At 32.4% G+C, this 72089-nt stretch overlaps 4 protein-coding genes across 7 annotated transcripts in view; 2 read left to right on the plus strand and 2 right to left on the minus strand.

Moving 5' to 3' along the window:
• The first annotated feature begins 3492 nt into the window (after positions 1 to 3492).
• LOC114416754 (protein TSS-like) lies at positions 3493 to 22064 on the plus strand. Its single transcript, XM_028381742.1, has 23 exons — positions 3493 to 4141; positions 4494 to 4555; positions 5963 to 6055; positions 7809 to 7881; positions 7967 to 8281; positions 9138 to 9202; positions 9503 to 9634; positions 9815 to 9856; positions 9939 to 10463; positions 10546 to 10703; positions 11001 to 11517; positions 11699 to 11761; positions 11846 to 11947; positions 12897 to 13217; positions 13296 to 13388; positions 13480 to 13581; positions 13669 to 13773; positions 14606 to 14739; positions 15445 to 15628; positions 18116 to 18247; positions 18332 to 18444; positions 19208 to 19286; positions 19419 to 22064. The coding sequence occupies exons 1-23, from the start codon at positions 4072 to 4074 to the stop codon at positions 21516 to 21518; spliced, it is 5580 nt and encodes a 1859-aa protein (XP_028237543.1). The 5' UTR covers positions 3493 to 4071; the 3' UTR covers positions 21519 to 22064.
• A 151-nt stretch (positions 22065 to 22215) lies between these two features.
• Positions 22216 to 25669, minus strand: LOC114416755 (heptahelical transmembrane protein 2-like). The gene is made up of 3 exons (XM_028381743.1): positions 25310 to 25669; positions 24781 to 24922; positions 22216 to 23061 (listed from the first exon to the last, which is right to left on the minus strand). Exons 1-3 carry the CDS (start codon positions 25492 to 25494, stop codon positions 22384 to 22386), a joined length of 1005 nt encoding a protein of 334 aa, XP_028237544.1. The 5' UTR covers positions 25495 to 25669; the 3' UTR covers positions 22216 to 22383.
• A 32955-nt stretch (positions 25670 to 58624) lies between these two features.
• Positions 58625 to 62850, plus strand: LOC114416756 (preprotein translocase subunit SECY, chloroplastic). 2 transcript variants are annotated; one of them, XM_028381744.1, is made up of 8 exons: positions 58625 to 58863; positions 59638 to 59795; positions 59902 to 60287; positions 60481 to 60780; positions 60859 to 60948; positions 61098 to 61221; positions 61445 to 61608; positions 62297 to 62850. In XM_028381744.1, exons 1-8 carry the CDS (start codon positions 58688 to 58690, stop codon positions 62519 to 62521), a joined length of 1623 nt encoding a protein of 540 aa, XP_028237545.1. In that variant the 5' UTR covers positions 58625 to 58687; the 3' UTR covers positions 62522 to 62850. The 2 variants fall into 2 exon arrangements, with proteins under 2 accessions (XP_028237545.1, XP_028237546.1); XM_028381745.1 differs by having other exon boundaries at positions 59641 to 59795.
• A 1389-nt stretch (positions 62851 to 64239) lies between these two features.
• LOC114416757 (cyclic nucleotide-gated ion channel 17-like) overlaps positions 64240 to 72089 on the minus strand; it is an 8505-nt gene continuing 655 nt past the window's right edge. Inside the window, exons 2-8 of one of the 3 annotated variants that reach the window (XM_028381747.1) lie at positions 71950 to 72089; positions 71725 to 71862; positions 70850 to 71062; positions 70374 to 70675; positions 66223 to 66334; positions 65673 to 65909; positions 64240 to 65210 (exon numbers count right to left, since the gene is read on the minus strand). The exon at positions 71950 to 72089 is cut by the window's right edge and continues 167 nt beyond it. In XM_028381747.1, coding sequence (XP_028237548.1) covers positions 64494 to 65210; positions 65673 to 65909; positions 66223 to 66334; positions 70374 to 70675; positions 70850 to 71062; positions 71725 to 71862; positions 71950 to 72089 — 1859 coding nt within the window. In that variant the 3' untranslated portion in view covers positions 64240 to 64493. Of the gene's footprint in view, positions 65211 to 65672; positions 65910 to 66222; positions 66335 to 70373; positions 70676 to 70849; positions 71063 to 71190; positions 71386 to 71724 lie in introns of all 3 variants that reach the window. The other 2 variants (XM_028381748.1, XM_028381746.1) reach the window with 2 other exon arrangements.

Here is a 72089-nt window from a genome sequence, read left to right on the forward strand (position 1 = left end):
CAGCTTTTAGTTATTTGTTTTTATTTCTTATTTCATACTTGCATATTATTCTGATATTATATGTTATTCTTACTCCTTTCTGTTTGTTTATTCGATGTTTCCGCTAAGCTTTAGTATATATTATATATAATAACTTTGACATATTTTTGTGATAGTTAATTAGTTAACTTTAATTAATCAATCATATCATATGATTTTATTTAATTGATTTTTTATTTATAATTATTTATAAAAATTATGAACAAATTAATTTTCTTCAACAAAGTAATATGATATTTTAAATAATTAAAATATTTGATCTTAATTTATGTATATGTATAATTAAGTTATTAAAAATTATACGATAACATTTTTTTAAAAAAATAATGTCCTATACAGAATGAACAAAATCTGTCTTTACATCATGTACTAAGAAAAATAGAAAATAGAAATTTACCATAAAAAATAGAGAAAAGAAATTTGAGATGGAATCTCTTCCATTAGGTAAGTTTAAAAAAATGCTAAAAGTCATATTGGCTAGCCTACCAGCGACAAATATATAGTTTGAGAATGAATAAACGTATGTTAATATATTTTTTATTTTAATATTTAAATTTAAAGTTATGTTTAATTATATAAATTATTAAATTATATACAATAACATAAATTTTAAAATATTTTAATTATTTAAATTTAAATTAACAAATTTCTTTGTAATAATTTATATAATAGTAATATAATTAAAATATAAAAAGACATTTATATACAAGATTCAAGAATATAAAATCTGATATAATATATATTGTTTGAATAATAAAAGACATTTGAATAATTTAAATATTTTAAATTTAATATTATTACTACTATTTATTACGTACTAAAAAATACAAAATATTAAAAATTAATTTGTTAGTAATTTTTGTAAATAATTAAAGAAAAAAGTTAAATTAATCAAATAATAAATTAAATGAAATCAGAGTGTAACTTTATAGAGTTACATAATTTAATTTTATTTCTTACTCTATGTGTATATAATATATTACATGAGAATGATTATCTTATTTGAGAACGAGAATAATTAATCTTAATTGTTTAATTAAAATATTTTAAATTTAAATTTAAAATTTATTTAATAATAAAATCTTTAAAAGATTTACCTGAAAATTAAATATCTTAAAGATTTAATTTATGAAATATTAATATATTTAAAACTTATCATTACTATCATTACCGTTTTCACGACAACTATCATGGCCACCATAACAATCACCACCATGATTATCAACCGGTACCACTACCATGACAGCAGTTGTCATTGTTATTGTCAGTTTGTCACTATCACCGTTAACATGAACGACAACTATCATGGCCACCACAACAATCACCACCATGATTGTCAACCGGTACCACTATCATGACTGCAGTTGTCATCGTTATTGTCACTATCACCGCTAACATGATTTAATGCCACTATCACTATCGTGGTTGTTATCATAACCATTGTTATCGTCATCAACATGATTGTCTGTCGCCACCACCACTGTCGACAGTGATGACATGGACGACAACGATGATTATGTTGGTGACAACAATAATAGTCATGATAGCGATTATGGTGGTAGTAGGTATGGTTGTGGTGACAATCTTAACATAAATTAAATCTTTAAATCTTTTTTATTTTCATTTTTTAATTATATCTAACAACTAAAATATTATTCGTTAAGTAATTGACTAAAATGAAAAGTAAAATATTATTGAAAGGTTATTTTTTATATATTTCAATCATATTAAATAAATAAAAATTTAATTTCTCCAAAGTTAAAATAAATAAGAATGATGTATCTTGAAAATGTAATAAAGTTAAACAAGATTTTAATAATTTATTAACTTTAAAGTATGTTGAAAATGTTGAACTTTTAATTTTTATACTTTTCAATTAACGATTATATTCTTTATTTATAATTTTTAATTAACAATTACAATGAAAATATAATATTGGAAAAAATTGAAGTATTAATGTATTATACTTATAATTTGTATTAATAAAATAAAATAAAAATGTATGATAATGGAGTATCTCTCTCTATAGGTATCGTATATAGGTATCATATTATTATGTTTCACAATATATTTTAGTTAGTTTTTAGTTTTTTTATTAATTGAAAAGTTCATTTGATTGTTTAGTAAATAAATTTTGTAGTAGTTTCTGAGTAATTTCTAATATTTTTTGAAACGTTACTGGAAATATTATTATTTCAAATACTAGTTTTAAACCTTTTATGTTTTCTCCCACTTATATCATTGATATATATTTATTCATTTTTCTTTGTTATATTTTTTAAATAAATCATAATTTTATTATTTTTCTATCATTTTACACTTTTCAACTATTTCAACGATTAATTTTATCGAATACTTCTAATTTAATAAATTAATTTCTCAGCCTTTAACTATCATCTAATTTTTTAGCTTTCATTTAGTTTTTTCCAAACATAACTTTATCATTTAAAGTAGATTTGATCTTTACACATAAATAACATGAGAGAAAAAATATAATGCATCAAATATGATAATAATTATATATAAATAACCCCATTTTAGTTTCATGACTCATTTATCTTTGAAAAAAAAAGCTCGACACCTCAATGCTAATTAACATTTAGATAAAAAAATAGAAATAAGAATATAAATATGATATGACAAGGAAAAAGTGAAATAAAATCTGTCAGATAAGGGTTTGTAATATAAAAGTATGATTTAAATATTTTTTTGTCCTTATAAAATATTTTTTTATTTTAATTCTTTAAAGATTTTATTTAAACCTAAAAATATAAAAAAAATGTCTAGCTCTTAACTAGCTAGATAAAACATCTAATTAACTTTTATATCACTTGATAGCGCAGCACTCTAAACTAAAGTTCCATTTTCCATGTATGTATACTTTGCAACCACAAAGACATGAGTAGTAATGACAATCTAGTTTGTGCAGAGAATTCTATTGAAAATCACTATTGAGAAACTATCAAAACGCACAAAATGAAGACTTTTTTCCCACAGGATTTGTCAGGGTCTCACGGGTTGCCACTCAACGGTGGTAGCCCAATCCAAAGAGTCAAAGACGACAAGAAGCCTCTAATAAGCCTCTTATGCGTGTCAATAATAATAATAATAAAGTTGGTTGGTTCATTGATAGAGGCATGAAGAACAGAAACTATAGCTAGGGTGAAATATCAATAACAATTTATATGAACTATTTCTTAATCAATCATTAACTTTTTTAAATATGAAATAAATTATGTTAAGAGAAAAATATTTATTTAATTTACGCTCAAGATTTGACCAAGTTTGTAAGACAAAGAGAGACCAAGACGATGAGGTGTCAAAGAACAAAAATGTGAGGCCCGAAAAAATCGCTAGCCTTACATTCTCTTACGTGCGTGTGTACAATACGAGGCCAGCCCAGGGCTTGGCTTACCTTATCCTATCCTAATTCCTAACACTCTTTTTGGTTTTTCTATCTCTCGCAAATCGCAATCTCTATTCTTCTCTCCCCCCTCTTACCTTTTCTCTTTGTGTTCCCCACGCTATACTCTCCCTCACTTGCTTCTTAATTCCTCAAGCCTCTCTCTCTCTCTCTCTCTCTTCTATTTGATTCCCTTCCTTTTTACCCTCCAAAAAAGCTCTTAGCTTCTTCAATTCATCCACTTCAATTCCTCACTATCCTATCTTTCTATTATTTATTTTCCACAAAAACTCTCCAAAAAAAATTCTTATATATGCTTCTGTCTTATAGTTTAATTTTCTTTTTAAGGCTCAAACTCCTTTTGTTATTAGATAATATATAGATATATATATATATATATATATATATATATATAAATTATTCCTCTCCTTTTGCCTGCTGAAATGGTCGCTGCTGCTATTTTCTTTGTTTAAAAATAAAGAAAATTCCAGAGTGTTCCCCAGTTCAGATTTTGTTTATTATTTAATTCCGATGAATTCAACTATTGTCTCTTAGTAATTTCCGTCCAAACGAACTTATAAATTTCGGGAACATTGCCAATTCAACTGATATTTCGTTGGAGTGCAACAATGGCTCCCAAAACTGGGAAAACCAAACCGCACAAGGCCAAGGGAGAGAAGAAGAAAAAAGAAGAGAAAGGTTAAATTCATAATCTAGCTTCTTATCCATTATAATTAATTGTTTGTTACTTTAAAATACACAACTAGCTAACTATAAATATTCCTTTTTCCATCGTTTGAATTGAAAACGGAAACAAAAATGAGTTTCGTGCTTTGCTCAGTAGTTCTAGCAAGGGGCACGTGATATTTTGTTGTTGATGGTTGCATTACCATTTACGTGTTTAGAAAATTCAAATTCAAACTCTAGCGATATCTTTGTGGTATCCAAAAATGCATTGCTTATCTTTAATCTCATTGGTTCTGGAAATTCTCCACCTTATCCTTTGGAAATTACTCCTAATAATATAAATTACATTACGTATCCTTTGCAGTTTTGCCAATCGTGATCGAAATTACAGTAGAAACACCAGACGAATCACAAGTTACGCTCAAGGTATGGGATACGGAGTGGTAATTCCAATTTTTTTTTTCTCGTTTTGCTCAGATAGTAATTGTTCCATTTTTTTGGTGGATGGTAATTATTCCTTTTAATACTACCGTTTAAACTTCATACTCTCTTCATCATTAATTACAATACCCTTTCTTCAGAAATTTATTTTTTAAAATTTTTATAAGACTCTTTTTTAATTTTAGATGTATTAATTATTTTTTTCTATATTCTTTTATTTAATTATTATTTTTAAAATATTTATGAAAAACAATTAAATGAATATATAAATAAAAAAGAGTAGTTTTGGATTGATAGTATAAATAATAGATAAATTTAATGTGATTAATTAGGTTAATTATTTGCACTATCATCTTAAAATTACTTTTTTTTATTTCTCTATTCACTTAAATTTTTCTCATTAATATTCAGAAAAAAAATAATTAAATAAAAGTATATAAAAAATAATAATTAATATATCTAAAAATTAGAAAAAAAATCTTATAATAAAAAACAACAAATTTTTTGGAAAGGGAATTAATATATTTGATGAATAAAATGTCAAAACTAATATGTTTGAGTAATACGTCTTGCCTACATTATTTTAGTAACTTCGTTGTTTAGTTATTTGCCGAGATGTATTTGTAATTTGATTTCATAAATAATGCTTTATAAATACTAATTTTTGACATTGACACATTTACAATGTCATCACTTAGCTAGGCTTTAGTGTTAGCAGATTTTATTTTAAAACTTTGCAAAAGTTTTCGGAAGTTCTAATTTTAACCGTATCCTGCCGTTCACTCTTGTATAATAATTTTTTTTTATTATCAAATCAAGCTCTTGTTGTATTTGTTTTTCTAATATGACGTCATGCTTAAAAAACACCTTTTTGTGTTTTTTTTAAATACAAAATTAATCACATTTATTTTGTTATTAATTTTCTCTTCAAAATATTAACTGCTTATATTTTCAAATTAATTAGTTTATATTTACATGTCATTTTTATTTTAAATTTAAATTGTTTAAATTAAGTATGTATATATATTTCTTATTTTTTTAATAGAAATTTTACATAAACTAAAAAAATATTCATATAATTAGACAGTTTATTTAAAATTATTTGTCGAAATGAAAATTTATTTTAATAAAATAAGTAATTTTTTAATGTGTTTATCTAAATTATTTTTATTTATTTTAAAAAAGTATTTTTTTTACCTATTTTAAGTAGTAAATCTTATCTATTTTCTTAAAAAATATTTATATATAAAACACTTATTTTATTGTTTTTAAGTTTAAACAAACATAATATAATTATTAAGTTATTTTAAAACTGTATTAAAATTAAGTTATTTTTTAAAATTTAAACAAACTATGATATACTTATTAAGTTATTTTAAACTCTATATGCAGGGCATCTCCACGGACAAGATCCTAGACGTGAGAAAGCTTTTAGCGGTACACATTGAGACTTGTTACTTGACCAACTTTTCCTTATCCCACGAGGTACGCTTCTCCTCATTTTCTTATAATTATGTTCTTAAATTAATTTTTGGAATTGTAAATATCACTTATTTTAATTCCTGTCTTTTTAAACTTTTATTTAGCAAAAAATTATCCACTTTAATGAATGATGTTCAGGGTTAAAATGAATGATTTTCTAATAAAAAAAAAACTGAATGAGAATATATAAAAAATGAATGATTATATAACTATGTTTGCTTTTTAGGCCTGAGTGTTCATCCCTTCCGGTAAATCTTGTCGTGACTTGCAAGAAAATATAAATGGTGTGTGCATAAAAGAATAACTGCTCTCATGCTATTGAAAAGAATCCATGTTTTTGTTATTTCGGTTGTGTTTTAAAATTTCTATTATGCAAGTATTAATTAAAATGTACTGCAAGATTTTTACACTAAATTGATATGTGTGGACAGATTTTTTTAATTTTATAATCTAAATGATCTATTTTTTCTAAAGAAACATTATTTCTAATTTATATAATATTAAAATTAAATTCATTTAATTCTACCAAAGCAAATTTAGGTATTTTAGTTAAATTTTTTCTTGAAGTAAGGTAAGATATTGAATGGGCGACGACGACGTGCAGTTGCATTAATTGATGTCTTGCCATACATACTTCATTGGCCATTGCCATTGGCACAGTTTTGTTCATGGTTTGCATACATTCCTCGTGCTCCTGCTTTCAGCATGTCTCATAAATCATAATGACGATTTTTACTTTTTTTGTTTTGTTTTTTGATAAGCAGCGACGACGATTTTTTTTATAAACTTAAAAAAAATCATTTGTATCACGACTTTGAATATAGAACAATATCTTTAAAAGGTAGTGTTATTAAGAAAATATTTTATCTAACAAGGTGTTAAGATATCTTTAAAAAGGTATTGATAAACAATTGGAATGAGTTTTATCGTGCTATTTTTTTACAAAAGAAATTACTAGATCAATGAAACAATCATGCTAATAAATAATTATTATATAATATTTTTCCAACAAAATAAAACATAACCGTTATTTTGGCATACCTTCTAAAAAAAATAGTTATTTGGTATACAGTACATTATGTACCTACATCATTTGGAGTCTTGGACGACGCGCGAATAGCTAGTACCCGATATAGCTAAACGAATTAACGACCTATAATTAAAAACGAAAAAGAAAATGCGATGTAATTACTGAAAAAATTGTAAATGAATCATTTAACGTTAATTAACTTTTATACTAATACTGATATTTTGTTTGAAGCCACTAATATTTAATTGATAATACATAAATTTTTTTATTTTTTGAAAACTGAACAATATCTCAATAATTTACAAAGCTATACAGAAAATTCTAAAAACAGGATTGTGTTGAGCATAAGTTATTTGTGGTAGAGAAAAAAAACACAAATAATTAACTTTATCTTTAAAAGTAATACAGTGACAATTTAATCATTCAAAGAATAATATTTTAAATATGTAAAAAATACATTAATTACGTTCTACCATCTAACTTTTAATATCAAATCAATCTTTAAATATTATAAATTAATGAAAAAATAATTTATAAATATTTAACTATAGTTATCACATTTTTAATTATACATCTTGGATTAAGAATGTTCATTCTTGATGAATTAAAATATCACCAAGAAAATTTAACTAGTTGGATTAAGAATGTCACCCATTATACTTGGATGGACGAAAGTGACCATTTAAAACGATAACGAAAAAGCGGTTAACAGAATTAGTTGAACAGGTGCGAGGCGCGAGGCTGAAAGACACGGTGGAAATCGTGTCCTTGAAACCTTGCCATCTGACCATCGTCCAAGGTAACGAACACCATGAACTAAACCTGAGCCCGCTGTACACGATCACCGCCCACTCACTCAGTTTTGTTTCTCTTTCTTTTATCAGAGGACTACACGGAAGAGCTCGCCGTCGCACACATTCGGCGACTCCTCGACATCGTGGCCTGCACCACCTCCTTCGCCTCCGCCTCCGCCGCCGCAGCAGCAAAACCCCCCGCCGGAAAGTCCAAAGACCCCAACGAACCCGGTTCAGAAAATGGACCCGAAACAAACCCGAAACCCAAACCCGTGGATCCGAATTCGGACCTGGTCAATGCCAAAAGCGACAAAGCTGACGCTGACATCTCTATGTGTCCACCTCCCAGGCTTGGACAGTTCTACGATTTCTTTTCCTTTTGGCATCTTACACCGCCGTTTCAATGTGAGTTATTTATCTATTTATTTTTTGCTTAATGTTAGTGTTTGTATTTCTTAGTCTCTAAAATTTAAAACTGTTTTTTTTTTCCTTTGACAAATTGCTTCTTTTATCTCTTGCATAATAAATTAACACTTTGTTGGCTGTTATAAGCTGTCATAAATTAATTTTTTTTTATAGTTGAATTGATATTTTAAAACCGCTACAAAATGCTAAAATAACCACCACAAAATATTAAAGTTGTCATAATTCATAAAGTGTCAATTTATTATTATGACTAGAAAACCAATTTGTCACGGTAAAAAAATATTTTTAAATTTTAGGGATTAAAAAAAATAGGGTCCCTAAATCCAGGGACTAAACAGTAGTTAAGCCTTTATTTTTGGTTTAATTTTGATGCATTGTTAGTGTAATTTTTTTTTCTTTTCTCTGTCAAAATGACTTTTGAACTAGTTGTTTTGAATGCTAGTGTAAATTATATGTGCATTCGAAACAAATCCATTTATGTTTTTGGTTATTTTCCGTTGCTTTGGTGAAATCATCAACTTGTGTGAAAAAAACAATTGGGTAAAATTCCTACTTCTAACTCTAAGCATGCCGTTAGATTTTTTTTTTCTTTTTATTTTGTTTTAGTGATGAATGATCATTTGTTCAACATGGTGTTGTGCCAAGCTGCAAGCTTCAACCACTTTACTAAAGCTTAAATTTTGTGTTTAATTGTGCTTCCTCTTTCATGAATAATGGGTTGTGCTTGTGGATTTTACTTAGGTTGGATATTATTCAAATTACTTAGGCATTATGAATATGCTTGATAGTAACCGGAAACCTTGTTTCCATTAACGTTCTTTTGGTTTTGATGTAGACATACGGAGATCGAATCGTCCTTTCCTTGAGGATAAAACAGAAGATGATTTCTTTCAAATTGATGTGAGATTTATTGTTTTACTGATTTATGTCTCCTGTATTCTAATTTTTTGAACCCTAAAAGAATTTCCACACCCAATGGTAGTGAATGGTGATATACCTTGGCAGAATGGGAGGGGAGAGAGATAAATTATTAGATGTGCTAGTGTGTCCTTTTAAAAAAAATAGATGTGCTAGTGTAAAAATTGAGGTGTGAGAAAACAAGGTTGATGCCACATATTGTTTTTGCTCCTTTCTCATGAATGAGCTTTGGCAGAATAATCTATCTTTGATGTTGGATTGTTGTGCATTTGTCATATGCAGGTTAGGGTTTGTAGTGGAAAACCTACTACAATTGTTGCTTCTAGAATAGGATTCTATCCTGCTGGAAAACGTCCACTTGTGAGCCATACTTTGGTGGGTCTCCTTCAGCAGATAAGCAGGGTGTTTGATGCAGTAAGTTTAAACTCATTGATGTTTGTTTACCATTGCTTCTGTAAATAATTTCAGCAAATATATTATGTTGAATATAATTACCATTACTTAATAACATCAAGTTGATATTGCATTGTAGAATTGGGCCAAATAAGAATCTTTTCTTTTATCGAAAATAGTAAATAATAATCCTTCTTGCAGGCCTACAAGGCACTAATGAAGGCGTTCACAGAACACAATAAAGTAAGTACTTCTCATTATAACTTTTCACATTACTTTGCTAATTGTACTGGATGTTTTTACCATTACAGTGGTGTCATTTCAGTTTGGCAATCTTCCTTACGGTTTTCGTGCAAACACATGGGTTGTCCCTCCAGTTGTTTCTGACAATCCATCAGTCTTTCTGCCACTTCCCATGGAAGATGAAACATGGGGAGGAAATGGGGGCGGACAAGGTAGAGATGGTAAGCATGAAAATAGACAGTGGGCCAGAGATTTTGCAATTCTAGCTGCAATGCCTTGTCAAACAGCAGAGGAGAGACAAATTCGAGATAGGAAAGCTTTTCTACTTCATAGTTTATTTGTCGATGTATCAGTCTTCAAAGCAGTTTCTGCAATAAAGCATTTAGTAGATATTAAGCAAAACTCTTTCAGTAATTCAGCTTTGCCAACTTCATATGAAGAAAGAATTGGAGATTTAACTATTAAAGTGACGAGAGATGTATCTGACGCAAGTTTGAAGTTGGACTGCAAAAATGATGGAAATCGAGTTCTTGGATTGTCTGATGACGAACTAGCTCAGAGAAACTTGCTGAAAGGCATAACTGCTGACGAGAGTGCAACTGTTCATGTGAGTTACATAAGTGTCATGAACCTATTTTAGCACTGAGTGGTTTTTGTTTTTGATGAATTGTGCTTGCCTTTTGTTGTAGGATACTCCTACTTTAGGTGCAGTACTTATAAGCCATTGTGGCTACACAGCTGTGGTAAAGGTCTCAGGTGAGAGAGATATGGAGGGGAGTCATAATTCCTTGGAAATTGATATTGAGGAGCAGCCTGAAGGAGGTGCAAACGCATTGAATGTTAACAGGTCATTTATTGAACTAGCTTAACCTATTTTAGTAACTGAGGATCATCATGAATAGTTACTTCAAACTTAATTCTTGCATTATTTTCTAATAAACTTTTGCACCATAAAAGTTATAAAATTCATACACCATAGGGGGGAAAACTTGCCTTTGCAACTTAGAATGCAGTAGTGCTAATATGTTTTCGTAATTGTTTGGGCTAATTAGCTTTAGCTTGAAGGTGCTTTTACTTTTTTGTCTTTTGAGGTAAATTTGGTTTTATAAGATCCTGATACAATTTTCTTTTCAAATTATCTCAGCTTAAGGATGCTATTGCATAGGTCATCTACACCTCAATCATCTAATGCAATTCAACGAATCCAAAGCTCAGATATTGAATATTCACATTTTACTCGGTCATTGGTAAGGAAAGTCCTAGAGGAAAGTCTACTGAAATTGAAGGAAGAAACCACTAGACACAGTAAGTCTATCAGATGGGAGCTTGGGGCATGTTGGGTACAACATTTACAAAATCAAGCTACTGGGAAAACTGAGCCAAAAAAGGAAGAAGAGGCTAAAGTTGAACCAGCTGTTAAAGGCCTTGGGAAGCAAGGTGGATTACTAAAGGAATTAAAGAAAAAGATTGATATCAGAAACTCGAAAGTTGAAGTAGGAAAAGATATTTCGCCATGTAATGGCAATGACATAAACAAGCCAGAAGCCACAAAACAGGAATTAGAGAGACAAGATGAAGAAAAGGAAACTATATGGAAAAAACTGCTATCTGATGCTGCATATACACGCCTTAAGGAATCTAAAACTGATCTTCATCTGAAGGTTCATCACTTCTAGTCTTCTTTTTGACAAAAATGATGCTTCATTTTTCTGATGTCTGTAATTGTAATGTGGTTCTCAATAAGAATATATCAATTTATAATTTCTACTTAGCCATGTGCTCATTAATCTGTACTTAATCTTATCATTATACTTTGATTCAATACCTTCTCCATCTTTGCAGTCACCTGATGAATTGATGGAAATGGCACATAAATATTATGTTGATACTGCACTTCCCAAGCTGGTTAGTTTCTTAATGTTGAATTTGTTTATATTTAAACCAAGTTATTTTGTAATGTGTTTAGTTATTGTTACTTCAAATTCATAGGTGGCAGATTTTGGGTCCCTTGAACTCTCACCTGTTGATGGAAGGACGTTGACTGATTTCATGCATACTAGGGGCTTGCAAATGTCTTCCTTAGGACGAGTGGTAAGATTTTTAGGAGAATGCTAACAGTGCCCTTATGGCAATGGTCAAGGAATCAAAAGTGGGAAGTTTCTATAGGAAAGTGTAATGTTTAAAGCTACAAATGCACCACCACCTTGATTTCCAATAGAAAACCTATTTATTTATTTATTACTTAACTAGTTCCCTTAGGATACTGGTAAATAATACTTTTATTTTAAAGGCTTAAATTTGTTTTAGGTCCCTGATAAATTAGTAAATTTTGTTTTAGGTCCCTAATAATTTCTTTTTGCATTGAGTCACTAATAAAACAAATTTTGTTTTTGGTCCTTGTTATTTTGTTTTAGTCCTAATATATCTATTTTTTCATTTTAGTCCTTATAATGTTTTTTTCATTTTGTATTAGTCCCTTTGAAAAATATTTGATAAGGACTAATAACAAATGATCTACATATTTTTAGGGACAAAGATTAAAAAAAACCCGATATATTAGTAGAAGTACTAAAACAAAATAGCAAGGACTAAAAAACATGTTTTGTTAAGGAGTCAACAATTTTTTTATTAGGAACCCAAAACAAAATGTGCTAATTTATGAGGGAACAAAGACATATTTAAGCCTATTTTTAATTATTTATCTTTTTCTGCACCCTTAGGTTCATAATATAACAAACACAATATGTACTCTCTCACATATGCAATGTGTTTTGAAGTCTAGGTTGAATGTTTTTAGAAGTACATAAGTCTAATAATAGTGTTTAATTTTCTCTAAAGAAGAACACACATAGCTGTATTTATATTTACCATATGTTGATACAAAAAAAATCAATTGTAAATGCTAGTACAATCAAATCCCTAACTATTAGCAACTCATCAACATGTGCTATTCTAATATTAACATAAACATGTACCTTTTAATAGTAGGCAACTTCACTAATAGTCCAATACTATTTTTCATTCAAATTCTGTCTGCCAGGTTGAGCTTGCAGATAAACTTCCCCATGTGCAATCTCTATGTATACATGAGATGGTTGTTCGAGCCTACAAGCATATCTTGCAAGCAGTTGTTGCAGCAGTTGATAATGTTTCTGAGTTGGCTTCATCTATAGCATCATGCTTAAATATATTATTGGGAACACCATCACCTGAAACTAATGATGAAGATATTACTAGTTGCGAAGAACTGAAATGGAGATGGGTAGAAAACTTCCTTCTAAAGAGGTTTGGGTGGCAGTGGAAGGATGAAAATGGTAAAGATTTGAGAAAGTTTGCCATTCTTCGTGGACTCTGTCATAAGGTAAAATGAAAGGCCCACTCTGTAATACATTGATTGATCACTTTATGCCACTGTTGTTTCAATTAAGAGATTTAACAGGTGGGGCTTGAGCTGGTTCCTAGGGACTATGATATGGATACAGCAACTCCTTTTAAAAAGACAGATATTGTAAGCATGGTCCCCATATATAAGGTGAAATACATAACTTGACTTTTATGCTGGAAATTTGTACTATTTTTCTCAAGCCCAAATGACTAAATTACAATTTCAATTATTTTCACAGCATGTAGCTTGTTCATCTGCTGATGGCCGCACACTTTTGGAATCATCTAAGACTTCCTTGGATAAAGGTAAATTGGAGGATGCTGTCAACTATGGCACAAAGGTATGAATAATTTCTTCCATCTTAGAGTATGGTTTGTTCCTGAAGCCAACAACCAAATGTACCAACATTTTGCGTTCATTCTTGAAGGCACTCTCAAAATTAGTGTCCGTATGTGGGCCTTACCATAGAATGACAGCAGGAGCATATAGTCTCTTGGCTGTAGTGTTGTACCATACTGGAGATTTCAACCAGGTGTGTCTTTTTAATATATCTTTTAGTGCTCTCTGTTAATTCATCTATACTAGTGACATATGCTGTGAAAATTATAAGCGCTTTGTTTGCATTATATTAGACTAAATGTGTTTTGTGTACTTGTGTAACAAAACTAAAACTTCATTAAAGGAGTTATTAGTTCTGACTTACCAAACCTACTTGATAAATCAGTAAATTTTTTTAAGATATAACATTTTTCCATTTAACTTATTTATTTTGAGTTGAAGGATAATTTTTCCCTCATAAATATTTTGCCTTCTCCGTGTTATTAAAAAATATACCATTATATCTAAAATATAACTTTGTACGTTGTTATTAAAATAATTGAAACAACTTGAACTAAATTTTGGTATATTATCTTACGCTTCCTAGATGACACAAGATCACTGAATCGTGTGTAAGTTCACAGTATCATGTAACGGAATCATATTTAAATTTATCCATATTCCAAACCCTTGAATTGAAAAATCTTCTTGGCTTTAGTTTAGACTATAGTTATTGTTTTCCTTCTCTGAATCATAATAAAAAAACTTGTAAAATATATATTTCATTGCCAGCTGTATCCTGATTTTTTCTCTTTCTATTTATTTTACTTAGTTTTGAAAACAAAACAAAATCAATATCCTGTAAGAGTGGAGAATCCATCGGGAACGGCATCAATTATCTAATGTACATTTTCACTAATTGCAAACACTTTCAATCAATAATAGAGACTTGATTGACACCTAATATTTAAGGAATTTTTTTTAATAAGGGGCCAAGTTAATTCCATTGAGTATCATTATAATAAATTTAGCTGTGGTTTTGCTAGGCAACTATCTATCAGCAAAAGGCACTAGATATTAATGAAAGAGAGCTTGGACTGGACCATCCTGATACGATGAAAAGTTATGGAGATCTTGCTGTTTTCTATTATCGACTCCAACATACAGAGTTGGCTTTAAAGTATGCTTCCATATCTTAATATAAATTGGTTGACTGTTATACCTCGGCAGTGGCTTTAAAGTATGCTTCCATATATCATATTCCTTAGATAAATTGTTTGATTGTTATAATGGCAACGGGTTTCATTGTTCTTCATGTGAGAATCCAGTGTCACAGTGGACCCTTTCTATCTCTGTTAATAGAAGTTGTTACAATTAATAGGAAGATGTAGCTATGATGTTATGGATTATTTTAGTGGTTTTACGGAGATCATAATTCAATGAAGAATTCTATGTATTTCATCAATGCCTGAAAGCTTTACCATGAAAATGCTTTCTTCAAAATTACAGCACAAATGCAAATTAATATTAGTAAAAAGCATCAAAACTTCATCATTGGAAAAAATTGAGCATCTAGGCAAACATTCTTGAATAGTGGAGTCATCAGAACTGGACCAATCCCATATGTTTTATTGTCTAATGAAATAATATTAAGAAAATGCCAAGTGTAACTGGCAATTTCTAATGGTGTTCATCTTAGATCATTACAGGGATGTATTAAGGTAAAGGCACATGTATTTGGGTGTCATCCATTATGAATTTGTTGGATAACACTTACTGTACTGTTGGGGTTTAGTAATATTTTTCATTTTTCTAGCTATATCATAAGACATAAGAAAACTCCTTTGAATAATTACATTAATTTTTTTATCTTATTTGTATCTAGGTATGTTAATCGTGCTTTGTATCTTCTGCACTTAACCTGTGGACCATCACATCCAAACACGGCTGCCACCTACATTAATGTTGCAATGATGGAAGAAGGATTGGGGAATGTCCATGTTGCTCTCAGATACCTTCATGAGGCTTTAAAATGTAACAAAAGATTACTTGGAGCTGATCATATACAGGTTCCCTCTCATACCTGGCATGAACCTTACATGTTATTATTACATGAGACTTCATGTTCTTAAGCTGGTCTGGTTCAATGCTATGTACTTCAAATTTGAGACTTCTGAAACTGAGCAGCATTCTCAGTTATATACAACTATTTTTTTGACCTGCTATGTTAAATATAACTGTTGACTAAATCATGAAGGAAAAAAGAAAATCTAAAATCATTTGGTGACTGAATTGGGATTCTAAGCTAATAACTTACCTATCCATTTCTTGTCATGAATCGTGACAGTTTAAATTTATATTTTACTTAATTATTAATTATTGGGAACAAATCACTGTTTTAACATTCCACTTGACCTGAACTCTTGGGCTGGTTGAACAACACCTGGCTTGAATATCAAGGTTTAAACCTCTTGGGACCAGTATGAACTTGTCAAAAGTCAAAAGTCAAAACTATAAGACCCAAAAAACCTAGTGGCGGTGGTGGTTTTAGAAAACCAACCAGGATTCTGATATTTTGTCATTCTTTGTGGGGCCTTTATAGGCTAAATCAATTAGTAGTTGCACTAATAGTAGCAGTAGCAATCTAGCAATACAGCCACCACCACCACAACAACAACAATGATGATGTTGATGATGATGATGATGATGATTAGATTGACTAAAGGATGGAGCCACCTAACATGTCTATTACATGCCACCCTTCTCTACTTCAATGAGCTTATATAATATATTTTGTATCTTTTAAACCAGTAATTTGTATGGTTGGACTTGGACGATAGAAACATATGCTTAGGTGATTCTTGAAGAATTCAAAATTTTAGTTTCAAATTGCTGTCATTAGTTGAACCAATTAACATACAGAAACAATTTCTCAACATTTCGGTTGTTGTCCTGACCTGATCATATAAGTTAAATTACTATGTAGGTCTACATTTTGGTTGTTGTCCCTACAGTTTGAATTTGTAATTCAGGCCCCTTAGTGTAAAAATACTTCTATTAGTGACCCTATATCCAAAATACCATCATAACATTATAGCGACCTATGAAGCATAGACACTTCTCTTGTTCAAATCGCGTCCAAGGTTATCAAACTCGAGAGTCTATGTTGACTTGCGGGAGCTCCATAAACTTGACTCGTAGACTCGTAAGAGTCTATTTTATATACAAAAATGATAAAATACTTATAAATAATCATACAAATTAATCATTTCAACACCATAATAAAGCAAAATATTAAACCATAAATTCCACAATACTAAAATAACTAAGCCTAGTAGTAGATCACTACTAGATATATTCAAACTACACCAAATGCAACATAAATAATAAGTCCACACAATAACAAAATATAACTTCTTAAAATGATAACACTTAAATAACTTTAAAAGGACAAATGTCACTTAAATAATCCATAAAATAACTTAAATAACTAAAATGCAGTATATTACATGAACATTTTGGGTTAAATTTTTTAATCCAGCAAATTGAGACTTAAACTCGCGAGTTTGCCAAGTCTACCAAAAAGAGAGTTTGTTAACAAGTTAACTCAGAACTTGCCTGTGAACCCGTAAACTCTTTGAGTTTGATTACGATGGTCGCGTCAGACACGTTTCTGACAATGACACTTGATCAACACATGTCTAACACTTCTAATTAGGTATCCAATTAAAAAAAAAATTGTTGGCTTAGACAGTTAAGCTGACACCATTGCACATCTCAGACACTTGAACTGAGACCTCCTTATGGATGGACACACATTAATATTGTTAAAAAATATTCATTTTTAACTTTTAGAAAAGTTAACTTAAAATATTAACAAAAATAATGTCTCTCGCCTTTTCTGAGGTTTGTTATCACATCACAGAAAAAGCATAGAAGGTTGGTTTAAAAAGGTGAATAAACCATCAATTTAGATATTTTATTGTGTGTGTATGTGATGTTCCTGTGTCCTATATTTTAGACAATAGCCATGTCGAAGTGTCTATGTCCATGTCATGTGGTGTGTGTTTTGGAGTCCATGCTTCATAGATAGTGACCTAATAAGAACATTTTAAACTATGGGGACCCAATTACATATTTCAAACAATAGGGACCTACTTGAAAATTTTCAAAGAAGTATTCAGACCTATACACTTTTAACATATTTATTTTCCAATGGTAAAGTAATATGGTGCTTGTAAGCAATGAATGACTGTATGGAAGTCTTTAAAGCTGGGTAGTATTGGAAATTACAAAAGAAGTTAGGATCAATGGTTGTATGAAATTTGTGAAACATTTGCATAGCGAAGAGCCTCTGGGCGCAATGGGGTACGAAGTTTTTTATAGTTGTTTCCATTCTATGAAATGCACTTTCATTCAGTGCTAGTAATGTAAGTTTGCAAGCTAAATATTAAGCTCACTAAAAGCACTTCCTCATGTTCAGTTTCTTCACAAATATGCATCAGAGAGGGTAGTTGGCATTTTTAACTTGTTTTACTATTTTTTTGTTTATTCAGACGGCTGCAAGCTATCATGCAATAGCTATTGCTCTTTCTTTGATGGAAGCATACTCTCTAAGTGTTCAGCATGAACAGACCACCCTCCAGATCCTGCAGGCTAAACTTGGTTCTGATGATCTAAGGACACAGGTAGTACCTTTGCTTTTTTATGATAGATTAAAATATACAAATAGTAATGCTTGTTCCTTAGGCACATATATGAATTTATTACAGGATGCTGCTGCATGGCTAGAATACTTTGAGTCAAAGGCTCTGGAGCAACAGGAGGCTGCACGGAATGGTACACCTAAACCAGATGCCTCAATCTCCAGCAAAGGTCATTTAAGGTAGTTATTACAATTAGAACCAGTTCCACTTATGTCAGTCTATCTGGTTCAATTGATGGCTTTTCAGCTCATTTGAATACAATCATGTGCTCTATACATTATGATTGAATTGTCTGTACATCAGTGCTGATCTGTGTTTGTTGTCCTCCACTATTTTTTTAAAAATCACCAATTGGAATGTATTTAGACTTCCTGTTTAGTATAACAGGCCAAAGCCAAAGGTTAATAAGTTGGCTGAACAATATGCAAACATGTTTTTTTATAATTTTAAAAAACAATAGAAAGTGGAAAAAAGAGATGGGGAGTACTTTAGAATTTAAATGACTAAAGATTGGGCTATGCCTAAAATGAGTGTGTCACTTTCGAATCCTGAGTTTCTAATCTAGAAAATCAAGTAATAGACTAAAGTAAATTTGGACAAAACAGTTGAATCACAGTTCCTCCTGTGTTTTCATTTCTTACAACAAAATTTTTATTTTAAAATTGAATTAATGGATTATATTACATTGGGAATATATATGCTTTTTATTGCTTTAACATTGTTGTTTCTTCATATTATTTATGTTTATTCTTTAGGCTGAAAATATGTTATTATTACATGAAAAATGTCAAGGATCAAGTTTCCTAAAGCTTACTGTACCGACTGAGGAATGCTTCATATGCTTAATATAGTCCTGAAAGACTTTTGATTTTTATGAAATCTGTTTATTTTTTCCTCCAAGTTCCTTTTAAATTTTATGACGATAAAAATGCCATCTATCAGTGTGTCAGACCTCTTGGATTACATAACTCCAGATGCTGATCAGAAAGCACGGGAAGCACAGAAAAAGGCCCGTGCCAAGGTAATAATACATAGTTTCTTCTTACCCAGGATATACCTGTGAATACACTCACATTTTTTTATTTCTTAAATACTTGTAACATTATTTTCCTATCTCTTATTGAAGGAAACTAAATTATCATTTATTTTACAGTTAAAGGGAAAACCAGGCCAAAACTGGGAAACAGCTTCAGATGAAAATCAGAAGGATGAAGACATGTCTCGTGGTTATTCAATTACAGAGATTACTAACGATAAAGAAAATAAATCTGAAGCTCAAATTAAAGATCACGGGATTGATAAAGTTGAGTCCGCTCACTTAGACCAAACAATGCTCAATGAAAGTGATAATCTGGCACAGGATGACAGCTCAGATGAAGGATGGCAGGAGGCTGTTCCCAAAGGTCGTTCACTCACTGGGCGCAAGTCATCTTCATCAAGGAGGCCCACCCTAGCAAAACTGAATACTAACTTCATGAATGTTTCCCAATCAGCAAGATATCGAGGCAAGCCTACTAATTTTTCCTCTCCAAGAACAAATTTAAATGAGACTATTGCTGGGCCATCCCCATCTGTTGCAAAAAAGTTTATTAAGAGTGCAAGCTTCAGTCCAAAGCTGAATAGCAGTAATGCCCCAGATGCTGGAGCAGAGAAGTTAGCGGACTCAAAGTCAGCTCCAGCCAGCCCAGCTCCAAGTGATCAAATTGCTAAACCAGCTCCTTCTAACAGTGGCATCAGTGTTCAGTCAGCAGGTAAACTTTATTCCTACAAAGAAGTAGCCTTAGCCCCACCTGGGACAATTGTGAAGGTAGTGGCTGAACAGTCGCCGAAAGGAAATCCTATTCAACTAAATTCTGAGGTGAGTGCCATGATAGTTGCAACAAAGGAGACTCAAAATATCATGGCAACAACAAATGATGTGGAAGATTATTTTCAGAAATCAATTGATGTGAAACAGCAAAGCCCTGTCCATCAAGAACAAGAAGAAAAGGAAACCACTGTGGTGAAAGATAATACAGAAACAGTAAATAGTAAGGCCAAAGATGAGGTTTTTGAAGTTAAACTCCAGGAAGCTAACAATGTTGCCATACTAGAGAAGATAACTGAAGTTGCAAACATCACAGTCGTGGAGGTTGAGGATTCTGGTTGCTTAGACAATAGAAACAACAGTGCCTCTAAAGGTGCCTCAGAGATACAAGTGCAAGAAAGTTGTCAAGCAACTTCCCACGATTTGAATCCCCTAACCATTTTAGTTGAAGGCAAAAAACAGTTGTTAATTGACAATGATGTCTCTGTGTCGAAAGATATGGTTACGGAGGGAGATGAGAAACATGAATCATCCAGTGACAATGCAGTAAGTAATCCTCTACCATCAGAAGGAGAAAAGCAAGAAACAGAAACAGGAAAGGAACCAACCAAGAGACTTTCTGCAGCTGCACCACCGTTTAATCCATCCACAATTCCAGTTTTTGGCTCTGTTCCTGTTCCAGGTTTCAAAGATCATGGTGGTATTTTGCCCCCACCACTAAATATTTCTCCTTTGCTTCCTGTCAGTCCCCCCCGAAGATCTCCACATCAGTCAGCTACTGCCAGGGTTCCATATGGTCCACGAATATCTGGTGGCTATAACAGATATGGGAACCGTGTTCCACGGAATAAAACTGTATTTCTCTCTGGTGAACCTTCCCCTGATGGTAACCCCAACAGCCCTCCTAGAATAATGAACCCACATGCCACAGAGTTTGTACCTGGCCAACATTGGGTACCTAATGGCTATGTTGTGCCTCCTAACGGATATATGGCTTCTCCGAATGGAATTCCAGCCTCACCTAATAGTTTTCCCCCAGTGTCTTACAGTGTTATGCCTGTGTCACCCAGTGGATATCCTGCTTCACTAAATGGTGTCCAAGTGAATCAAAATGGGTTAGCAACATCTCCAACCAGTTCAACTGATTCGGCACAAGTTGTATATGTTGAAACTGACCTTGAAACCAAAAGTAAAACTCTTGATGAGGAAAATAAAGATTCATTTTCAACAGATGTAAGTTCTGAAAAGAAGCATGTTGTGCAAAATGCTAATGAATTATCTGCCAGCAGTGAAAATCCGGAAGTAGAAGAAAAGCAGGAAGATCTCAGCCCCCCATCTGGTTGTAGTAAAGAGGATAAAGTAACCAACAAGGATGCAGTAGATGAGAAAAAGCCAAGCAAGTGTTGGGGAGATTACAGTGACAATGAAGCTGAAGTCACAAGTTAAGGAATGATAAACTTTTCTTAGTAAAATGATTAAAAAAAAAAAGAAACATAGCGAACTGTTTCCTTGCAAGATGCCTACCGAGATACCTAAAAGTGATGCCAAGGATTGACTGGACTGAGGAGGTCTTTGAGGCAGAACTGATTACATATGAGGATTTCTGAAAAGTTTCACCCAACTTGGTACATATGGGGGTTCAAATTTATAGCGTTTCGTGAAGGAGGTCACCGTGGCCATAGAAGGGGAAGGCTTTGTTGCATAGCTAATTGGCAATGTCTTAAATTGTTTTACTTTTTTTCTGCTACTTTTCTTTTGCTTATTCAAAATGGAATTCTAGCTTTGAGGTCAAAATACTCTTGCTCTTACGGCTGATAACTAGGTTGCAGTTGCCCGACAATAAGGCCTCATTTGTCAGGCCAGTGTTTGTTTTTTCAAGTTGTAGAAGCAGCTCTTACATCTTACAATTTTGTTCATATTTTGATTTTCTTATGGTAACAGTGTTTGGCAGTAAAAGAAGTTTTAGATGGAGGGATGATTTACTTCAAATCACGTCTTGGTGATTCCTCAAATTTCCAATTTCCTTTTTTCCTCTTGGAAGAATTTTATTTAGTTATCGAAAAGGAAGTTAAGAGATGCTGGTTTTCATTTTCTTTTTCCCGGTAGAGTCAAGCGTGCAAATATAGCTATGTACTAGTATTAATTAAACTTGTCTGCTTCTAGTATAATAAAATTATTAATAATTAATATATACATGTATTGGTGGCTGCTCACAATTAGCTAGCCATTTTCTTCCAAGAATGATAATCCAATAGGAAACAACCAACAAGAATGCAATGATAACAACTACCGACTATGTTTTGAGTATTGGCTAAAAGGTGCATGTGGGTGATCCCCGTCGAAATTCCATTACAAGTAGTGTTGCTAGAGTGTGTGCAAGCGCCCCAAGAACAACAAAAACATGAAAAATCTGATGACTGTGGCCTGCAATATCGAATGCCCCGGGCTTCCATCGCTCAGGTATTCTAGTAACATAGAACACAGCTCCGGTGGCATATAGAATGGCCATTAGAAGCTCATACCCGAGTGCAACGACAACATGTGAGTGGTGCCAATGGGTTGCAAGAGCATGAACAGCAGGAATGACACCTGAAAATCCCATGCAGAGAAATAAAGATGCTCTGAAGGGTCGCAAGTGAGGGGAAGAGAGTGAAGGGGCAAGAAGGGTGATGATAGCTAGGACTCCAAACACAGATATTGAGGTCAAATAGAAAGTCCTTATGTAAGGATTGCAGTAAAAGACATAGTAAATTGGAGCATAGAAGGAGCAGACTATCATAAGAGAAATTCCTGCGTAATCTAGACGCCAGAAAAACAGGTTGAAGGGTTTTGAGTGGCAGGCCAGAAGATGGGAAAGAGTACTGAAAGCCAAGCAGCCCATTCCTCCAGCTAAGAAAACGAACCATGGCCATATAGGAATTGTTTCTGCACCATCATCTCTCAGCTCATGAATGATGGACGGTACCAAAATGTGTCTCAAATGCAAATCCTGAAATAAATATATAAATAAATCAACATGGAATGGATTACTAGTAAGTCTGTTTCATGTTTAGAGCTCCCATAGCAATAACAAGAGAAAAGAGCGGAGTCTAAAAAGAGTAATTCTCTTAGAGTTACTTTTTCAATCTATCATTCATTTCTTTGAGATCTAAGAGATCTAAGGATTGTAATAAGTAATTAATGTGACTGAGAGATCCACTTATATAGAAATAATAGTGAGTGATATTAATTGCTTGAAAAGCAATAGAATATTGTTAGAATTATAAAAATCATAGCATGTTCAGTTTTTATGTTATATTATAAAACTATCCATAAGTTAATTTATTGAATGGAAAATATTTAATAAAATTAATTATTGAAATAGTTGATAAATATAGAAAAATATAAAAAAGATATATTTATGTAACTTTTATTTAAAAAACATTTTTTCATAATCATAATTTTAGAATTTTTATTAATTTTTAAAAATCAAATCAAATACTTTTTTAAAAATTAAAACAGTAACGAATTGTATTAAAAAAGTTGGAGAATATAATGTAAAAACAATTAAGGAAAGAATAGTGCTGTAAAAAAATTTCTAAAACGTTGTACAGATAATGTAAACATGTTTGTTATTGATTAAAATTTAATTGAAAAGAATCAAATTATGTGTAAGAGTTTGTTTAATAGCATATCCAACGTTGGTTGCTTAACCATTTGTTTAGTTTTAGACACGATTGCTTACTTATTTTATTATTGGAGATGATTTATGTGCAATATTAAATTAAGTCTTGTTTGCTTATATAATTGTTTATGAGAAAAAAATATTTCATTGTCATTTAAAGATCATTTAAAGGGATAATTTAATAATTGTTTAAAACTATATAAATGATATAAAATATATGAGTAGCTTAACTATGATATAATATTGTAAAGACCAATTAACATAAGTTAAAAAATTCAAAATGAATTGTTTAAGTTTCAATCATTGGAGATGTTCTAATAAATATTGAGACTTATAATTTTATAATTTTTAATAAATGTCAATAAATAATAAAAGGTGCATTTAAAAGACTATGTTAGAAAATATATTATTAGCATTTCTTTTAATATTAACGAAAAAATTAATTAAAAAGTTATAAACATATAAGGTATAAAGTAATTTATAGCTTATATAGTATAAGTAAAATAAATTCTTTTAGCGAACCTTTTGATCAAACAAATTTTCTGAAAAATAGAAGTGAAAGGGACTTCGTTTTCTTTGACATGACAAACGCGTTCTCTTACAAAAATGGGAGTTAAATTATTTTTTTTCCATTAATTTATTTTTTAGATTCAATTAATTTTAGGTTTAATTTATTCTCTAATCTTTTAAATCAATTTAATTTGATATTACTATCTAAATTAAGTCAACATGTTAAGAAATTATACCTTATAATGATTTCAAATTATCATTAAATATTAAATGATTTTAAACCATCATAAAATACATATTTTAAATTAAATTTAGAAAATAAATTAGAAAAAAAAATAATTTAACCAAAAATGTGAGGCTTTCGTTTCATCCCCAAAATCTCTAGCTCGCTTAAAGGGAGGCGTGGAGAACGTGAATCACTGGCTCTGGCGCCTTATTTTATATTTTAAACCTCATGTCACTGTCCCAATTCTAGTTTTCAGAATCAGAGAATAATAAATAAATAAATAAATAAAAACGAAAAAACAAACAAACCAGGAATCCCGTGATGGCAGGGCGAGAGCCGTTGATTTCCTTCCCCATTGTGAGCAACTCCATTGCCGGTTCCCTGAACATATTCGAGAGACAACCTCCGAGCACCGTCATCGCCGCAAAAACTAAGAACCCAACCAAATGCCTGCACCCCCCCCCCCCCAAAAAAAAAAAACACACGCATAAGAAAGCGAATGAACAAAGAACATATAAAAAAATGAACAAGAGCATAGCATAAATATATTTTATTTTCTACAATTTGTGTTTTTTTTTTTCCATTTTCATTTCAGTAATTTTTTTTTTCATTTTAGTGTTTGTGTTTGTTTCGATTTCTATTTCTAAAATACTTAATAATACCTTGAATAATAAAATAAAAGTATTTTGAAGCTAAAAAATATTATTTAAAATACTATATAGATAAAAAAAAATAAAACAAATATATTTTTTAAACAATAAAAGAAAAAAGAATTACATGAAAAATACTAAAATTATAGAAAAGAAAATGTATTTAAGCCTAAATTAAATATCTCACGTCCAAATGTTTAATGTTTCGTTGTGCCACATGAAGACGCTGCACAATGCCTCCTTCACCGACCATTCCGATCGGTAATGGTCTAAGATGAATTCGTTGTCTTTCAGGAACGCCGGCAACTCCTCGAACTTCACCAATCGCCGACGCATTCTCTTGGTGTTCCCTCTGAGCCAATGACCGTTCATCCGATTACGCTCGCCGGAAAATCCCCTCCGTTTCGTTTTCCGGCGAGAGAGTCGCACGGTCTTTTGTTTTTCTCTCTCACCCCTCACGCCTTAATCCCTTTCTTGGTCCTTCTATATATACGCAACGGATAAATGATAGTAAGCCATCTGAAGTGTGAACCATTTTTATTTTTTTGTTTACTTAAAAAAAATGATTGGCAGGGATTGATTGGGGTTAAGTTGAGAAGTCGAAACTAAGATTGAAGGTAAATTTAATTGTAAATGTGTCTTTTGTTGTTGGGGCTTTAAGTCAAATATAGTGATTCGATATGATTTTAGATTAAGGAAAAGGGGAATCACGTTTTGTGAGAAGGTGGAGAAACGAGGTTTTTGTGAACGAAGGAAATGAGACGAAGCAAATTTAAATTAAATAGTTGATTCCAAAAGCATGAATACATATATATATATATATATATATATATATATATATATATATATATATATATATAGTCATGACTCAAAAGTGACCCGGCCCCAAGAAATCGAAAAAGTTATTAAAAGGGAATAATTTTTTTAATTTATCAAATAAAAATAAATTTTAAATTTATACCCAAATAATAATAAGTTTTGGATCAAACATATGAGAACTAAGTCATACAAAATTGCATAACTTTGATTTTTTTTTAATTGAAGTCATAAAAAAGTAAATGACTTTCTTTTTCATTTTAATGTTAAGTTTTAGATCAGTTTAGTATTTCTAGTCTTTTAATTTTTTTAAATATTCATTTGAAGTCATAAACCAATTTACGACTTCAAAATCATTATAATTCTTTAAAATTTATTATCATCCACTTTAAATTAGTTTTTTTTAATTGAAGTCATAAAAAAGTAAATGACTTTCTTTTTCATTTTAATGTGAAGTTTTAAATTGGTTTAGTATTTCTAGTCTTTTAATTTTTTTAAATATTCATTTGAAGTCATAAACCAATTTACATTCAATGTTTCTAATATTTTTATCACTAATATTAACAAATATAACTTGAAATTTATCAAATAGTTTTTAATTATTTTTAGCTAATTTTTATTGTTTTCATTAATTAAATTAACAATTTTGTATAGTATTATTAATTAATTTTATTTGATAAGATTATTTTAATATTAACAACTAGAAAATAATTTGGTAATACAAGTAATTGTTAAAGTAAAAACAACATAATATATTAATATAAAATGAACAATACAAATTAAACACAAACATAAAATTGAAAAGTAAAAAAATATTAACTGTTGACTTGCTTGTATGAATAATTATTATGCTTTTGTCCTTCCCTTCACTTCTATTTAATGAACATTTGTTAGGCTTATTTGGAATTGATTCATCCATCTCATTATGTATACGACTAGTGGACTGACATTCACGTTGTGTCTCATCACTTCAAAGGATTAAGCATAAAATATGGACCCAAATATTGAGGTAATTTATTTTTGCTTCCAAGGGAATCAAACTGATGCCAATAAACTTTGTAAATGTTTTTCAACTTGTATTCTAAATTACAAGCACATGTTGCAATTGCATTCGAGCAAGGAATTCAAAGTTTTGAAAATTCCTACTATCAAACCACCATTCGTTCAGTTTGACAGTGCTTGTCATTTCTCGTCACCCAAGTCGAGTATTTGCAATCTCTTGAACCTCAAACTCTCTTGCCTCTTAAACGTACAGTCGAATGTAATGTGAGGTAGCAATGCATTGATTTTCTTGCATCATGACATATACCTCTTTAGAGTACCTATCTCCAGTCTTTATCATATTCATGATTTTCATCCCATTAGTAACAAATGAGTCATTTATTTTATTAAATGTTTCCTTGACTAAGGCAGTATTAGGCAACGCTCGAGCTCCCTCTTTTTGCAAGGACTTGAGAACTGTAGATCTTCTGAAAGTTGGTTTTTAATAGTTTCAAAATATGAAGATGACCCACATTGACTTTGATTGTTTGGTTCTCCACTTTCGTGAACATCGTGCTCTAGATCCTCGTCACTGAAGTCACTAACATTATCCCTTATTATGGTTCTTCACCAGACATCTCTGAACAAATAAAATAGGTAATTTAGCAGTAAAAATATGAATAATTTATGGACATATAATGTTAAATAAAAACATAAGACGAAGATCGTAAAAATATGTAAAATGACTTGTAAGGAAATTGTGCTTGGAGAGAAGATGGAGAAGATTACGAGTGAGCTTGAGTGCTAGGCATCATGTTTTATAATGGAGATAAAAATTGTAGGGTTAGCATGACTTCAAAGTAATTAAAGCCCTCCATGACTTTGAATTGATTTATAATAATAATAATAATTATTATAACTAATAACATTTTTAGATAAGTAATAATAATAAATAAAATCCTAAAGTATTTTTGTTATGAATAATCATAACTTATAACATTCTTAAATAAAATTGTGTAATAATTAATACCAAATTTGAGCCCTAACTCACAACTTTAAAGTCATGCCCTAACCCACGACTTCAACTAATAGTCAACCTCACAACTTTAAAGTCATGCCAATAAATAATAATATAACCTAACCCTAAAGTTGTGGCTACACTTATGACTTTAAAGTCGTCCCTTATGTGTTATGACTTCAAAGTCGTGTGAAACATGCAAAAGCTTGTGAATAATGCAGATGAACTTGTGAATAACAAATGCATGAATAATGCAAAACATGAATAATGAAGGCTGATGCGTGAATATTACAAGCTCACGTGTGAAGAATATTAACTTGCATGATATAAAGTATGGAAATAACTATACATATCAAATTTCAGTATGTTGTGTAGCATCCTAAGATTTTAATATAACAATTGTTGTTACTTTCAATTTAAAAATTATTAGTATAAGAATTTGTTTCAATTAAAATGATTATGATAACATATATATATATATATATATATATATATATATATATATATGCTTGGAGGGTGAGAAACAAGGAATCTTCCAACAAAAGATATGGGAGGGTTGGTGTGGACAATCACAAGGAAGTGCAAATGATATGTGGAACAAGATGTCCCAAGAGATTATTAAAGTGGCTAAAGAGACGTTGGGTGAATCTAGAGGTTTTGGACCTAGGGGTAAAGAATCGTGGTGGTGGAATGAAAATGTTCAGAGCAAAGTTAGAGTAAAAAAGGAGTGTTTCAAGGAGTGGTCTAGGTGTAGAAATTCTGAAACTTGGGATAAGTATAAGATAGCTAGAAATGAAACCAAAAAGGCGGTGAGTGAGGCAAGAGCCCAAGCTTTTGACGGACTATACCAAGCTCTAGGAACCAGGGACGGAGAAAGATCTATATATAGGCTTGCTAAGGGTAGAGAGAGGAAGACTAGAGATTTGGATCAAGTAAAGTGTGTTAAGGATGAAGAAGACAAAGTCTTAGTGCATGAAAAAGATATCAAGGAAAGGTGGAAGGCGTATTTCCACAACTTATTTAATGATGGATATGGATATGACTCTAGCAGTCTAGACACAAGAGAAGAGGACCGGAACTATAAGTACTATCGTCGGATTTAGAAACAGGAAGTAAAGGAAGCGTTGAAAAGAATGAGTAATGGTAAGGCGGTGGGGCCAGACAACATACCTATTGAAGTGTGGAAAACTCTTGGAGATAGAGGTCTTGAGTGGCTCACCGAACTCTTTAACGAAATTATGAGGTCAAAACGCATGCCGGAGGAATGGAGGAGAAGCACGTTAGTGCCAATCTATAAGAACAAGGGGGATATACAAAATTGTGCAAATTATAGGGGAATCAAGCTCATGAGTCATACCATGAAATTATGGGAAAGAGTGATCGAACGGAGATTAAGAAAGGAGACTCAAGTTACTGAGAATCAATTTGGTTTCATGCCGGGAAGGTCGACCATGGAAGCGATTTATTTATTACGGCGGGTGATGGAGCAATATCGCATGGCCCAACAAGACTTGCACTTGATTTTTATTGACTTGGAGAAAGCGTATGATAGAGTGCCTAGAGAGATTTTGTGGAAAGCTCTAGAGAAGAAAGGGGTTAGGGTTGCATATATTCGAGCTATCCAAGATATGTATGATAGGGTATCGACTAGTGTTAGGACACAAGGTGGAGAGTCAGACGATTTTCCCATCACAATTGGTTTACATCAAGGGTCAACCCTTAGCCCCTACCTTTTTACCTTAATTATGGATGTCCTCACGGAACAAATCCAAGAGATAGCGCCGAGATGCATGCTTTTTGCAGATGACATAGTCCTCCTTGGAGAGTCGAGGGAGGAGTTGAATGAGAGGTTGGAAACTTGGAGACGAGCTCTAGAAACACATGGCTTTCGCCTAAGCAGAAGCAAATCGGAGTATATGGAATGTAAGTTCAACAAAAGAATGAGGGTTTCTAACTCAGAGGTGAAAATAGGAGACCATATTATCCCTCAAGTCACACAGTTTAAATATCTCGGGTCTGTAATACAGGATGATGGGGAAATTGAAGGGGATGTGAATCATCGCATTCAAGCAGGATGGATGAAATGGAGAAAAGCATCGGGGGTGTTATGTGATGCAAAGGTACCGATCAAGCTAAAGGGAAAGTTTTATCGGACTGCGGTAAGACCGGCGATTTTGTACGGAACAGAATGTTGGGCGGTCAAGAGCCAACATGAGAATAAAGTAGGTGTAGCGGAGATGAGAATGTTGCGGTGGATGTGTGGTAAGACTCGATAGGATAAAATTAGAAACGAAGCTATTAGAGAGAGGGTTGGAGTAGCGCCTATTGTAGAGAAGATGGTGGAAAATAGACTTAGGTGGTTTGGGCATGTAGAGAGAAGACCGGTAGACTCTGTAGTGAGGAGAGTAGACCAGATGGAGAGAAGACAAACAATTCGAGGCAGAGGAAGACCCAAAAAGACTATAAGAGAGGTTATAAAAAAGGATCTCGAAATTAATGGTTTGGATAGAAGTATGGTACTTGATAGAACATTATGGCGGAAGTTGATCCATGTAGCCGACCCCACCTAGTGGGATAAGGCGTTGTTGTTGTTGTTGTATATATATATGCTTGGAATGCTTGTATCATGATATATTAAATATTGTTGAAATAATTGAACAAAAAAATTATGTTTGTTTTAATTACTTTATTTAAAATTGATCGAGTTAAATAATTATTTTATCAATAAAAAAATTAGATGGTTAATGTAAGATTATTGAGATTATTTTATAATTATAAAAGGAAGTGTTAACTTATTGGTAAGTGTACCAATTTTATCATAAGTAGTAAAGATGAAAATGAAAATTCAAGTGTCAAATCCACAGGAACTTTGGTTATACTTTAGTGATGTAAGCCCAATTATTAAGCAATGAAAAGAAGTAGATGAAGTAGAAGAAGAAAGAGATAAACAATTGTAAGTGTGAAAATTAGAGGTAAAAGAAAAGAAGAAAGATAACAAGGAAAATAAACAATAGTTTAAATGCGAAAAGATGAAGTCAGAATGCAATAATGTTGGGGGCCTAGTATGCCAAAACTACTTATAATATAATGTAAAAGATTTTCTCTATTTAATGAAATGAAATCCCTGTTTCCACCTGCATCTACTGAATTATCCTATCTTTGGTTTCCCGCACGAAGGGCCTAGTTTATTTACCCTTTTCCCCCAAATTTCTTTGCAGAGATAAAAATAACAAACCACATTAAGATAAGAGATACAAAAATTCTTTAGGGCAAAATAAATGTCAATCTATTTCTAGCAATGAATTTATTCAGATATCTTTCCCCATTTCTTTAGAAAATAACCATTTTTCAATGCATTACCCTCTAAATACTATATGGGTGATCAGACCATAATAACAAAAGCACAAAGAAGAATAATAGGAACAAAATTGCATTAAATAGATAATAGGGAAAGAATTACATTACAAGAGTTTGACCTCCAAGCTTCCAACAAAAAGGGTTTAGCCTCTCATAGTCATGAGAGGCTTTACACTTCAGAGGCTAATAAAAGAAGGGGTTGGATGACTAATATAAAAAAGAAAGGAACGACTAAAGAAAGGTGGTTTCCCATATTAGGGGTGCTCATGCTTTGGAGAGCTCTAAGACTTGGTGTGTTTTTTTTCCTTTTGCTTCCTACTCCTTTTATAGGTCTGAGATAACTTACTTTTCACGCTGACTTCACGTTAAGCACGCATCTGCGCGCTAAGCGTGCCTTGGGCTTTCCTCGTGGGCCTTCTCGTGCTAAGCCCGGCTTGCGCACTGAGCGAGACTAGGTGCTAAGCCCGAGTTGCATGCTGAGCGAGAGTGCACGCTGACCGAGAGTGCACGTTGAGCCTGGATTGCGTGCTGGGCGAGCTGTCCAATTCTTCCAACTCTTCTTCAATGCTTTTTCTTCCATATTTTTTTTTATCAATTTTCCTCTAAAGCGCTTCAAATCTTCTTCCTTTGACTTCTGCTAATAAAAAAATGTACAGATGTTAATTTCTTCATTATTTCATTAAAAACAATAATAAATTGAAGAAATTATTATCATTATTAGCCAAAAATGACTATCAAATTAGCTCAAATTTTACGGTTATCAGAAAGCATAGCAACTCCATATCCTAATTAAAAGGATTAAAAAATTATTACTATTGTAAAGATAATTATTATATTAATAACACAGAATTGTATATTTAATTTGGATAAGATGTTTGTTATATTTGAATTTGTGATAATTTAGAACCCTTTAAATCTTATCATGTTTTATCTTGATATATATCTTGAAGGAAAATAAAATATTATGTGAGGTTAATAATTAGATAAATCTAGACAATAGAGTAGAAAAAGATAAATAAAATTTGATTAGACAAATCTATTGAGAATATATCTCATGTGGTCCAATCTTGAATCATGTACTCTTGTATTATATAAGGATAGACTATTCTCTTATCCTAAAACTTTATAGATGGTCTCTCTCAAAAATAGAAAATCAGTATTATATAAGTTTGAGAAGAAAGGAGAATCAAAGAGAATTTTGTTGACTAATAAATGTCATATTTCAGTTATTTCTAGGATTAAAATGCACTTATCTTTCGATCGTAATAGTTTTCTTATAAACATCCCTTAAATCTAGTTGTTTTATATATATTGTACATTCACTAATGTTTTTGGTTAAATATGGAAAATTCATCCATAATTCTGCAGGTTTTGATGGTTGTTTGTTGGATTCAGAAACCAAAGGGTAAAATGGTCATTTTCTTCAAGAATTTAGGCATCCATTCGCCCAGGTTAGTAGCTCGCATGGGCTAATCAAGTTTCTTTAGGCATAAGTAATCAACTCACTTAGGCGAGCTACAACTCGCCTGGGTGAATTTGTCTGCATCTCTTGACTTTTTCTATAAATAGCCATGCAAATGAAGCAGAAAAAGAGACCAAAAAGCAAAAAAACGTGAGAAACGCTAGAAGGAATAAGGAAGCACAAAGTGGAGACTGGGCGCTGCAAAGTTGTGACCATGGATTGCATCCTTCGTCATTTTCCTTGTAGTCTTGTGCTCTACGTAATGATCGTTTAGTTTCTCCAAAGGATTGAATGTAATCTTTGCACCCTTATGTATCTCTTTTGATATTACTTATATGTATGAATCTTTTCTACTCATTATTGGTGATTTCATTCTGTTTGTAATGCTTGATTCTATTTGATCACTAGTTTCATGAAATTGGATTTTAAGTTTTACTGGGAAGTATTCTTAGAATTTGAACTGAATGAAGTTACTCTTTACTTTACGTTGCTAGGAATAGAGCATAACATTTTGATTGCAAATAGCACGAGATTGATATTTTGATTGAATTTGTACATAACTATTAAACTGATAACCTTTATCCAAAGGAATTGAGTAAATCAAGTCCCTTTGGAGATGGTCTCCTTTTATAAATATGTAACCTGCGACAACATTGGTACACTTGCCAATAGTCTAACATTGACCCACTAAATGGAGAAGATGAATAATAAGCAAAGAGTGCGTAAATTACTATGTGCTTCAAGAGGTGAGTAAAACAACCTTCTTCTTCTAAACTTCCATGGTATAGATTTTTAGGAACACATCTTTCTGAGTTTATCGATCATAAATCGATAAATTGATACATATTCCTTGCATGAATTAATCCTTGTGATGATTGCAAAATTTAGGTTCCATAATATTCTTGCATGAAGTTATTTAAGTGCCTGATATAATCATAGATGAGGTTTGATTTAATTTTACAAAAAGGAGTATTGCAAAGTACAAATCTTCACTGGTTGCATATTAAATCTTGGAATTTATTTGAAAATTCATGAATTAGCTTGATTGAGTTTTGTGTTTAGTTATCATATATTTTGATTCATGTGTGTGTTCTAGTTCATAGTTAATTATTAATTGACTTATAAGATGTTGTAATTTAGGGTATGACTCTGTGAATTATTTGTGTGAATGGAACTAGAGTATTAATTTGGTAGTTATCTGGAATGATGCTTTGTAATTATGTATGAATTGGTCATCATCTTATGGGAAGTGGTGGCAATGTATATTTTATTTTGAGAATTAAATATATATGAGATACCTCCACTTGGGATGGAGAAGAAATATGAGATATCTCCATGTAGGATGGGGATGAGATAATAAATACCTCCATCTGGGATGGGAAAGAGATTTTGGATACTTCAATCTAGGAAGGGGAAGGTAGTGAGACGTAATTGCATGGATATGAGCATATAAAACTTTTAAAGAATCTAAAATCCACACCGGTTATGGGAACCAAAGAGTTGAGTCTAGTGATTTTGGGAATCACTAAGTTATGTTTGTGACAATTGTTTGTTCAAGAATTGAATGTAGTGAAGTGTTAATGTTTATTTACTGGAATGTTCTTTTGTTGTGTGAATAAGTTTGTGGTTGTTTTATAAGTATGTGTATGTGTGTATGTGTCTGTGAGTGTGTGTATTTAATTTAATTTTGCATATATCATGGTTGGATTTCTCGGTTACTATGCCAACTGAGAACAACACTATTTGTGAACTCTTTTAAAACCTGTTTTATTCACTATGCTTATTATCTCATTAAAAATGTTGTTTCCACCCTCAAACTTGTTTTATTCACTATGCTTACTATCTCATTAAAACTTGTTTTCACTATGCTCATTTCAGTGTTTTATTCACCATTTGAAATTTCTAAATTCTTATTTTATGGATGTTTTAAAGTATTTTTTTTTTATCATGGGTTGTTACTGTAATGAAGGGCGCTACATGCTGCACCTTGAAGAATCTTCCCTCCTTCAATGATGAAGCTCATGAAAACCATGTTGAAGAACCCCAAAGGCCACACATTTAAGAAAGAGCAAACCTACCTGTTCAACTTACCATTACCATGTGCCACAAGATTATTTATGTGAAGTCCAATCAAGTACATTGCAAAAGACATGAGATTCTTTCTCACGTGAACTCGAAGGCATGAGATTCCCTCTCACTAATGACAAATGCATGACACTAAAGGCTACTTCACGTAAATGAAATCACTACCAAAGGCTACTTCATTCTTCTTTTGGAGCTTGTTTCTCTTTCTCACATTCCACCTTTTTCATCCTTCTTGCAATCTCTTGTTTTTTTTGTGAAGCAATGACACATGCACTACCTAGACTTATTGATGGCTCATTGTTGCGTTTACAACATAATAAATTTCCAATCAAACGTGGGAAGGCGAAGAGTGAATGATTCATCCAATGTGTAATTCTGTCTAGGGTTTTATGCATTTGGATCATATAGATAATCACGTGCAAAACTTAATAAATGAAGTTGGTTTTGGTCGTGCTATAACTATTGGGTAGATTGATACTAACTAGCATTTGGTCACTGCATTGATTGAAAGTTAGAGGCCTGAAACACACATTTCATTTTTCACATGGGAGACAACCATAACTTTAGAAGATGTGGCCTTGCAGCTAGGCCTCAAGATTGACGAATTGCCTATAATTGGTGCCAATATTGGTGATGTACGTGTTGCTTGTGAAGTCTTATTAGGGGACATTCCACCTAATAAGTATATCAAGGGAAAAACGATTTATTTAACCTGGATTCTAAAAAAATTTTCAAGAACTTCTTTTTGATGCTATGATGCTCATAGGCGGATGTTTGATGCCAAATGTATCAGGGGAAAGATTTCATTTTATGTATCTCCTTTTGTTATCAAATTTTATAGAGACAAGTCCTTATAGTTGGGGTGCAATAGTACTGGCTTCTATTTTTCGAGCTCTAGGTCGGGCTGTAAAGTCCTTATAAACTGATATCGGAGGATGTTTGTTGCTACTACAACCATGGGTGTGAGACCGCATAAAATGCATTGCCCCACTCATTGATGACCTATCTGATGAAGAACTGCAACAAGGACTTGGATTTCCTCTTGCGTGAAGGTGGTCTCAACCGATGAGTCAAACAAACATTCTCGCCCATGTAGTCAGACTTAACATCATTTTTTTTGGAGGATGTTTGTTGTTGATACAATCATGGGCATGGGACAACATTAAATGCATTGGCCCACTCATAGATGACTTATTTGACGAAGAAGTACTACAAGGACTTGGATTTCCTCTTGCACGAAGGTGATCTCGACCGATGAGCCAAACAAACATTCCTACCCATGCAACCAGACTTATACACATCATTTTTTATTATTTATATTAAGTATTTCTTTGTGTTTCCTATTCATTAATAAATATGTGACAATAATAATATATGTCTTCCAATTCTTGTGGACACCTTATGAGACACCTCAGATAAGATGATTAATTAATAATGTTGAGGTATCTATGATTGTTCATGTAAAAGACCTCTCATATATTTTGCAATTGTGGAATGACATGCAATAGATAGGATCATGAGACAATTTGAACTGCAACAAAATATTCCAGATAATCCACAAAACCTAGATGAACTCCACGAGATAGATATTAGAGGGAGAATAAATATTTTTTGGCCTTACCATCGTCGTGACTAGATTAATGAATGAAATCATTGGAATGATTATATTGTTCAAGGTGAAGTTCACCATGGTATTTCACATGAAAATTCAGAATACATGCAATGGTATATACATTGAACTAGACGATATATATCTCGTGAGGGGACACCATTTATTGAGGTTATAAGTTTACTTAAGAATTTTTATAAATTATTTTTATCATTATTCATTATTATTTGTAACTCCTAATTTTCAATATTATCCTATCCATCACCACCATCAATCACATGTTGAACCCAGCGTACCTCCAGTGCACGTTTATGAATATATGTCCCAACATCATCAATCACATGCACAATCAATTTATCAATCAGCGAGCTTCTCTGGATATATGCCTCAAGGATGTGAACAAAGTTTTCAAACATTGAGAGTCTCATCATATATGCCTCAATACTCATTTCAAGTTCCTTCTACCTTAAATATTTTTGAAGGACACTCACAAAGGATTGCTACCACTTTCAACACTCCACCATCCGCATACAACCCACAACCATCGAGCTCTTGTTATCGTCCATCATTACCTTTTCAAATGCATGGCATGGATCATGAGGATGAGGAGGAAGATGATAATAACAATAATAATGATGATGGTTGATGCATTTCAAGACATGAATGCTTGGTTTGGAATGTTCTAGATGCAAATTCAAGATCACCATCAATGACCTTATAAGAACACAAGAACAAAAAAAAAAAACAAAAAAGATGGAGAAGATGAATAGAATGACTCCATGATTCGCGGAGAATCGATAAGCCAAAGAAGTATTCTCCATAAAGGAATATCTTCCTTGATAAGAATTAATTTGGTTTTCAGTCAAAAACCAAAGAAGAGGTTAAAGCTCTCTCTAAGCATAAGCTTAATTTCAATTACACAAAGTTGTTACAAATGAGGAGCTCTTGAGTATTTATAGAACCAAAACATGAAGGTAATTAGGCCAACTCATAGCCACCTAAACGCATAGTCTAAAACCAATTTACATCATGCATTAAACCCCCTTATAATAGAAAGCAAAAGTTTTCAAAAATTCCCGCGAAAGGTTTCCTTTAAGCGTGGCATTCACGCTAGCACAATTTCTTCTATGGCTGGAATTGCACTTAGCGAGCTGGTGTCACTAAGCAAACTATTTACTATGGATGGAATTGCACTTAGCAAGCATGTTGGCACTAAGCAAGCTGTTCAGCAATATCTAAGGTGCTCAAATTCAGCTCCTTGTGAATTCCTCCTTCCTTGCCTTTAATGAGTAGTCCATCATTGATTCTCTTGGCCATCTCTTCTTATATAAGCCTGGCTGTGGACCTTGTCATCGGACTCTTCAACCCATGAAGTGTTTCTAGGTCCTTATGCTCTTTGGGTAACCCTCTATCATCCCCACTTTCTTGAAAATAATCCACCCTCAGATTATGCACTTTGGATAGCCCTCTATCTGTGACACCCTCTACCCCAACATATATATATAAATAAATAAAATATATTGGTAAACAAAAATCAAATGGGTAAAAGGTTCACATTCATTTCAATTACCAAATAAACTCATTAAAAATATATTCGGCTCAAAATAAGGCGGTCAAATTTACAAAAATATTTTGTTAAATCAGTGAGGTGAAATAAAATAGACTAACATCATAAAATTAACATAAAAACTTATATCCCAATGTCACATCTTATCAGAGCGTTGTGTCCCGACGTCCTTCAGCACAATATTCCTTAAAGCAGTTCACCTAGTCATCTGCTCCCCCGAACACAAAGTTCAAGATCATCACAGGATCCAAACACAAACAGCAAACTGGGAGTGAGTTATCACATTCCTAACTAATAGAGAAACAAGACAACTAGATATACATATCATATAAACCAAATAAAACTTACTTACATGTAATTCACGTAATTCCACCACTTTGTCATTCAAAGTTCACTTTTCATCCATCAATCACACTTTTCAATCATCAATCACATTACACAAGAATCACACGCTCTGATCAAGACATAATAACACCTCAATTTCATAATAAACAATTAGCAAGCGCATGAGACAATTATGCTAAGACTCAAGCCTACATGCAATGTGGTACCATGTCAGTGAAAAACCACCCTGGGGCGCTTAGAAGTACATAACAAGACACACCACACAATGGGTTTGCCAGGTCACTCTCACTAAGTAAAATCATAGGGAGACCAGTCAGGGTCACGATGTTTTGCGAGAATGCTCCAACCATATGGGATCGGCATGGGCTTAAAGGAGCACTCAAACCCGATGACCCCCAAGGCCTACACTCCGAAGAGTCCGTCAGGGCCTCTCCCTCCTGATTCAGGTCCAACCCCTAAAATCATTTTAGCACACAGACACTGCTAGTGAATTATACAATACCCACGACCTCACACTCGTGTCTTAAACACGTACAACATATTGCGCTACAATTTAACACTGGTTCCTAAATAGGAACCTACACTTTCTCTTTAACACTGGTTCCTAAATAGGAAACCTACACTTTCTCTTTAACACTGCGCATTTACACTTTTCTCAAGATAACACTGGTCGGGTTATTGTACAATTCACAACTTACAACACAAATAATGTCACATCAAGAATTAATCACACATTTATTCACAACCAAAACTCATTCACAATTTCACATCTCATAATGTCACAATCCACCATCACATGTTTTCACGTATCTCACAATTCAACACCTGTTCTACTTTACACTTTTACTCAATCTCAATAACAATATTATAATCTCAAGGCAACATATTATTCCACAATTCATCACATATTTCATTTATAAGCATTGCTCATGAATTATACAATACCACGACCTCACACTCATGTTTCAAACATGTTTAACACAATTGCGCTACAATTTAACACTGGTTCCTAACTAGGAACCTACACTTTCTCTTTAACACTGCGCATAAACATTGGTTGGGTTATTGTATAATTCATAGCTCACGATATAATTAATGTAACATCAAGTGTTAAACACATTCATTTATTTACAATCGAATATCATGTCCACACTTTAACATCTCATAACATCACATCAACCATCTCATAACATTCCTAATGATATTCATAAGGTACAACATACACATGTTCATCAAATTTAACCATAATATTCTCAAACTCCAACACTTAATAATTTTTGGAATCATACTATAACACTCTACAATATTATTTACATAAATTATTAATATAAATAACAACCTCTATATATATATATATAAGCTAGCATACATCATATTGAATCACAAATTACAAAGTAAGCTTTCAATGCACAAATTCTAAATAATTATATGAACACTTTGATCAATTTCAATTATGATATTAACTTTTTAAATTATATATAAAAACCTAAACAGCAAGAAAAAGAGAAAATACAAAATCAATATCTCTCTCTAAATTTCTCCTTTATTTCAACAATTCATATTAATTAGAAAAAGTACTCAATTTATAGGGTTCACGCTCAACACAATAGCATATCAATTCCACAACAATTGGTCTGTCAAACATATATAATTCACTGTAATAATTATAAGGATAAAATGAAAATTGCAAAAACACCCCAAAACTCATTCCAATTGATATCTCTAAGGATCCCTACACATATTCTCACTAATTCCCAATTGTGAATAACTCATCCCTTACCTCTAAGCGGACTCACGTGTCTTCAGCCAGCGATAACAGCATCTTTAGCGGTTCTCTGAGATTCCTCCAATTTTTTTCCTCTAGCTGCTCCGATAGAATTCCTAAACGTTAAAGAGACAGAGAAGGGATTGAAGCCTCCACTTGTACTGTCACCATGCGATTTATTTTTCTCCCTCCAATAATATTATCTCAAAAATCCCAACGGTGAAAGCGTGCGAAATTGAATTTCGAACAGCATATCCAAATTTCATAAAAATCCAACGGGTAACAAAACCAGGATCGTAGTTTTACCGAGACAGCTCTGGGTTTCTGCGGGAAAGGAAAATGCTACCATACGAGGGGTATTTCTGTTAGCTCAGACATAATATCGAAATTCCCAACGGTGATAATTCTTGTAATTTGGTTGCGAACGTGGTGCTCAAATTTGACGATGATCCAACGGTGAACAAATTCGGGATCGTCGTTTTTCTGAGACATGTTAGGTGGCCTGCGGGAAAAAGAGAGGGTTTTGGGAAAAGAGAGAAGAAACAACATTGTGAGGGAGAGGAGGCTGAGGAGTCAGTCTGAAAACTGACCTAGCATGTTGTTATTTATAGCTAAGGGTATTTACGACCTATTGTTTACTCTATTTATTTATTTATTATTTTATAAAAACAAACTTTATTTTATTCTCTATCAAACAAATAAATAAAATACCCTTTTTATTTTCTCTCAAATCATTATTTTAATTAATAATTATATCTCCTTATTTATTTATTTATAAAATCTCATCATTTATTTTAAACTCTATTTATTTATAAATAACAATCCTTTTTAATCTAGTTTACGAAATTTGGGATGTTACACTATCATCCTCCTTTTTGAGAAGAATCCATCCTCAGATGTGCATCCAAAACACCTATACAAGAAGAAAGATCAGTAACATTGAAAGTAGAATTCACCCCATACTCACTTGGCAAGTCAATCTTGTAGGCATTGTCATTAATCCTCTCATGAACCTTGAAAGAACTATCACCCCTAGGTTGGAGTTTAGATTTCCTTTGTGAAGGAAACCTATCCTTCCTTAGATGTACACAAACCCAATCTTTGGGTTCAAATACCATGGACTTTCTCCCTTGGTTGGCATGTCATGCATATTGCTCCATCTTCTTCTCAATATGATTTCTCACCCTTTCATGGAGATCCCTAAGAAAAGTTGCTCGAGAAAGCCTATCCTTACTAAAATGGAAGAATCATTAGGTAAGGGAATTAGATCAAAAGGAGATAAAGGGTTAAAACCATAAACAACCTTAAAAGAAGAAAAAGAAGTGGTAGAGTTGGTTACCCTATTATAGGCAAATTCTACACAGGGTATCACTCTTTCCAAGTTTTCAAATTACCTTTGATGAAACACCTCTTTACTACCTTGGTTTGCCCATTGTTTTCAAGATGGCAAGTTGTGGAGAAAAGAAGCTTTGTTCCATGTTTTCCCCATAATGTTTTCCAAAATTGGCTCAAAAACTTGGAGTCCCTATCTGACACAATTCTCTTAGGCAATCCATAAAGATGCACTACCTCTTTGAAGAAAAGATCTGCCACATGACAAGCATCGTCCACTTTATGACATGAAATGAAGTGTGCCATCTTGGAAAACCTATTAACAACCACAAAAATAGAATCCTTGACCTTCTTGGACCTTGGAAGACCAAGTACAAGATCCAAGAAAATGTAAGTCCAAGGGGAGGTAGGAATTGACAATGGAATATACAAACCATGAAGCATGACTTTTGACTTTGTCTTATCACACGCAATGAAATTAGAACAAAACTTTATAACATCATGTTTCATTTTAGGCCAAAAGAAATGTTCATGCAAAATGTCCAAAGTCTTTTGAACTCCAAAATGTCCCATTAACCCCCTTTATGAGCTTCACAAATCATGAGTTCACACAAGGAACTTTGAGACAAACACAATCTTTTTGTTTTTAAACAAGTATCCTTCATGCCTAAAGAAACCTTGATGAGACCCCTTTTCACACAACTCAAACAATGTAGAGAAGTCATGGTCTTGATAATACAAATCTTTTATGTGATCAAATTCAAGCATCATCTTTGTTTCAAGCATGGAGATTAAAGTATATCTCCTTGAAAGTCCATCAGCCACAACATTAGCCTTGCCTTGCTTGTGTTTAATCTTATAAGGAAATTGTTCCAAGAACTGTACCCATCTAGCATGCCTCTTATTAAGCTTTCCTTGACTTTTCAAATGTTTGAGTGACTCATGGTCACTATGAATCACAAACTCCTTAGGAAGGAAATAGTGTTGCCAAGTTTGCAAAGCTCTAACAAGTGCATAGAGTTCCTTGTCATAGGTGGAATAATTAAAGATGGCATCCTTAAGTTTTTCACTAAAATAAGCAATTGTGTGACCTTCTTGTAACAATATCGTACCAATGCCAACATTGGATGCATCACATTCAATTTCAAAAGATTTGAAAAAATTTGATAAAGCAAGAATGAGTGCATTTGTCAACTTTTCCTTCAATGCATTGAAGGTTTTATCTTGTTCACTCTCCCACTTAAATTCCACATTTTGCTTAACAATCTCATTCAATGGAGATGCTATGGTGCTAAAATCTTTGACAAATCTCCTATAGAAACTAGCCGACCCATGAAAACTCCTCACACCACTCACATTTTTGGGTATGGGGCAATCTCTAATAGCTTTAATTTTCTCATCATCCACTTGGACTCCCTTAGCACTCACAACAAATCCTAGAAACACTAATTTGCAAAATGTGCATTTATTCTATTAGCAAACAACTTTTCATGTCTAAGTACTTTTAAGACATTCCTAACATGATATAAGTGGTCATCCATTGTTAAGCTATAGATCAAGATATCATCAAAGTAAACAACCACAAATTTGCCAATAAAGTGCCTCAAAACATGGTTCATGAGTTGCATGAAAGTGCTTGGTGCATTGGTTAAGCCAAAAGGCTTGACCAACCACTCATAAAGTCCAAACTTAGTTTCGAAAGCGGTTTTCCATTCATCACCTTCTCTTATTCTAATTTGATGGTAACCACTTTTAAAATCTATTTTGGAGAAAACACAAGAACCATGAAGTTCATCCAACATTCCAAGTCTAGGGATAGGATGTCTATACCCCATGATGATGTTGTTGATGGGTCTACAATTCGTGCACATCCTTCATGTGCCATCTTTCTTGGGGACTAGGATGTCTGGCATTGCACATGGGCTCAAGCTTTCTTTCACCCATCCTTTTTGCATCAACCCTTCAACTTGCTTTTGGATCTCCTTTGTCTCTTCCAGATTACTTCTATAGGTGACCCTATTAGGAAGTGAAGCTCCCAGAACAAGATCTATTTGATGCCCAATTCCTTTTAAAGGAGGCAAGCCATGAGGAATGTCTTATGGGAAGACATCCTCAAACTCCTTTAAGAGGGTACCAAAACCTTAAGGCAACTCAAGGGCACTAGAAGACAAACACGTGTAATTTGGAATGAGTAAATAAATTGGTTGTCTAGCTAGCATCACTCTTTTTACCTCCTTATGTTTGATGAATAAACTCTCTTTTATCACTAATTATTTTTCACTCTTTTTTTCTCTTTTCTTTTGTTCTTTCTTGTCACTCTTTTTGCCTTCTTTTTCTCTTTGGCTTTTCTCTCTCAAAGGACCTTTTCCTTCTTTGATTTTCTTTTTCTCTTTTCAATCTCTTTTTTATTTGATCCTCTCACACCTCACTTGGAGACAAAGGTGAGTGAACTACCTTTTGACCTTTATGTAAGAAAGAATATTGATTAGTGACCCCATTGTGGACAACATCTCTATCATATTGTCAAGGTCTTCCAAGAAACACATGTACAACTTCTATGGGAACCATATCACAAAGCACGTCATCAACATACTTTCCAATGGAGAATGTAAGTAACACTTGCTTATCCACAACCAACTCAGCATTGTCACTAAGCAAATTATTTCCTCCAGATGGAATTGTGCTTAGTGAGTAGGTTGGTGCTCCAATTCACCTCCTTGTGGCTTCCTCCTTCCTTGCCTTTGATGAGTAGTCCATCCTTGAATCTCTTGGCCATCTCTTCTTGTAGAAGCTTGGCTTTGGACCTTGTCATCAGATCCTTCAACTCATGAAGTGCCTCTAGGTCCTTATGCTCTTTGAGTAGCCTTCTATTAATGGTGATGATGATAATGATGATGATGGTCATGGTGGTGATGATGTTCCTCAATAACAACAAACAATTACACGTGATTATCCTAGAACAAAAGGAGGAAGAGGTCATAGAATAAGAAGACAACCACCACCAACAAATTAAGTGCAACAAGATGAAAGACCTCAACATATATATAGAAGAACTTGTTGTGTGACATCATCTCACTATTAATATTTTTGTTAAACAAGTATGTAGTTCATTTTTATTTTTTTCATTTAAATTTAAGTCTTTTGTTTACATTAATTTTCTAATTTACGAAACAAATAATAATCCTTAACATTAGTAACAAAAATATAGAAAAAATTAAACAAAATAATATAAAAATTTAGAAAATATATTAAATAAAATAATATACAACAATATAGAAAATATTAAATAATTATAAATTAAAACTAATTTAAATTCATAAAAATTAATTTACGACTTTGAAGTCATAAATTAGTTTATGACTTCAAATAAATATTTTTCTTAAATTAAACGACTTTGAAGTCAAAAACCATTTTACGACTTCACATTAAAATAAAAAAAGCATAAGTCATTTACTTTTTTACAACTTCAGTTAAAAAAAAAATCAAAGTCGTGCAATTTTTTACAACTTCGTCATCCTCAATCGTAACCCACGCTAAGACTTATCCTTATTTAGGTATGAATTTGAAATTTGCTCCCATTTGATAAATTACAAAAAAAAAAATTACCCACTTTTGGTAACTTTCCCCAAAAAATCAGTTCTTCCCTTGCTTTATATCGATTTAAATTTGGGGGATAATAATAATTTAAATATTTTAAAGTTGATTAAACATATACAATAAATTTTAATATTATTTTTTTAAAAAAAATACATTAACATATGTTTGTTAAAAAATAATAAATATTATTTTTAAGGGACAATAAATATTATCTTGGATCTTATATAATAAATATTTTTTTCATATTGTTGAGTATGCGGGTTTTCTTTGTGGCTTCATAGTGGGACAACAATGGTTACTAAGGAAAGGTTGAAACTTGTAAGGTGAAGCTAATCTTCTTGATCACTTGGAGGTGTCCTGGGTAAATTGAATTTTGTGTCTTGTAAATTAAAGTTAAAAGTGGGGATTTGATAAAAAAAATTGGGTTAACTTATTATGTTGGACTTCTTGAATAGTTGAAGTGTTAATATTTTTTTTTATCAAGTTGAAGTTTTAATAATGATTATGTGCATTAGTTCGTTCTAGCCAAAAATATTAAGGAGGTTATTTTTTCATAATTTATTAAAACTATAATTTAATAAATTATATAATTAAGATTAATTCTAGGGCGAACCACGATTATAAGTGGTTTGTCATGCCCAAATATTTTGAACCCTTGGATTAATCTAAGGTACATGTTCTTACTTCTTATTGAACGCCTCCCACATCAAAACTTTACTTTTCCTCCCTCACCATTGTTTCTAGCAACTCCCCACAACCCCCAACAACTCCGTGACTACCCATTACCATCGTTCCCCTTAATCACCACCCACCACACCATCACCCACCAACTCTCTTCCTTCCCCAAATGTAACACTATACACCACCACCTCACTAATGGTTCCTTTTCTCCTCTAGATGAGTCTACTGTAACATATCATTTTTCATGAAATAAATTAAAAATGATTTTAATTAAAATAAATATAATTTTAGGAAAATAATAATTTTTGTAATTAAATAAAGAAGAGAAATAATTTTATTAATTAAAATAATAGTTTTAATGTAAATAAATAAATATGTTTTTAGAAAAAAAAATATTTTATTTATTCATTTGAGAGGGACTAAAATAAATTTTCTTTATATAAAATGATAAAATAAAAAATAGAGTAAATAAAAGGTTCAGAGTACCCTAGCTATAAACATAAACGTAATAGGTCATTCTTTACATTTATTACACATCTATATGCTTTCTCTTTCTCTCAAATCCATTTTCCCTTCTTCCTTACCTAAAAACCTCTCTTTTTCCACATACACTCATATTTGTCTCAGTAAAACAATGATCACGAACTTGCTGATTATTGGATCGTCGTGAAATTTTAATGCGTGGTTTGGAACTTATTTTCGCACACACCCACCATTGGGATTTCTGAGATAATGTCTGTTGTGGAAGAAATGTCCCTCGCACTGAATCTTCTCTTTTCCCACAGACACCCAAAACCTATTCCAATAAAATTATGATCCCGGATTGGTCAATCGTTGGATTGTCGTGAAATTTGGACACCGCCTTCGGAACCCATTTTCACACATTCTCACCATTGGGATTTATGAAGTAATGTTTTTCAAGAGATAAATCAGTCTCTCATGTTGACAATAAAATGGAGACTACAATCTCTTCCCCTTCTCTCTAATGCTTAGAAACCCTAACAAAGCAAATAGGGAAAAAGCTTGAGGAATCTTAGGGAACCGCTAGAGATGCCACTATCACTGTTGGACTACACATGTGAGCCCGCTTAGAGGTAAGGGATGAGTTTATCACAATTGGGGTTAGAATAAATATATGTATGGATCCTTAGGGGATCAAATTGGGGTTTATTTTGGGATGTTTATTATGTTGTAATTCTTCATGTATTATAATTGTGAGATTGTTATATTGGGATCATGAAATTGTGTGTAAGTGATAAATTAAATATGTGATGAATTGTGAGATAGCATGTTGCATTGAGATCATAATATTGTTATTGAGATTGAGTATAAGTGCAAAGTTGAACATGTGTTAATTTGTGAGATACATGTAAACATGTGATGGTGGATTGTGACATTATGAGATGTTAAATTATGGACCTGAGATTTGGTTGGGAATAAGTGTGTGGTTAACACTTAATGACAATGCTTGTGTTGTGAGCTATGAATTATACAATAACCCGACTGGTGTTTACCTTGAGAAAAGTGTTTATGCGCAGTGTTAAAGGGAAAGTATAGGATTCCTAGTTAGGAACCTAAAATTTTAAATGATAGCACAATGTGTTAAACGTGTTTGAAACATGAGTGTGAGGTCGTGGGTATTGTATAATTCATGAGCAATGTCTACATGTAAAAAGTGTTTTAGGGGTTGGACCTAAATTAGGAAGGTGAGGTCCTAACGGATTCTTTGAAGTCTAGCCCTTGGGAGTAAAGACACTCGATTTGAGTGCTTCTTTAAGTCTATATTGATCCCATATGGTTGGAACATTCTTGCAAAATAGAGTGACCTCGACTGGTTACCTTATGATTTTACTTACTAAGAGTGACCTGACATACCCATTGTGTGGTATGTCTTGTTATGTACTCCTAAGTGCCCCAGTGTGGTTTTTCACTAACATGGTACCACATTGCATATAGGTTTGATTCTTAGTATAATTGTTGCATAACACATGCTAATTGTTTATTATGAAATTGATGAGTTTTATTATGTCTTGACCTGAGTGTGTGATTCATGTGTAATGTGATTGATGATTGAAAAAGAATTTTAAATGATAAAGTGGTGAAGTGATGTGGATTGTATTAAGTTGAACTATGTTATAAACACATCTATAATTTATTTTGATCATGTCTTTGTTTATTTGTATTTTTTTTATAGAAATGTGATAACTCACTCCCTGTGTGCTATTTGTGTTTGGACCCTGTGATGATCTCGAACCTTGTGTTCATGGGAGTAGATGACTAGGTGAATGACTTTAAAGAACCTCGTGCTAGAGGACGCTGAGACACAATACTCTTATAGGATGTGACATTGAGGATGAATTTTTATTTTAATTGCATGATGTTATTTTATTTTATTTTACCTCACTGATTCAACAATATTTCTCTTGTTAACTTTAACGGCCTTGTTTTGAGCCGGATATGTTTTCAATAAGTTTTATTTGGTAAATGTGAATTTGTTTACCTTTACTTTTATATATTTTATTTATTTATATATATGTCGGGGTAGAGGGTGTCACATCTACCATTTTGAAACCCTAGGTTTTTTGCATGAACAAAAAAAAAATCTCATTTAACTCTTCTTTCCCTTTTTGCTTTGTTAGCCAACCCAATATGCTCAAATAAAGTTCATCCCTGATGGATAGATTGCAAAAAATATGCAATTAAGTTATTGTGAGTTTTCCTTTCAAGCCCAAGGGTTTGATAATCTAAAATGCATAGTGTTCAATTCCATTAAATATTGGAGTTTTAACAAGACCTTAACCTTGGAGGAAGAATTTCACCCTATAAAAAGTGTTGGAGAAAACCAAATCTGGACTTGAAGGATTATGAACCAGACATTGCATAATATACATAAAGGTAAATGAACAAAATGTCTCTGAGAGCCAAGTTATTTTATTTTGTTTTGGGAAAATTAAAGAAACAAATCTATTAAGATTTATCAAATTTATGAACTCTGAAATTCCTCTATCATTAAGATTCCTACAAAAATAAAAAATTTCAAATAAAGTTAAACAAATGAAAAAGATAACCATGGATGGAAAAAGATGTACAACAAATCACAAAGAAGTGGAAAGAGAAAAAAAATCCCTTCAAGAATCCGACCACCTTATCGGCCCCAAAAGTGTAGGAAATACCACCCTCTACTTTCGTTGTGAGGATCTACACAGAATTTCACTTGAGGCAATAATGCAGGGTGCTAAATTTGGGGAAGAAATGGAACATGGGAGTGAAAAGGGGTTGGTGGGTGACGATTGTGGTGAGTGGTGATAGAGGGGAATGGTAGTGATGGGTGGTCACAAAGCCATCGAAGGTGGTGGTTGTGTCACCAAGAGAGAGCAAAGTTTTGGTATGAGAGGTACAATAAGTAAGAGCATGCGCTTAGATTAATCCAAGGGTTCAAAATATTTAGACACAAATCCTAGAATCCGTCTATAATTAAACATATACATAAATTTCAATATTAAATTGAAAAAATATAGAAATATATGTTTATTCATTCATAGAGTAAATATATCTTGAATCTTATATATAAATGTTTTTCTCATATTTTAATTATACTATTACATAAATTTTTACAAACTAAGATGCTAATTTAAATCATTAAAATATTTAAAATTGATGCTATTATTCTTTAATAATTTCATCAAAATATACATAACTTGAAATTTAATATTTTAATTATTTAAACTAACATATTACTTTGAAATAAGTTATATAATAGTAGAATTAATTAACATATTTCTTTGTTGAAAAAATTAAATTGTTCTAAATATTTATAATAATTATAAAATAAATAAATTAATAAAGCAATCAATTAAATCAAATCAAATTTTATACATTTAAAGTAACTCTTTATGAGTTATAAGGTTGAATTTAGAGTTGGAGGGAGAGTTTGTGGGCAATCTTGTTAGAATTGTGATTTGCATTGTGAAATCACACAATTTTATGTGCCAAGAAACATCCTCCGTGTTGAATCGTGCTCTAGATCTTTTGTGAGCAGGATCACAGTGGGATAAGGCTCTTTCACATACAATTGTGACATTGACGATTCTCAATGAGGCAAAGAAGAAGAAGAACTAAATACGTGGCCCCTTCAAAATCTATGACTTATGGTTCAAAAATATTCTCTCCTAGTTTGTGACCTTTGGTCATTCTCACTTTTGTTCATCCATGGGAAGGGAGCTCTCCTTTGTTAGCAACCGTCGTAGCCCCAACATAGATCACCGTCCTAGCAAAATGAGAATGAAGCAAGTGTTTGCATTTTGAAATAAGAGATGACTGATGACTAATGGAGAAAGAAAACTAAGTTAGGGTTTCTTGTGTTTGTTGGGTGAGAGTGTTGGGCTTGCACAAAAGTTGGGCCATTCTATCACAAATAGTATAGTTGGAATTTTTTTTTTCTAATTGAAAACCTATCATATTATTATAAAACTATAGAGATTCTGTACCAAAAAATCTATAAAGGATAATACCATATTTAAGAATATTTTAAAATATAATAAATATTAAGACATTATTATTTATTATATAATATAGTAATATGATAATATATAAATATATAGAAAAAATAAATAAAATTAATTTAATAATAAGATATATATATATATATATATATATATATTTTAAAATAGCAATGAGGTAAGAATATCAAATCTTATGATCCATATTATGATCCCTATGTTATGAGTTTTAATAATCTCCTTCCCAATCCTAGCTAAAATCTCAATTTTAACAACAATGGTTGTAACACCCATATCTCTAATACTATAATTATACCTTAATTATTAAAGACTTAAATATGTTTTTGATTTCTGATATATACTTGAATTTTGCATCTGGTTCCTAATAAACTTTTTTCTTTACAATAGGTCCCTAATATTTGAAAAGCTTTGTGTGGGGTCCCTGCTGTTAGAAGGAATCTGTTAGTTGTTGTGGTGGTCGTTCACTCTACATGTCAATAAGTTACCTATGATGTCACGTTAGATTAAATGTGACAATAAGTTGGCAATGTGTCGTCTGACATGACATCATATTTGAATTAAATTAAAACAAATAAAAATAAAGGTTTCAAATAAGAACCTAATACATAATTTTACAATTTAATAGGGACCTGATCCAAAAAGTGTCATTACTAAACTTGTTCAAACAAACTTGTGCTTATAATAACTAAATACCTAACCCATAACCTTAAATTTGATCACAACACAATTTGAATCAGTACATCTCAAAAAACAACAAAACTACAACAGTTTGTATCATTTACTTAATTTCAAATGCAATGGTGATAACACACAACAAACCCCAAAGGAAGACCACAATGCATCCTAGGACATTCACCCTTTTTCTCTAAATGTTTACCTTCATCTATTGCTTTGCCATTTATTTATGTAGTTCTTAACACCATTGGCATATGCCCAAGATTGAGCCTCTTCATTTCCAAGCATCTTCTTCAATTCTTGAACTTGTTCATCATACAGACAAATTCTTTCCTCATGTAATGCAAGTTTTTGTTCAATTGCTATAACCTTATGCTTTAGCTCCTCCACTTTTGAAAGATAAGGATTAACCTCCACAATACTTCCAGAACCTTGGATTAAATATTTTGGCAAATCATCATCCTAGATCCAAAATTTACACCTCTTGTATTCCTACACGTTATACAAAAACTACTAAAAACCCTAAAACATAACACAATGGAAACCAAAACATAGTAGAAACCAACTATGTTAAAATATCTTGTCCGGATGCTTCTTGGTTTGAGATGTTAGTTGAATCGTTGGCTTGTTACACCAACAATGAATGCATAGGGACCCAAATGACGAAGAAGAAGCTCCCATGGATGTCATTCTCTTTTCTAGACTGGAGGACATTCAACTAGCACAAACATCCCTCAACGAAGCTAGCCCAACACTATACGAAGGTGCACCACTATGAATCTTAGACCGTCAGGCTCCTTTTTCTTATCGCGATAACCAGTGCTAAGGGAAGAAGACATAACCCTCCTTTTATTCTCAAACGACAATGTTTTCATTATAACAAAACCTAATCTTCTATTTTTTTTCATTTTAATTTAATTAAAATATGATGCCATGTCAGACAACACATGGTTAGCTATTATGTCACATTTAATTTGATGTGGCATCATAGGTAGTTCACTGACGTGTAGAGTTAACAACATCAACAAATAACAGATCCTTTCTAATGGTAGTGACCTCGCACAAAGCTTTTAAAATAGGAGGAACCTATCGCAAAGGAAAAATTTATTAGAGACCAGATGCAAAATTCGGGTATATATCAGGGATCAAAACCATATTTAAGCCATTATTATATTTATTGATTTATCTTATACAATGTATTAATCTATTTAAGTTGCAATCATGAGTTAAGAAAACGTGAATTGGAATTTTACTAAAATTTTAAAACTTTTTATTAGTTGCTTTCTAAAGTCAATACCGTATAGTAGATAAAATGTCTCATTCATATTTTTGAAAGGAAAGTGTAATGCAATCTCTCTTAGAAGCATACTCCTTTAAAACAATTCAAACAAAATAAATGAAATAGAACAAATTGGACAATATAATATATATACAAATATGCATGTTACCCTAAGTAAAGTAGTGAGCACAACCTTAAAGTACAAGTGTAACTATATGTACTAACAAAGTAAGATGACTGAAATATATACATAAGCAAAAGTCCTAAAGCCTAGGCCTACTCAGATCAAATACATATAAGGTTTAATTTCACTTTTGGTCCATTAAGTTTTACTTTAGTTTCTTTTGGGTACATTAAGTTTAAAAAGTTTCATTTTGGTCCTTTGTGTTTTTGAAATGTCATTATTTTGGTCCTTTCTTTAAATTTTCGTTCAAAACATTAGTGTTACGGTAACATTCAAATTCAAAAATAATTGTTTTAACATAGTGGCAATTTTTAGCCTCCATTATCTTTTTTTTTTTTACTTTAAAAATTATAAACAAAAACACAAAGATGAACAATGGTGCTTTTTGGGTAACCGACATCATTGTCGTTAGGGTGTTCAGAGCCTTCTGCGACCAAGAGAGCCTCACTCTCTACGGCTTCTCCGACGTTCCTATTCTACTCAATATCAACTCCCTCATTAACAAGCTTCACCCTATCCTTTATCGTTGTGTCTTTGACCCATACCAACTCCCACTCTTGGTCACATTGCCGCATCACCTTTCCCCTCCCTGCAAACCATCTCAAACCCTTTTCTCCTCGACTGCCATAAAAACCAAAAAGGGGAAAAATAAAATAAAAATGATCAAATGCAAAAATGAATTCAGATCTTTGTGAAGAACAATTGAAGAAAATCAAATCCAACAAGTACAACATGTGTCTCCCTTCAATTCGAATCCTGATGCTAGGGACTGGCATCCTTCTAGAGGACCTTTGTTGCATCATGGACAACCTCGAAATTGACCATGATTGCTTCACCAGCGTCTTGCCACTATGTGTGTTTGACAAGCTTTGGATCTCAATAGTTGCGGGGCTGTCTGGTGTTGTTTAAAGGAGGTGAATGAACAAGGACATGATTGTTTGATGACAAAAATTGACAAAAATGCATGTTGTAAACATGCTTTTTCTCATTATCCTAAATGTGATTTGTTGTTGAATAATTTGAGTGACGATTTCAATAGCACTATTTTAGAGGCAAGGGAGAAACCAATAATAATATTGTTTGAGTGGATTAAGTCATATTTAATGGCTAGGTTTGTTACATAGCAACAAAAGCTAGCAAAATATTATGGTTAAATTATGCCTAAACCTATGAAGAGGCTAGATAGGGAAATTGAGCTTAGTCTTAATTGGAATTTAGATTACTATTTTCATAAAATATGGAAGTCACCCATGCTTTAAATGGTCATAAGTTTGTTGTCAACTTGCATGATAATTCTTGTACTTGTAATTTATGGGGTATAGTTGGTATTCATTGTCGCCATGCTGTGTTGGCCTTGCAGTATGCTAGTCATAAACCTTTTTTTTAATGAGTATTATAGTAGAAAATTTTATGAAGTATGTTATTCAAGTGAAGTGTCTACTATGAATAAGTAATGAATGAGGGAAAATGTGAGAAATGTGGAATTTGTTTTGCCACCTTTGTAAAGGCAAATATCACAAGAAAGGGGAATTGAATTGTGATTTCAGAAATTTTGGATGTCTTTTTGTAAACAACAAAGTTTTTTGTCTAAAATAAAATCTTTGTATAGATAGATAGAATATTTTTAAAAACTCGTTAGATGATGAAATTTTTTTTTGCAAAGCAAGAGATATTTCAAAATGTATAAAAATGAATTCAAACCCTGGATTAATTAAAGCACATAGAAAGCAAGAAAGTCAATAGACACAAGGATTTATATTGGTTTATCTCAACCATTGAGACTACGCCTAGTTCTGGGCAAAAACACTAAGTTGCACTAAATTCTCACAAGTTACAAGTATTGTTCATTGTCACTTCTAGCTCTACAATAGAAGCTCTATCCCAAGCTTGATGAATACTCAGTATTCTTTGTCCTACCAAATCACTGTTGGCTCTAAACAAATTAGAAAATATTTGTTGTTTAAGTTTGCTCATTGACTAATTCTATGATTGTAACACTTAGTCTTTTCTCTCAATATGTTCAAATTGTTTTGAGAGATTTTGAACTTTACAAGAATATACAAAATGCTTTTTACAAAAAGAATAAAGAATGTTCTTGTGCAAGGTTCATGTAATTGTTCTTCAAAGCTTTTGGTATTTATAGTCTTTATCTTCAAGTTTCTGTTGTCTCTCAATGGGTAGATTTCTTCACTTGTTCTTCATCTGATGATAATGGTCGTTGGGGCATTTAATTCTTGCATTAAATGTATGTCTTTTCTTCATTTAGAGAGCTCACTCTGATTGAATTTCGTGTTGAGCACTTTAGTAGAAAAACGCTTGCCCATAAGTCAGAGCAAGTCTGCACAATAGAGCACACCTTTTGATGGAGCTTGATACTTTTAGATCTTGAAGGATTTCGAAAAATACTTGGAGAATATCTCTACAAAGTGAATCTTAGACACATAGTATTAAATGAAGACATAAATGCAAACTCTTAAGTGTTGTATCACATGATGGCTTAAGCTCGCTGCCATTTGATTATTCAGACACAAACTCACACAACATAATATGATAACGTATGAGAGACAACTTTTAACATTTATATTTATTTGCATCTAATCAAAATAATTAGGAGTCTTGATTCGCCTTAAGACATAAATATCTTTTGACTTAACACATCTAAATATAAGAAGGGTCTAGGTTGACCTAAGAAGTTAAGGAGAAAGGAACCTGATGAGGTTCCTAATCCTGCTAAATTGAAGAAAAAACAACACCTTACTAGTGTAGAAGATGTGGAAAATCTGGGCATAATCAGAGGAAGTGCACTTTGTCTCCTTCTCTAGTTAGTTTATTTAATGAACTATTGACAATGACCTAACATGGTAATTCATCATTTTGTCATTACAGGGAATTGAATAGAATATTAGACAAGTGCGTAAAAGAAAATCACCATCTTAATGAAGACTATCAAGAATGCAAAACCAACAACAGGTAAATCTAAGCAAGTCTCGGTTGCATCATCAGACAAAACATTAGTAGCCACCACTGATAAGACAAAAGAAACTATAGCACCATCAAGAAAACCAATTCTTGCACTTGCAACTGTAATTGCCACGGATAAGAATACATTTGCAAAGATAAAAACAAGTGATGCTACATCAACTAATGTGACTCATGCACCTGCAACTATAGCTAGAAAGTTGAAGACATCCTTTGTGTCAAGAAAGAGAAATCAGAAAGGAAAAATGCAGCATCCAAAGTCATTGAATGACCAAACACCAACTGCAACAAGTGTTGATGGTCCTTCTACTCAAATGCCTTCTTTGATTGCAAAGTCTAGTAACATGGTAAGTTATGAAATGAGGATTTGCATTGTGTTGATCATTAACTATTTCATTAATGCAATTAGTTTGTTTATGTAGGGAAAACATAAAGTTGATTTATTGCACACAACAATGAAAAATCTAGTAAAAAGATCAAGCTATTTGAAAGGACAACACCCTGTGCACAATCAACCCCATCAAGCATTCAAAATCTTAAGGAAAAAATGTTTGAGCTAACAAAAGGTTAATCTATTCATGATGTTATCGAAAGGAATTGTGCATAAGGTTGGCTTATCCAAACAAAGCAAAATCAGATGGACAAGCTAGTATCCAAAAGGTTGTTTTAGCTTTAACTTCTAAATGTTAATCTTTCAATTATTGCTTTTCATCAAAATCATTTAATGTTGACAAGCTTTTGTCTTTTAGGGTGGTTAGAAAAAACTTTGATGTAAATTTCAAGGTTTCAAACCACCAAGACCTGTCACAAGAAGCTCTACCACAACAAGGGAATCTTTATCACAAAAGTTACTAGTCTTCTTGTTGGGTAGGAAGGAACACCTAAACAATAGTAGTGGTCTAAATGTGAAGGATGATTTTTTGAGCACCAACAATGAAGGCTTATTTTGTCTGTTGGATTTTTACTTTAAATTTATGGATTATGGTTGTTTTAGTTTACTTTATGGATTACTTTGTTCATGAATTAAGGGATGTAAAGGGTATTTGGTATTTTGTATATACTACATGGCTTTGCCAGTGACCAAAGTTGCATTCTGGTTAATGTTGCGGGCTTTATCACCTATTAGAGTACATGTTTAGTAATGATAATTACTATTTGGATATCATTTTGTTGCTATGTAATGAACAACTCTTATTGAAATACCTAATGTGGAATCTAAGTTCTTATCTGAATGTTGGATATTAGATTAGAAATGGTATCCCAATCCTTATAGAGAAAAAATGCACATAATTAGATCATGTATTAACAATTACAAACTATAATCCACTAATAGCAGGGGTAGGGAGACAAATAACATAATTCAACAATTAAGGACCAAACACAAAACACAATGCAAAGATATGGACCAAAACAAAATTTTCCAATTTATTAGGTACCTAAAACAATATGTAGAATTTATGAAGGACCTAAATCAAAATTATTTACTGTGTTTTGAACCTAAAACGTTGAAAAAAAATCATACATGAGCATAAGCTGTAACCAACAATTGTCTAGATGACAACATTAGACGGGTTCTCTAATAAGAAAAACTAACATTGACAACAACTACTTCATTGCAAATACAATAGTCACAACACTTAACAAACCCCAAAAGAAGACAACAATGCACCCTAAGATCTTGTCCCTATTTCTTTTCATATTGATCTTCATTTGTTGCTTTGCATTTTTCTGTAGTTCTTCAACAACTTTGACATGTCCCCGACATTAAGCCTCGCCTTTTGCAAACATCTTCTTCAAGTCTTTTACTTGTTCAACGTACAAATCATTTTTTTCCTATTATGGTGCAACTTTCTATTTAGTTGCTATAACCCTCTCCTTCAGCTCTACTTGTGAAATATAAGAATTAACATCCGCATGACTTGCAAAATCTTGGTTTACAATTTTTTTTCAAATCATCATCACAAGCCAAAAATTTGCACCTCCTTCTTTCCTGCAAAAAAAATATGACCAAAGAAAAACCGTAAAACAAAACACAGCACAAACCATGGAGGACAAGAGTAAAAATTTGTTACATTCCACTCAGCACATCGCCAAATTTTTTTTGTCAGGATGCTTCTCAATTTGAGATGTTAGTTGAATCGCCGAATTTTCGCACCAACAATGAATGCCACTAGACCTAAACGATGACGAAGAAGCTCCCATTGATGCCATGGTCCTTTATGGGTTGAAGCACTTTAAACTCGCACATGCAAACAAGAAGGCAACGAAGCCTAGAGAGACATGAACGAACGAGACAAATAGAGTAAGTATTGACCCTTCATTAAAATGATAGTGTTTTGATTAATGGATCCTTAAATTTGTTTTTAATGTTTTTTAATTTATCAATTATTCGTAGTCATGCATTTGGCACATCATTAACTTACATGTCACTTTAATCCAACGTGGCACAATGTATGCAGCTGATGTGTCAAGTTAACAGAGATGTCAATAGTTAACATACCAATAGTAATAATAGGGACAAATCCAAAACTTTTTAAGTATCAAGGAACAAAAGCAAAGAAAAAATTTATCAAAGATAAAAAACAAAAGTCGTGTATATATATCAAAGATTACTAACATATTTTAGTCTAATTTCAATTATGTGATGGTCAATTCAATTAAGGAAGAACCTACAACAACAAAGGAGGGAAAGAAGTAAGTTACCATGTGACCTCTTTTTAAATATTTTAAATTTTTTAATTAAAATATTATAAACCGGTTGGTTGAATTATATCGATGATTAAGATTTAGTGTAAGCCTTTAGACTTACATTTCATTATCTCATCATTATCATTAAGCCATGTCAATAGTCAATCGTTAGCTATGGATGATTAATAGATGAAAAAATCAAAATTGTCTAATTTTTTAAAAGGCTTAAATACTTTTGGTGTCCTTGTAATTTAACGATTTTTTATTTTTTATCCTTGTGCAAATAATATTTTTTTTTGTTTTTCATTGTTAAATCAATTTTGAGAGTGTTTTAACAATAAAAAAGTTATCTAATCAGGTTAAAGGACAAAAAAACAAAACAAATATAATTTTCAAGGACTAAAATCAATTTTTTTTACAAGAAAAAAAACACTAAATTGTAATTACTAAAAAGATACTAGTATTTAAACCTTTAATAAATGGAAATTACACCAACAGCAAACTACAATTTTTTTTAAAATAAAAATAAAGGGGTCAATAAATATCATTATTTTTGTGTTGAGATTCCGTCACTCTACTCCTACACAGGCTACGCTGGCCAAGTGAAGAGAGTGTGTGGATAATAATGTTGATAACGGTTAGGGAAGCTTCTTCTTGTTCTTCTTCTCCCCTCAGCTTCTGGCTTAATCGTTTCAACGCAAAACCCTCCAAAACACTCAAAACAACATCCATTTGCCAAGCTAGTTTCTCTGTCCAAAGAAGACCCACTCATTCATGGAATACTCGCCATCTCTCTACCAGGTTTTTATTTATATTTATCTTGATTCCAATTGTTTCACTCTTCTTTAAAACAAATTGAATGGAAAAGGGAACTCTTCAAAAGACCCACTTAAACAATATGTGCTCCTTTTTAGATTGAATTTAGTAATTATCTGTGTTTGGTTCAGGAGTACTAATTGCTTTGACTATTAACAAGATGAACGAAACTTATCCCTTGATCTTTAGTGCGGTAACTTATGTTAACTTCCCTCTCCACTGAATGAATTTATAGATATTTGCTGTTATTTCTTAGAGCAAAGAGTGTAGTGCTTGTTACTGTGGTCAGTGATCAATTGCTATGAAACATGGACTTTGACACGGACACTGACACTTTGACATGGTTAATGTCTAAAATATAGGACACAGGGACAGCAATACACACACAGACAGAGAGATACTAATTTAATGAAGTATGAGTAGCATATCACAAAATATCTAAATGATGGTAAATTCATCTTTTTAAACCAACCTTCTATGTTTTTTCAAGTGTATTAGTTGTGTAAATAAGACAACTTAAGTGTTCAAGCCAACACAAAAGTAATTTTTGAATCAAACCTCTAATAAGAAGTGTCTCGGTGTGTCGGTAGCGGAAAAGTTTCCGACACGGTGACAATTCGAACAAGAGAGGCATCCGTGCTTCATAGATCAATTGTCTCTACTCAATTTTAGAGAGAAAATTGCAACCATTTAATTTTCTTCCCTTTTGTTGTTGGTTGTAATTATTTTGTGCCACACTTGCTGTTTCAAACTTTGCAGCAGTGAGCTAGCAAATTTTGATCCCTTGGGTATTAACTCAGATTTATCTTCTGGTCTGAATTCTACCTGGAAAAATCTGGTGTGCTCAATTACACAAACATTTGAGAGTACTTCAAGTGCAGAAAAGGGAAAACCTAACTCTTCTCAAGGGGTAGCAGGTATCATTCTTCTCTTTATTTATCTTATGGAGCCTGAAATTATGAGTTTTGTATCTCCTAGCAATAGAGGATTGTTCAACTGATTATTGTATTTTGGTGTTGGCAGCTGCAATAGAGGATAGTTCAATAGATTTTGGTGACTTTTTTAAGGGCCCACTGCCAGGGAAGTTTCTCAAGCTTTTAGGGTTTCTTGCCTTGTCAAGGCTTGGAGTGTACATACCCCTAGGTGGAGTTAATAGGGAGGCTTTTGTTGGAAATTTGGATCAGAACAGTCTATTAAGCACTTTGGACTCGTTTTCTGGTGGTGGTATTGGTAGACTTGGGGTATGCTCCCTTGGCATTGTTCCCTTCATCAATGCACAGATTGTTTTCCAGCTTCTTGCACAAGTATATCCCAAATTGCAAGATCTTCAAAAGAGAGAAGGTGAGGCTGGAAGAAAGAAAGTTCTGCAGTACACTCGATATGCTTCAGTTGGATTTGCCATTGTGCAGGTCAGCAATTTGTGAACTTTTGTTTGGGATAATTTTTTGAAAAAAAAAAAAGATTTATTTTGTTTACTAACTTTATGCAAAATGAAGGAGATTCTTGCCTGAAAATTCATGCTGTTTAATTCACTATGCAGTCTTCATATTACTAATTGAGTTTTCTCCTTTCTATTTTTCTGTTTGTTCTTTTTCGCTACAGGCAATTGGCCAAGTTCTTTTCCTACGTCCCTATGTCAATGACTTTTCTACAGAGTGGGTTATTTCTTCTGTTATCTTATTGACTCTTGGCTCTGTGTTTACAATGTACATCGGAGAACGAATTACAGACCTAAAACTTGGGAATGGCACCTCTCTTTTGATATTCACAAACATTATCTCGTACTTGCCAGCTTCTTTTGGTAGGACAATTGCTCAAGCATTTAATGATGCAAACTACATTGGACTTGGTACCATTGTTTTGTCCTTCTTTTTGTTGGTAGTTGGTATTGTTTATGTTCAGGTAAATCTCATTCTTATTGTTAAACAAAGATGTATTTGAACTAGCAAAGAGATGTTGATCTCCAACAATGGCTTTCAGGAAGCAGAGAGAAAAATCCCGCTTAACTATGCTTCTAGATTCACCAGCAGAAGCACTGGTCTTGAAAAGTCCGCTTACCTACCCTTTAAGGTCCTCACTCCATTTCACTAACTTCCTAGTTTTATCTTCTATGTTACTGTGTCATCTCATCCTTCTAATCATGTCACGTATTTGATTATTTATGAAATTTATCACATTAAACCTCAAAATTTGAGAATGTAGATCTTCTATTTTGTCAGGTAAATAGTTCTGGAGTAATGCCTATCATATTTTCTACATCATCATTAGCTCTTCCTGGTACTTTAGCGCGCTTCACTGGTTTAACTGCACTAAAGAAGGCTGCAGTGGCGTTAAATCCAGGAGGTACTTGGTTGTTTTTGCACTGGATTTATATTAAGACTATTTTTTCCTGAAATGTCAGGTTCTGACATTCCATGAAAGTCGTGTATTTCACAAATATACAATGCATACACGTAGGCTTTGTTGTTGCTGTACATTGTTGAAATAAAATTCTATTACGCTTTATTGTCATTAAAGTTTTGTTTCTTTATACATTGATGCTTTTTACATCGGATATTTGTTGTAGGTTCTTTCTACCTTCCATTTAACATACTTTTGATAGCCTTCTTCAACTACTATTACACTTTCCTACAACTGGACCCTGATGATGTGAGTGAACAATTGAAACGTCAAGGTGCTTCAATTCCACTTGTCAGACCAGGCAGAACTACAGCTACATTTATCAAAACAGTAATTCCGTCCTTTTCTAGTTTTGCACTTTGCTATCTTCTTCTGATTATATACTGTCTTTTCTCTTAAAAATATACTCCCTCCAGTCTTTATATAAGAAACAAATGACTAGTACATCAAGATCAATAAAAGTAGTTAACACTTAAGCTAGTTAATTTAATTAATATTGTCATAAATTTAAATGTTATTCCTAAAATACCCATTTAGAACTAAATAGTGACTAGTGAGTAGTGATTATATTTAATGACACCTCACATAATTCAAGGAATAATTTTTTCCACCAATGAGTGTGGCTTGTATTGTTATTAGGTTAATAAATGCATCTACTTACATGCGTTGTGAGTAAGTGTGTCATTTTAATATATTTCATAATAAAATTATGGGTATAAAAGAAAATTAACAATGATATATTTGAAGGTGAGTCTATGTTTCTTATAATTAGGACAAAAAAATAGACCTATTTGTTTCTTATACAAAGGACTGAAGGGAGCATTATACATGTGCTATACTAGTATATGCCATTAGCTTTGTAGTTTGTGATAGTTAGATTAAAGTTCAAAATTGTACGGCTTGTGATATCCCTCCTTGTGAATGGAATTTAATTTTAGATTTATTTTGAAAATTCAATGAACATTCTATCTTTGAACTTAAAAAAAAAGTCAACCATTGGTTTTCTCTCTTGGTGCAGGTTCTTAGTAGAATATCAGTTCTGGGTTCAACATTTTTGGCTATCTTGGCTGCTGGTCCAGCAGTTGTTGAACAGATCACTCACTTGACCGCATTCCGGGGATTTGCAGGAACATCTATTCTTATTCTTGTTGGTTGTGCAACAGACACAGCAAGAAAAGTTCAAGCTGAGATTATATCCCAGAAATACAAGAACATAGAGTTCTATGATTTTGATAAATACTAACCGTTAAAGGAATGGTGGTTTACAAAACCTGAATTACGCAGCTTCTACATAATTCTCCAAAAGAGGAAATGTTGGAATGTAAGCCAATAGTCTCCAGCGTGTACAACAGTGTACCATTACATTAGTATCGGCTTGTAAATAATGCTGTATATAGCAGCGATTTGCTTTTATTTGTAGTTGAAGAGATTATTCTGAAAATGCATCCAGTTTGCGTAGTATCTGGATATCAATCAAAGGAAATGGATACAGAGAACTGGGCCTCAGGCATTACAATGATGTTTTAAGCATTTTCCCTCGTTAAATATTCTAAATATTTGTCTTTGTAGTAATTAAAGTTGTTCTTATCATATTTTACTTATCTCTTAACCGAAAGAAAGTGTTTCTAAAAAAATTTCTTAATTTTATTTTTTTAATTTATCATTTTTAATATCTTTATTTTTAACTACATTTTAATATTTTTTAAAGTCATGAATAATTAACGATAATATTATATTAAAAATATTTACTATAAATCTAAAATATAATTTATGTTTAAAAGTATTTATTTATTAAAAATTATAATTATAATTTGTATATTTAGGATTAATTACTATAATTTATTTATATAAAATAAATATTTATTTGTGCAATACAAAAGCTAAAATACTAGTTTATAAGTAAACTCCTTATAATAGCACACGGTCATAAGGTAGTTGGAAAGCACTTCATCAAGTAGACCATTGAAGGTCCACCTTTTAATACAAGGAAAACTGTGAGAACAAAAGACGGGCAACTACACTCTTCAGAACTCGAATGCCAAGTCGAATTTTAAGGGCTATGAGCAGCATTAATAATGCAACAAAAACACCAATTCTCACATTGCCCCCTTTTATGTTAGGATCAAGGTTTTAAAAATTTGATAGGTGATTGGACTGATTACACTTATTTAAGGTTTAATAGTTCAATCTTAATCTTAGGTAACTCATAATTGAATCGGTAATAATAAATTAATATTTTTATTTTTAATATAATTTATTTAATAGCTTTAAATAAAAATAATATACTACTTGTAATTCTATAACCATAAAAATTGAACTTTCTCTAGAAATATCATTACTTATACCATGTAACAACCAAAACTACACATAAAATTAAATCATACATCATAATATTAAGCTTTAACAACATAAAATAATATAAATGTAGAAAATAAAGTTGAGATTGGATGCATCTTATAATATCATATAATATAATATATAATATTTAACTATTTTTGGTACAATTTTTTTTTATGGTACAGATATAATATTTAACTCCAATAATATAAAGTAAAAAATATAATAGTAGGTATAAAAATTTAACTTGTTATGGTACAGATATAATATTTAACTAATAATATAAAAGTAAAAAATATAATAGTACGTATAGAAACTTAGCTTATTGTTTTGGAAGTTGTTGCTAGTTAGCCAATATGTCACGTTAACAGTGCATCCAATTGAAAGAGAAGGAGCAAACACAAGTCCCATGATTCAAATTGCAAACATTTTTTTAAACCAGTCAAAACATTGAACCACCGGTTTTATTCGGTTTTAGACCGATTTCCCAGTTTTTTAAACGGTTTGGTTACTGACCGGTTTGAAGGGTCATCCGTATCAGATGACACCGATTCCGGGTTCAACCGGCCGCCCCAGTCTGGTTTTGAAAAGCATGGTTAGGACTATCTAATAGGGATTGATTGATACTTTGCAGAATAGTAATGAACTAACTCATGAAAATTGCAATAAATATTTGTCAGAGTATACACAACTGAAGCAACACAACCCACCACCATTCCCTGGGCATGACCTTATATTTCTCCCTTTGTATCTTACTCATTAAAATACATCAACAACCCCACCAGCAAGGGTCATATGGCAGAGGGTTACGCAGGATGGACCTGCAGAATCATTATCCATACTGAAATAGAATGTAGGTTCCCACCGAACAAGTGTAACTAATCATCATCAGCTTCAGTGGAAAAGTCAGGTTCTTCAGGCTTCTGTAACTGGGGCATGTCATCTTTAATCTTTAGAGCTCCTCTTCTTGTGTTAGCAGCAAATCTCGAAGCAAGAATTGTAGCCCCAAGGTTTAATTTAGCCCGAGTTGAATTTGAACCAGCAGCATAGTCCTCATGTTCTCTCTCACTAGCTACTGTTTCATCTAAAGGAATAGATTCCCTCAAACTGAGATCTTTCATAGTCATCCTTTTCTTATATCGGCGCCAAGCAGCCTGTATAAAGCAGGCTGCCCAAGTCCTCCAATGGTGGGAATAAAATCGAAAAGTGTGCTGCAGCTTCTTACTGTGAAGGCGCCTAAATTGATTAGCAACAAACTTGAGGTCTTCAGCCCGTAGAGCAAAAGCTTCAACCTCACTTAGGGCTTTAACTGTCCTAGTTGAAGAAGGCAAATTAATAGTTGATTTTGGGAGTAAAGCCCAAGAAAGTAGTTCCTCCCCACAAAAATCTCCAGGTCTCAGTATGATTGAGTTGAAGAAACCACTACGGCCACCATTTGTAGTAGAACTATCCAGTCTACCTCTAATGATAAAAAGCATTTCAGTCACGGGGTCACCCTCACGAACAATGTAGGTTCCTTGAGTGCTCAGAGACGATACCAGCCGCTCACATATTGCATCCAGAAGTTGATCATCCATCTGTGAGAAGAAGGGAACCTGAAACCATAGAAAGGGAATTTGTTAAATACTTACAATAGAGTAAATTTTATACTTACTATCATTTCTATGTTCATTGGCATCAATGGGAATCAATCTTTCAACCCAACCTATACTCATTCAAATCAATTTATCCTACAATAAGAAGCCTTCAGATGCTAATGCAAACTCAGACAGAAGATAATTTGAACTAGAAATGGTACTAAATGCATAAATCTTCAAGACAGTAAGCATTTTGTGAAAACTTACACATCACAGGACTCCTACTAAAGGTAATTATAAAATACCATCCTGTGATAGAATTGGAAGAAACAATCAAACAATGGTCTCTATATTATGCCCCAAATTGTGAATAAGACCATGGGAGGATTTATAGAGAGCTGCCAAACTTTTAAGTGAACCATCATGACCTTATTAAATAAGAAGACTCTTAAACCTAAAAGTGTCAAGCAGAAATCATACTCGTCTAACAAGGTTTAAGCACAAATGGCATTGGATATCACGGCGAAGATCAGCAGGCAATGCACGTAAAATGATTTCCTCATCAACTCCACGCGTAGCAAGCCATTTATATTGAACAAATCGTCTAACACGACTTCTCAAATCTTCAGGGAGTTGGCGATGCCTCATCCACTCCTCTGTGTCTCTTTGCTTAAGCCTCCACTCCTCAAGCCTTATAGTAATTGATTGCAAATATGTCTACGCAAAAGAAACAACCTCAATGCAAAATCAAATTAAGAAGGAAAAAAAAACCCTGAGCACTCTATTAGTATAGTATATTGCTACTTATTCTAATCAAGTCTAACAACTTATTTGGCCTGGTGTTTTGTAGCACATATCTATAGTCATTGTTTAAAAACCAAGATGACAAAAAATCCCAACAAATTAAGAAAATTTTCATTCTTTACTCTATACCTGAACTTTGTAACAAATGAAGTTCTTTAAAATTTGAAATTCTTGACTACTTAGATATTAATTGTACGTAGACTGAAAACAAATTATACATAAATACCTGCATGTTCCCAATCAAATGGGAAAACAATACAAGACCCAAGATGGCAATGACAATAGCAAATGATGTTTCTCCAATAAATGTGCTAGTTTCTAGGTTCTGCCCATAAGAACTGCAACAAAGCCAAAAGGATTAAAAGAATGAACATCAACAAACAATATCATCTATCTCTAATAAATATTACAATTAACACATAACTAACAATTCCCTGCCACATACAATTTCAGTCTATGTATGCTCAGCATATCTTATACTATTCTTATTCTTATCTATTACACATAGGAGCATCTTCCATCCCTTTACCAACTCAATGCATCTTTGATTTTGATTATTTTAGACTCAGAAAATTTCTTTTGAGCAAAAAGGCTTTATAATAGCTACTGTTTTGACACATTTATTTACCTCTATAATTACCTAATTAATGAGATTTTGGTCTTAAATGATTTGTCATGGCACTAATTTAAATTATTAGGCCAAATTTGGCTTTATTATATTTTGACAGCATTTTTACATTGCTCGTGTATTTTGGCCATAACTTACATATCTTTTGATTTTTATGTACTTTATAATTATATATGCTAGGAAAGGTGGGAAAGAAATTTATCACTTTGTGGGAGACAACTTTCACCAATTTGTGTGTTTCAAAAGGAGAAATTTGACCTTAAAGTTAGAACAGAGGTGCTGGATGATGACCATATTGAAGTTTGAAGAAGTCCACTTTGTTTCAGTTGGTTTTGATGATGATATATTGACAAGATTGTAAATTATGCTTAGTATGAACAACGTCATATGTTGCTTGCTTTGTTTAATTGTTTGAATGAACGTGAGTAAAGCATGCATCGTAACTAGTTTGCCTGAAGTGATCTCTAATTGAAGTACCTAAAGTGAAATTGAGTTCAAAAATGAACTAAGAATTAACTCTGGACTGAAAATCATTTTGAAAAATCTTATGTTTTGAAACATGAACAAAATAATTGATTATCCATGGCTTTGTTCTTTTAAAATTTGTGAAGGGACGCAAATAATGGACTATACTTAAGATAATCGATTATTTGACCCTGAACAAAACCAGACCTTTCGCAATTAATCTATTATCAGGTGAAATAATTGACTATATTGATCTTCTTAGTACCCATGTGATATGAAGCACAAAATAATCGATTATCCTTTATGAAAAATCAGTTAGCTCAATTTCCGATCTATATAAACTAAGTTTCAAAACTCTCTTACAATGACACTCATTTTGAAAATAACACTTAGAAATTTGAGAGTTTTTCAGAGCTTAGTGTGTGTGTCATCACCTTGAAGATTCATTACTTGCAACATCAAATTCCGAACTTGAAGAACCAATGGATCTTGCTATGGGGATATGAAAAAGAGATCACAAATGCATTAGGATAAGAACTTGGAGATGATATTATTAGAGGATTGGACATGGACATTTGAAGACATTTGTCCTCTTTTAGTTATTTAAATGTCATTTTAAGAACTTGTGTTTTCTACCCAAACCATAACCTAGGTGTTAAGGCCAGAATGAAGCCACATGCACAGCATCTAAAGTAAGAAGTCTTTCTCTCTAACCATTACAAAGCTAATCTTATCCTAACTCCTAAGTAGATTAATGCAAATAGTTTTAAATTCTAAAACAGTTCAAACTTTATTTTTCCTAAGGAATTTTGTATCATTTACTAATCACCAATTTTTGTAAGAGATGTACCCAGGTGCAGTCCCTTTGTGACTTGAGATGGTATCTTTGTGATACATTCCTAGATCCTAATAAATATGAAGATAATTCTACTATTAGAAATAAGGATAGTTGCAGGCATTAAAATAAGTAGGAGACACAAAGTAAGAACATGTATTTAGGAAGCATAAATTTATCTGTAGAAGAAACAGTGTTGATAAAGGCATAAATGGTACTAATAAACAGTCATATTTTCTTAGTATTTTTGCCCTTTTGAATTGATGATTCAAAATATAAACAATGATATTGGATTTGGAGGTGTATCCCTTTGTTATAGAGCTAGTTGGGCAAAAATGAGCTTCAATGTGGGGGTCTAAATTCCTAAAGGCCAAAGCAATGTGTAGTTTTGCATAATAGGCTTTCGAATTCAAATTGAGATTGATCGATGATTTTCTTGTTTGTGTTTCTAGAGTTTCTTGTAGAAATATCATTTTTACATTTCAGTACTCTATTCAGTGCTTTCATGATTACCAAATAACTAACTTTCACCAATTGAAAGTGGTGGACTGAGCATTGACTGCAGCTGCACATATGCTTATAGTACTAACCAATGGTTGGCCAAAAGATTTTTCACCTTGGTCCCCTAAAAAGCTGTGTCCTCTTCAATGGCTTATTTCTGCATTAATTCATGTGTATTGGATATCAAATCATTTCCTTTTCAGTTTTCTCCGACATTAGTAACTCACTTTGTGAATGCCTTGTAGCAAGTGAGTACATCAAGTCTTGTGGGATATTTGATTATGATTATAATCCACAAGCAAGAGTTTCCAGGAAAGTCTAAATCAATGTAACATAGCATAGTCACAACTGACAACATCACAAAATCTAATACTGAAATTATTGAACATTTGATCAAGGTTTAAGAACAATAACAATAACTAGCTCATAAACTAGGAGGAAAATAACTGCTTCTGTTAGAAACCCAGAAATTGAAAAGAAGGAAAGAACCAATTTATTAACTAAAATAGGAGATAATTTCTCCTCCAAAGGTTTCCCCTTTTACAACAGCCACTGATCTATTTCCACAAGGTTTACTAATCTGAATGCCTCCCCTCTACCTTAGTATCCTCCTATTTATAGATATGATGAACCTGGCCCATAACATCCTTCTAATTAACCTCTTTTGCTAAAAATAAGGATAGATACAAAATAAAAATAGAAAGATAAAGATAGACAAAGACAAAAGGATAAGTAACTTATTCCTATTTTTCTAGATAAAGGTAAATAAAAAGATAGCTAACTAGTTTTTATTTTTCTAGAAAAGGATAAATAAAAGGATAATTAACTTATTCCTATTTTCCAGGATGTCTCCTAACAGCTTCAGTATTCCTAAATTTATTGCAAACCACCCCACTCCTGAACAGTGTGGGGTGGTTTGCAATAAATTTAGTGACTTTTTGTACAACTTTGAAGTGGAACCTGAAATTTTTATGAGGTCCAATATCCACTACACAAACTTTGTAGTTTGACATTAATTTTTCTTGTGAAATTTGATAATTTTTTGGCTAAATTGCAATTTTGGTCCCCTAGTTTTCAAATTCACAATTTTGGTCATCCTGGTTTTTAATTGTAACATTTGCTCTCCCCTAGTTTTATAAATTAGCGATTTTGGTTCATCTATTAGATTATTAACTAATAATTTTGATTAGTAAAGTTATTAAGTTAATTATAAATAAGTTTTTTTCATAATTAATTGTTTTTAATTCACTTATAATTAACCTATTAACTATATTAATCCCAGTTATTAGTTATGGGTCTTGCCTTGACTGCAATTGGCAGTTCCAGGCTATTTACTGAGACCACACTTGTTGAGGAAGAGGAGGGAAAAGGATTATGTGTGGATTATTATATACTGAATTGAAAAATAAGAAAAACAGAATTAAAAAACAGGAACTGATAAGAAAGAAACAATACTCTTCTCTCTTTAAGTATTAGAAAAAAAACAGTATCAAATATAGCAGTATAAATATTCAAAAAATAGAATTGAAAGTACATGTAGAAAACACTGATCATATACATTTAAAAATAGTAATCTATGTATTAGATAAAATAGAATAAGCAACTATTTTTTTTAAAAAAAAAAGGAAAATAAGGAAAGCAAAATAAGTTAATAAAATAATTGAGTCATAATTTGGTAACTATTTGACGACAACATCTTAAACCTGGCGACTATTTGACAACACTGCTCATATGAATATAATTCGATATAGAGTATCTATAATCTCTTTCCTCTCCTTCACCTTAAACCTTATAAATTTTACACTAAAATTGCAGTCAGCATCATCTTCAAAGTTGAAGTAAATCAGAAAGCAAACAAATTGAAGAAAAGATGAATTAATCAATTGCAACATTTATAAAATCAATTTTCAGTACTCATGAAAATGCCAAGTAAAATACCAAGTCATACCTTAATTGTTGCAATCCCCACCATAAACAATAAAGGTATTTCGGGATAAATTTTGAAGAAACAACATGCTTCTTTACTGCGCTTTCAAATATTCCATACTTGAAATTAATATCATCATTACTGGGATCACAGCTGCTAAACACATTTGTACTGTTTGCCCATATCTCATGCAGCTTAATATTTGAAGAACTGCAGTCTAGGTAAAGAAAGCAGTTTTCAGGATTATGTTCCTTTTTGCAAAAGGATTTCCAACATGTAGTGTATCGATCCAAGGATAGAAGATACCATGCTGCCCCTAAAACCTGCAATAACAAAATACAAACATATATTCTTATAGCAGAAAATTAGACTTAACCCAATAAGTTTCCAACTTCAAAGAGTTCAGACAACTGGTGTGTGTGTGTCTGTGTGTGTGAGAGAGAGAGAGAGAGCAACAATTTAAAAAGGGAAACATAAAACCAATCAAAATTGCATACATGGCTAGCTAACATATACAACAGCAAATTATATGCAGCTCCGGCCCAAGCAGTCTTCGTAACCACTCCTGTTGCTTTAATTATTTGAGAGCTTAATGGAAAAATCAAATATAATCTTGGAGCATATTGAAGCAAAACAATCAATGCAAGTGCGTTATTTTTGTGATCAGTTTGAGGGCTTCTTGTTGCTGGTATAATAAACCAAATGACCATCTGAAACAGAAAAAAGTTCAGTCAGCTACTAATATGGCTCACCTGCAAAAAGGCTTCTAAAATTTAAACCAACTAAACTGTTCTGTTTATATAAGTAAAGCATGTAGAAATAGAAAATGATCACATACCGGCCTCAAATTGGACATATCATCTTAGTTTACCATGTTTTAGACTCTTTCCACCAAATTTCATTGTAGAGGTGTGTATGTACGCCTCACTTTAAACAATAAAATAAGAACCTAGATCTTAGCTTGCAAAAGTTCATCAGGTCATAAGCCAAAGCCAGCATTAGTGCAATAATGCTATTACATTTTGTAGGCCACCTAAGAGGTCAAGTGATGGAAGATCAAGTGAGAAGCTTTTTATAGGCAAACATGCTTAGTTGATTCATGACTTCAGTTCTGGATGTTGGTCCAGAATGGATAAGGGACTAACCAGTAACCAATATGGTTAGCTTTATTTATTACATCAATGTAATATAGTGGATAATATTACTATGCACAAAATCAGAAATTTACAATGAATAGAGAAACTTATCCATTTTCCCTAAAGATAATTTTTCAGCTAAATATTTTTCTCAATTAACTTCATCTCCATTTTTATTGCACAAATCAAAATCAACAATGTAAAAGATCAAACAATGCCACACTAGAACAACACACCTGAGGTAGAGGGAGTGTAGCAATAAAATCAATGAAGAAATCAGATCTTATATATCTCCTTGCAATCTTCTTTGGGTCCATCACAAGTTCACCCCTGCCAAACACCCGTGAGCTTGGTGCCACATATGCTGTCCTAAACTTAATTATCAGGTGCAACAGATAAAAAAGGTCAGCAATAGTGCGAAGAAAGGTCACGACAATGCGCAATGTTAGGTCTGTCCTTACACATGAAGACCCTGTATTTTCTATCACACTAGGCAAATAAAAGTACAATGGATCAACAAAAAGAGCCACCAAGCATGAAACTATGAAGACCCGGTTCCATTTCAACACAATCTCGCTACCCGGGTCAAGTATTCTTTTAC

Source organism: Glycine soja, chromosome 6 (assembly GCF_004193775.1).
Source record: "Glycine soja cultivar W05 chromosome 6, ASM419377v2, whole genome shotgun sequence".
In the NCBI taxonomy this organism is placed as follows: domain Eukaryota; kingdom Viridiplantae; phylum Streptophyta; class Magnoliopsida; order Fabales; family Fabaceae; genus Glycine; species Glycine soja.

Excerpts from the sequence above, each read along its gene's own strand:
- LOC114416754 (XM_028381742.1), top strand. The coding sequence starts at position 4,072 with ATGGCTCCCAAAACTGGGAAAACCAAACCGCACAAGGCCAAGGGAGAG. Across the intron at positions 10,704-11,000 it reads AACGCATTGAATGTTAACAG|CTTAAGGATGCTATTGCATA; the intron begins GTCATTTATTGA and ends AAATTATCTCAG. Across the intron at positions 18,445-19,207 it reads TCCAGCAAAGGTCATTTAAG|TGTGTCAGACCTCTTGGATT; the intron begins GTAGTTATTACA and ends GCCATCTATCAG.
- LOC114416755 (XM_028381743.1), bottom strand. The coding sequence starts at position 25,494 with ATGAACGGTCATTGGCTCAGAGGGAACACCAAGAGAATGCGTCGGCGA. Across the intron at positions 24,923-25,309 it reads GAAACATTAAACATTTGGAC|GCATTTGGTTGGGTTCTTAG; the intron begins GTGAGATATTTA and ends GGGGGGGTGCAG. Across the intron at positions 23,062-24,780 it reads CTGCCATCACGGGATTCCTG|GATTTGCATTTGAGACACAT; the intron begins GTTTGTTTGTTT and ends TATTTATTTCAG.
- LOC114416756 (XM_028381744.1), top strand. The coding sequence starts at position 58,688 with ATGTTGATAACGGTTAGGGAAGCTTCTTCTTGTTCTTCTTCTCCCCTC. Across the intron at positions 60,781-60,858 it reads TTGGTATTGTTTATGTTCAG|GAAGCAGAGAGAAAAATCCC; the intron begins GTAAATCTCATT and ends AATGGCTTTCAG. Across the intron at positions 61,222-61,444 it reads AGTGGCGTTAAATCCAGGAG|GTTCTTTCTACCTTCCATTT; the intron begins GTACTTGGTTGT and ends TATTTGTTGTAG.